This window comes from Takifugu rubripes, chromosome 21, assembly GCF_901000725.2.
Source record: "Takifugu rubripes chromosome 21, fTakRub1.2, whole genome shotgun sequence".
NCBI classification, from domain to species: domain Eukaryota; kingdom Metazoa; phylum Chordata; class Actinopteri; order Tetraodontiformes; family Tetraodontidae; genus Takifugu; species Takifugu rubripes.
The window spans coordinates 18,495,546-18,567,634 of record NC_042305.1 but is presented as its reverse complement, the minus strand read 5'-3'; the positions used below and the strand labels follow the sequence as shown (position 1 = coordinate 18,567,634).

General features: G+C 44.3%; 1 protein-coding gene and 1 long non-coding RNA gene across 6 annotated transcripts in view; one reads left to right on the top strand and one right to left on the bottom strand.

The window, feature by feature from the left end:
• Positions 1-2,013, bottom strand: part of nr2f1a (nuclear receptor subfamily 2, group F, member 1a) — a 9,477-nt gene extending 7,464 nt beyond the window's left edge. For 3 of the 5 annotated variants that reach the window (XM_003975232.3, XM_029829182.1, XM_011616065.2), the window contains exon 1: positions 732-2,013. In XM_003975232.3, the coding sequence (XP_003975281.1) occupies positions 732-1,164 (433 nt within the window). In that variant the 5' untranslated portion in view covers positions 1,165-2,013. The remainder of the gene's footprint in view (positions 1-731) is intronic. The other 2 variants (XM_029829183.1, XM_029829184.1) reach the window with 1 other exon arrangement.
• Positions 2,014-17,671: 15,658 nt separating this feature from the next.
• Positions 17,672-36,295, top strand: LOC115247586 (uncharacterized). Its single transcript, XR_003886634.1, has 4 exons — positions 17,672-17,720; positions 17,766-17,869; positions 17,961-18,055; positions 35,000-36,295. It is a non-coding gene; the product is annotated as an uncharacterized lncRNA (long non-coding RNA).
• The last annotated feature ends 35,794 nt before the right edge of the window (positions 36,296-72,089 follow it).

Below are 72,089 nucleotides of genomic sequence, written 5' to 3'. Positions count from 1 at the left end.
GCACTACAGATAGTGGATCTGACAGGAGGGATGTTTGCGTAATTCGGGGGGGAGAAAAATCACACTCGACACGGAGAGGAAAGTTACACGGCCTGTAGTGCACCAAGCAAAACAATGAGCCATGAACAAGTTCAGCGGTGTTGTTCGGTGTCTGAGCTGTCTAGTCAGCACAAGGAGCGCGAGAGAGACGGGCTAGAGTGTGTTCTTCTTTACATTCACACACACACATCTCAGAAAACGGCACAGCATAATTCTAAATAAGCAGACCGCAAATACTTTTAGAGGGGGACTATTAGCCTTACACACACACACACACACACACACACACACACACACACACACACACACACACACACACACACACACACACACACACACACAGAAGAACGCACATCCACGCACCCTCTGTTCTGCTCTCTATGACCTATGCGTAAAAACGCCTCTGATTTGGTCGAAGGTTTGTCAATAGCACAATTTTGAAGTCGAGTAAGGAATTAAAAAAATATGTAAAGGGGTCAAGTCGTCGAGGCGCTTTGTTCGAGCGACCTCGTCAGTCGCTTCGGCTGCACTGGCCTTTCAGCCCTCTCGCACACAAGCAGAAAGACATGCAAACGTCCCTAAAAACACGGATGGAGACCGCAGCGAGCCCGGCCGTGCAGCCGGACCTGAACGCAACATGGCAGCGCTACAAGGATGAGGAGTAATGAGTGGGATTTAAATTAAATATTCACCTTCCCGCCGCATTCCCACTTTTAAACACTTCTTCAGCCGGCAGTATTGGCACTGATTTCGGTGGTGCTGGTCAATGGGACAGTTCCTATTGGCACGACATGAGTACGTTAAGTTCCTCCGTACACTCCTCTTGAAGAAACTTTTGCATCCCTCGCAGGTGAACTGGCCATAGTGTTTACCGCTCGATTTGTCTCCGCAAACCACACATTCAATATGTTGCTGACTCTGTCCGGAATTCTGACTCCCCTTGTCCCCGGCGGTTCCCGGTGTGGACGGGGGTCCCGGCTGGCTGGGGGTCTGCGGAGTGTGCGGCGCCGCCGACGCCGCCTGGTGCTGCTCCCTCGCCGGCTGCGCTGCTGGGTTGGGGCCGCTCGGAGGTCCTCCGGCCACGTCTTCCTGCGGATCTCGCCAGACGCTAACTACCATTGCCATATCTCGGCCCCGGAAAGTGCTATAGAGCGAAATGATCGCCGGTGTTTATGAAGCGGAGATGAGGGAAAAAAGGAGATCTCAAAAGACGGGGCAGTGCAAAGTCAAATCAGAGCACGCAATCTCATATGGTTGCAACGCGATCAATACATTCAAAATAGAGGAAGGCGATTGAATAGGCACCCGATCAGGATATGCAAGTATCGGGAGGCCAGTTCCAAGGTAAATTGCAGTCAGCCATTCAGGAATCCCTGATCTCGTTGGAGGAAAAGCAGAGTCCAGGCGTAGCAAAATATAAAATAGCCACAAAGCAAAGCGATTCACATGGGCGCAGGATCGGGTAAAAAAAAAAACCTTTTGCTGGAAAGACACGCGATCCAAAGTGCTGCGGAGATAAATTCCTTCCTCTTTTCTTCCTTTGGCTCCGTTAGACTCCTGTCTTCACCGTATAGGAGACGAGAGGGAAAAAAACTGAAGCGCCGGATTTTTACATCTATGTTGTTAAATAAACCTCATCTTCTCGCCCAGCAGCGAAGGAGAGCCGCGTCGCCGAACCAAGTGCCCATGTATAGTTTCACCTCTCTCCGGCGGCAGGACTGGAGATACGCAGAGGAAAAAAGACAAAAAAGAAGACCAACAGCAACAACTAATAGAATATGCAAGAAGAAGGAGAGACCCAAAAAATGAATGCGCTTAAACGAGAGGACCAGCAGAGCAATGTTTCCGAAACGGGGGATCTGCGCGAATGTCTGTATATAGTGAACTTTGACACTACTATTGAAACTGACACGTTTCTATGGAGATCGCTGCGCCTTATATGGTGCTCATGTCAAGGAGCCAAGAGAGGGGCTGCTGGAGACTGATAATCAAAGGCGACTGACTGGCCAGAGCCCTGCATAGAGGAGGAGGAGAGGAGGAGAGGGGGAGCGAGGGAGAGAGAGAAAATGGGAGGCTAAGGTTATAGCCAAGCCCTCTCTCGCTCTCTATTGGTTAGAGTCCCCCTCCGTTTATTCACTGCAAAAAATGTCCACACCGATAAGTCATTTCGGGCTCGTGTTGAAATCCCCAAATGTTATTTTTTCCTCTCTTAGAACGTCGCAGAAAACAATCAGCTGCGCTTTAGAGTGATCCGCTCATTTCCGACCTCCACTGGGCTGATTTGTCGGATTTCTGATGGCGGTCGGTTCCAAATGTGCCAGAGTGTGTGAAGAAATACCTCAGGGAATCAATACCCGTTGCATAAAGCGACGAGTCGGCAATCAAAATAAGATTGAAACACTCTTGTTCCGATGTAAAATTAAGATTCTATTTTGGCAAATGAGGGATTTCCAGACGCTCGAACACCTCGGTGGTTATTTTTTACAGTGTTGCCATCCGCGGCTGGATGGGCTGGGGGCTCTGACAGGCACAATTTACATTGAGCTCGCCCCGCGCTGCTATTTACTTTGAAACCTGATTAGTATGGGCCCTCTATTGTCACCAAAAAGAGGAAGAAACCTTGAATAGAATTGCAGAAAAAGCGGGGTAAAGGCGAGGAAGGACAAAGGTTTTTACGCACGACAAATAAACCCTAGTCTGTGCGCCGCACTCTGACTCAGAAATTCCCTAAACTTTCAAAATGGTTTGTCTCGGACTGGCATCTCGGTCCAGAAAATGACGGATGTCATTATTGGTTCTAAGCGGATTTGTGTTACACACGTTTTTGTCTTCCCGATATGCGCATTGCGGTACAGCCTCGTTTATAAACGCCAAGTCTCGCGGACATAAACTTACATTTTACTCATACGGAGGCATAAAAGGAGCAAAATGTCAATGGAAAGAATGTTCTACGCGAGGCAGCGTGCTATCCGAACCGTATTTGGTCCCAGCTTATGAAAATCTGTACAATGAAACGCAGGGGTGATAAGCAATATTGAATAATTGCTTAGCTCCTATGGTCTCCGCAATCACCGAGCTGGTGTCACATTATGTCTTAATAATGGCACTAATTCAGAATCGTGTGAAGTTGCGGGGAATTTGCATGGGGATTCCGGCTTTTTGTATGAGGGTTTCTGCAGGCGAACCGTCCTTGCAGCTCAGAAATGTCTGGATCGCGCTGCCATCTAGCGTACGTTGTACAATTACAACCTCCTGTCGATGCATGCACGAGTCATCTAAAACCAACTTTTCAAAAGGCGAATGCCAATTTTAAGTAGGAAAATAATCTCGATTCAAACGCCTGCAGTTTAAACGAGTCTTTTTTTTTTTATCTTCACAGATTATCTCATGATAGTAAAACTGTACACTGGGGAAACTTTGAAAGGAAAAATCCCAACTACCTTGGACCGCCATAAAAATACAAAGTAGTCCAAAAAGGAGTTAAACGAACTGCAGTAACTGATTTTGAATTTTGAATTTTTAGAACGCACTCAGTGATGGCACATAATAGAAATACGCCAAACAAATGTTTTATTCAACCAAATTGCGTCGTTTTCTATCTACATCTTTATGTACGCGGGGATATAAGCAGATATAATAGAGCGTAAATATGCAAGTGCCCCCTTTGGAAACACATAGGAGGGATGGGTTGTTTTTAAGTATTCAACAAGAGAGCTCTCTCTCCCGTCCCTGTCTCGGACACTCCACGAAACTCCCCGGCCATTTCTGCAGCTCTTTCAAAAAGGTGAAACCAATAAGATTAAATCGGACAAAGATTCTTTTCCCCCTACAAGTGTATCATTAAGATTTAACCCCGCAGATCGCAAAAGGGGGCTCCGCTGGAGCGAGAAGGACAGCGAATGGGAGCAGGGTTGGGGCTCTAGAAAGCTCGGAGACGACGAGAAAAAGGAGAAAGTGGTCAGCAGGACGCTGGAAGAAGACACAACAAGGGCGGCAGCGAACGGCAGAAGAGCAGCTTTACACCTGGATAACAACCAGCGATCGATTAAGGCGAGTACACTCTTTACGCCTCGGCTGTGCGCTGCACGGCTCCACATGCACGGCTTAGTTCTTGCGCGTCGCGACACATGACCGCTAAGTTCGAGCCCTGGTGCAGACCCGCTGCACCGTCACACTCCAAACTTTGAATAAGTGAAGACGCGCGTCTTTTCTGCCCATCACCGCCGAATTTCCACAGCACGCGGCTGCTTCCAGCCGCCCGTGCTGATCTGGAAATGAGATCGTGTTGGTGTTAATAAAAAAAAAAAACTGCTTGTTGTAGTACTGCCGGACACGGGAGGGTTTTTCCCCTCCTAATACGTCTTGCGCGCCTCACCTTCAAAGCTATTTGTAGTTGGGACACACAATGAAAAGATCGATAGCAGACTGTTTGTCTCCGCGATAGTGTCACCGGATTAAAGACCTGATCAAGCAACCGATGTCCATCTTTTACTCTTTTACTCCAAGTGTCCGTTTGGCTTCTGCGCTGGCGCAAACACCGTCGGACGGAGCGGTAAAAAGCCCACTGCAGGCTGGGTTTTAGAAATGGACGCGGCGAGGAAATGTAAGGCGACAGAGTGTGATTTATCAAAGCAACATTATTGATGTAAAGGGACTGCGATGAAAACTGATATCAAATAAATTATGGAGCAATGTAGGCCAGGTTAACTGGTTCCAGGGAAGCTGCGCGTCAGTCACAGCTTGGCGAAAATAACCTTGCATAATAACGTTTAAGTTAATCCGCCGGCGGATGCAGAAAGTTCACGCTAATTGATCATTTTTGCGCGAAGCAACTCATTAATTCCACATTCTTTCTCCAAACCTGCGTTTTCCTATTTGAGCAGCTGCACGCCTGAGCCTTTATAATCGCCCGAATTATTTCAAACGTAAAGAATTAGAGCGCAGACACGCTGAGCGTTATCATGTATTTCAGGTATTAAATGAAGCCATTTTATAGCAGTTCAGTGCTTAAACTGTGATAAATAATTAATAAGCCGTTTCATTTACGTTTTTTATTTATTTATTCAAAAGGGACGAGCGACAATCGTCGAGTTTTAGACGACCTTTTAATATTGTTTTGTTAAAATAAATCTTGAGCCTTTAAAAACATGAATAATTTCCTTCACGTTAAAAACATTTTGTTATATTCGTGCTGAACCCACCAAGCAGCTCAGACAGTCCTGGAAACAATGAGGTGGTGAGTGTGATCCCAGCGGAACGATCCATGGACGTGTTTAGAACATTTAAAACGACGCAAACACGCGCAGACGTGCACAAACAGTCGAGAGTCTATTTATTATTGATTATATGCGATTACATCCGGGTTAGAACCGAACAGAGAAGGGAGGAAAAAAACACGCCTGGACTGAGGCTGACTGACTCTCCCCTCATGTGTTGTGTTCATGGCTGGAAGGTCACGCAACTAATCCTGACCCCTGACCCCGAGACGTCTGCCCGCAGAATTCAAATACCTTTTGCAGAAAATGCGCAAATAGCGACAGAACACCTTCACCCCACGTCTGCACGGATCCACGGTGAACAATGAGACGCAGCTTCAAACAATAGATTCACACCTGTTCTCTGTGGTCAAGTTTGTCTCTGAACGCACATTTCATTCACAAAGGCGTCATTTAGGATTCAGCACCATGTTGCTGGGCTGTTGTCAGCTTTGCAGCTGCTTTGGTGCGAAATGGAATCATTTTAGATTATAGCTGCCATTGCAGTTTGTTTCATAAACAGACGGCGACACTGAGATTTAGAGAAATTAAGTATTGTTTTAGTGATAAAGAAAAAGGAAGGAGCCCTTTTATATTCAACAGAATCGTCTATAATTAAAGACTTTCTTGGTACCACGAGGCTGGTTAAATTGGTGTCGTTGAAAAGTTGGTGTAACTTTTCTCTGGCACCTATTTAACCTTTAAAAATATCACGAGAAAATGATGCAGTTCTCACCAAACACCTAAATTGTTATGCTTGTAATTAACGTTTTAGCAAGAAAGATATTGCCTGATCAAATAAAGCTCTCTCTCTCTCTCTCTCTCTCTCTCTCTTGGGGGTCCAGCTTCTGCTTTGTCCAAATCTGCTACCAAAATTATTCTGGGGGCTCAGATTGGTGTGAAAAGGACGAGAAGGTCACTTGAAATCGCTTTTTATCCGCTGGCTTTTTTTCTACATGGATCAGCAACTTTCAATAGACATCATCTAATCTCGCCTAATAGAAAGGCCATTCGTCAGATATGCTGGAAATATCGGCGAGCATAGAGGCATTTAGGACCAAAGCATTTAATGAGCAGCAGTTCACAACCCAGGCCATCGATTTATTATTTGGGAAGCACAAAAACGAAGTTTTAACATCACTTTAAACAAACATTCAAGCAGCTGTAAAATGTGGCCAGTCATTAAAGTTACTGTATGTGCTCAAAATGTATTTTTTGGCTGGAATAATGTGTATAAAAGTGGTTGAAGCGGCGGATGTTTATTTCCTCATTATTTTTTAATGTGACCGACGGTCGCCAGAGATTTAAGATCCTTCACTTTTAGACGGGACGGACGAGACTCTTTCCAGGGTTTTTGCATCGCGGACCGCAATTGAGGACAATAACTGCACTCACTATCCCAATTAGACTTGAGGTTGGAGTTAACTTGGAAGGACTGTCACTTAAAGCTACGTGCGTCGGCTTTATTGCTCACTAACCATCATTTCGGCAGATCCTGTGCGCTAATTACACCGGATTGTCCCAGATTATAAATCCATTAGCACCCGAACCGACGTGGTTCCGCCATGCAAACACGGTCCCTTTGCAGCGCACATGGAACCAACTTTGAGCGGCAGAAGCACCATGAAGGGGAACAGATTTTCAGCAGCGTGTGCGTGGATCCACAGCGCACGCAAACCACAGCGTAAATCAATCAGCAGCCGAGCCAAAACACACACAGCAAACTGAGCAGAACAGAAAATTAACTGACGGGCGAAAATGTCTCATCAGATTATTCCTGGTCTGGCGAGGTTCATGTACTCGCTGTAATAACATTCTAACGACAATAGAAAGGTCGAATATTGCTGTAATATTGTTCCCGAATCACTTTGCAGCATATTTAAGAAACAAAGCAAAACAAAATGTCCGAATTCTTGCTCGCATTTAAATGAGGAAACACTAAAAACGGAATCCAAACGCGGGGGGGAGCGCGAAGGCATCTCAGCCTTTAAGTAATTTATTTCAGGGAAACCGGAGGGCAAAGGTGGAATTCTTAAGAAATTCAACAAGGATAAGGGAGCTTTAGGAATTCTGCACGCAGATTACCTTTCATCCCATCCTCACATTATCCGGCAACACAGTAGAAATATAGCTCAGGGACAAAGCGTGAGATTAGCCTCCGACACAGAGGAGTGCAAAACAATTTTTCACAAGTATCGCCTTTATTAGAGGAGGGGCGAGAGGAGGAAGGCAGCAGCAGGACGCGGGAGTGACGTTAAAAAGGTGGCACGCTCATTCCGTGCACGTGCACCATCCCGGAGAGTTTTGGCGACTTTATGCGCGGATGCGTCAAATCAGCTGCTGCGGCTGCGAAACTTTCACCAGGTTTTGTGGCAGTTTCCGCCCAGACGCTTGAAATTTTGCTTTGTAACTAAACTTCTGGCATCACATCAACGGTGTCACACTTCCGGCACACCGAACCGACACAGCGGGGGCTTAATTAGAAATGGAGTGGAGCTGGACCCAGCTGGAACCACTCACTGGTGCCACCTAGTTCACATCAGCATTCCCTCACACAAGACTGGACAAAAAAGTGAAATAAAAGACACGATATCAAAAATATTTTTCCTGACCGACCGTAAAAAAGTCACATTATTATTAGACAGTAAAAGAAATGTGTGAATAGTTAGAAATCATGTTATTTTTGACATAATAATCTCTGTCGCTCACACACACAGAGGTTAAATCCCCCGGAGACTTGATGTGCCTTCATTTGAAAGAAGACAGTGAAGTGAAGGTGGCCAGTGTTTGGTGTCCAGAGCTGGCAGATTGTGACCTTATCAATGTGAAACCCTTAAGATAAATTATTCATAGCACCTGTTTGATGTCTGTGGCCAAAGAATGACAATGGTGTTAACACTGGACAGGAGGTGCATGTTAAAGGCAGGCGTGCCACTGAGCTCCCCCCCGTTTATATCTGAGTGTTTAGCAGCTGAAGTAGAAGAAACCCAACGCGAGCTAATTTTTCAGGTGTATTAGCCGCCAAAACTGACGCTTTTGTGCTGGTTCTGCTATCGGAGCTGCCTCCTTGTGACCGGGTTTCTGCTGTCTCCTCGCAGGCGGACATCGCCAGGGCGGCCGGGGCGTTTGCAAATGGAGGGGAAGCTTGTGGAGCGCGAGGACCGACACCGGGATGAGATGTAATTTACGGCAAGTGCCGCTTGATTATGGGACAGGGACGGGACAACACTACTCAGAACGAGTGTGGGGATCACTTGACGTGGCAGCTGAGCACCGAACGCTGGAAATATAACAATGACTCCATACTCAGTGACTTTTCAAAAGTCTGCCTACTCTGGTTTTATTGCTTCGTGCAGATTAGTTTATTCATTAAGTGCTTTAATCGTGTGTGTGTTTATCAAGTGCTCAGAACTCGAATCCAGACATCCTGGAACGAAAATTCCTTCTCAGTGATTTGTTTTGGAAAAAGACCACAGACCGGCAACCGATCTTCTCCCAGCTCGGGGTCAACATAACACTTGGTATTAATAAAACAAATAAGACTGGGATGGATATTAATGGTGATATATACAGATGTCCTCCACAGGAGCTTGAATTATGTGTGAGAATGCACACATGTTTATGTGTTTACATCTCTCTCTCTCTCCGTCTCTGTCTCTCTCTCTCTATGTGATCGCTGTTTCCCTCAGATGTTCCCTTTGACCTTTCAACCCCCAGTTTAGGGTCAAGCCCTGACAAATGAGATGGTCGAGTTCTGGACAGAACTGCAAACATTCCACAACAATCTTCCGTCCTCCTCCTCATATCCGTCATTCCTCACCCCCCCCCCCCCTTCCTCCTCTCAGTGTCTCTCATCCACATTATGGACTTGGAGAAAGTCCTCACTCCAAACAAATGTGTTTTATTGTGTTTGCCATGGGAATGTTCGCACACACACACACACACACACACACACACGCACGCACGCAGGCACGCACACACACACGCACGCACGCACGCACGCACACACACACACACACACCCCCCCATCAAATTAGAAACTACAGCTTAATTTGGACTTGATATTCTTTTGCGCTTTGCTAACAGGAGGAATAACAGCACTGCTAAAAATGTGTTTTCTGTGCACTTTATAAGCAAACCATGTGTGTCACGAACATTTCTCAGGGATGTCAAAGATGTGAAATGCAGCCATTTTTTTTAGGATGTAGCATTTCCGACATTTCTCACTCGGCCTCCATCACACCCTGCTCTCCAAAATCCCCACATTTTTCCATCCTTTTACCTCCCTCCCCATTCTGGGCTTCTCTGCTCTTTGACCACTCTTCATCTGCTGCCCAATCTCAGTCTCTCCCTCTCTGCCTCCCTCCCTCCCTCCCCTCTTCTTCTCATTCTCCTCCTGCTATTTTCACTGATTTTCTAACATGTCATTCCACAGACTGCTACCACCTGTGTCTTGAGGGAGAAGAGGAGGGCTACTGGTATTGCTCGTCGGAGAGCTGTTTAAGCTAAGTGGCACCTCCTATTACAATGACGTGGCAAATAATGGTTTCTCTGTTTGTGTTTCTGTATCACCTCTTCTTTCACGAAATGCTTCCTGCTTGGCACGGCTCTCCACCATTTTCAAGTCACTGGTGTAAAAACGCACGCAGTCGCCACTGATGAGCGTCAACAGAGCCTAGAGACCAAGAAAGCTGGCTGATTCTGGAACTGTGAGTGGATCATGCCCTTGAACTGGCTCTCATAATGATGTAATATTAATAAAAGTCTCTGCAACACAGTGAAGATCTTAATAAAAATGCATCAATCTCGATATGTGCGTATGTTTTTTTCCTCTCTCCTCACTCCCTGATGAATTGTGATACCATTTGATGTCAGCCATTATGTGATTCATCGGAGGGTACAGCTGCCTAGCATGGATCTTGGCCTGGATGGGAGTGTTTCCTCACAAGCAGCTGATGACGCGCTTTAGTCAGATGGATAGATACGAGCTCTATTTGGTCACGATCTTATAATAAAACGGGCTGATTATTCTTTATAGGCGAGGGGTTGAGGAGTTCCAGGGACAAATCGAGGATGTTTGGAAATCTTTTGAAAATATCGTCTCTGTAAAAACAGAACTCGAAACATAAAAACAGTAAAAAAAGGAGTTCAATTCATGGAAATGGGCTTCCAACAATGGTGATACCTATGCGGCCGGAATCTTTCAGTGATGAATATACAGAAACAATTACAGGTGGGTCAGCCAGTGGGCAGCTCATCCAGATCGATGTCCAGTAACATTTAAGTATAGATTATGTGTTAAATTATAAAGAACATAGTTCATTCGCTAGCAGATGTTTTGTGCATTTACACCAAATTAAGTTTATCAATAAGTAAAAAGTCACTTCTGATAATAACTAATGAAAAATAGAAGCAGTATGCGGAGCGTGCATTATTAGGTTTTAAAGAACTAACCTTACCCCGTGGGATGGCAGTTACAAATTTAGCCTCTAGTTTTCCATTTTCTTCATCCTCCACCATCCCAACCCCCATTCTTCCCTTCATTCATTCACTCACTCACATCGAAGCTGTTTCACGCACTAATGACCGATTAGCCTTCTGCATGTTTGGTGTAAATAAATAATGTCAGCAGAATCCATCAAGTTCTTGAGGTTAAAGCGGGCTATAATGGAAAAGCAGCATGGGACATATGCATAGGTGTGTGTGTGTCACCGCGGTCATGTCCACGGTGCAGTTCAAGTGATTGTGTGCATGTCCTTTTCCTCCTCCTACTCATCTGCACACAGCTTCAGGATGGAAAAAGCTCAAAGCCTCTTGATTCCTTGCCACCACCCACTGTTACCCCAGTGTAACTGGAGCAGGGATGTCAGCCCCTGTCCCCCACAGCCTTGCTTCTGCTCTACCCCAACCCCTCCTCACCCCCCCCCCCCCCCCTTCCCGCCTCACTCCCTGATTCAGTGTGTAAAAGCACCCCCTGAATGATGGATTACTGTGTCACCGCAGCCTGCGAAGGATTAATTTGTTTCATTGATTTCTCTTTAGGCAGAATGCCAGCGTCTGCCGCTTCCCACCTTTTCCTCAAGACTCGCAGCTGTAATAGACGGTAATGGCCTAAGACAAATCAACCCGTTTCTTGTAAAAATAGCAGCAAATAACCCTCCCCCGCTCTCCAGCCTGCACCCTGCTCGGGAGGACATTGGAGAGTGGTGGTGTGTCTGGAGTGCTCCGTTTGCCGGCATCCTCCATCTCTATCGCGGCATGAGCCTGCTGTAACTCCTTATCCCGTGTTGAGCCGGAGGAGACCATCCAGTCGTTCGAACAAAGCCATAAGTCTACTGTACTTACAGCTCCCTCTCAGGCCTCAGAATGGATGGGTAATGACAGTGCTGTCTTGAGGGGGCTGTGGGAGTTGGGCCATTCTCTCCTAGTAATGGAAGCAGTTACTGCCATTCCCCATACACCTGCAGGAATGGCTAACTGCTAACCACTGTGATCTATGGCAAGGCCATAACATGCTAGGCTAAGGTTGAAGGGTTGTTCCGACACTGGTGAATTAGGGCACGTCTTTACGACACATCTTCTGTCTCTGCCTTAAATATGGCGTGTGAAGCTCTTCTGTAGCGCACAGAAGAAACCGGGTATGCGAATACATCAACAAATCAGAATCGTTTCAGCTCTAAGTGTTGCAGACTGCTGGTCCGCCGTTCCTAACATTCACTGATTTAATGCAGACATAAGATGCTGCCACATCTTTACCACCCTATCACTGCTTTAAACGATGGGAAACCCAAACTGCCTGTAACATCAAGCTCACCACTACAGACTGACTGTCCTAAAACAGTTTCCAATCCCGTAGAGATTTACGAGCACAACCAGATCCATTAATCCATTGTTGATTTGCTGTGGCTGTCCCGCAGGGTTTTCAGGATCAGATATCACGCAGTCCCGGAACCCCGTGTTGCGCAGCAAGATACTCTCTAGTGTCACAACCGGGGTGGAAAATTGTACACATGGGTCAGAGAATTAGAATGTGACATCTTTTTTTAATGTTTTTTAATTCCTGGTGGCTGTGAGAATCCCACAGGTCAACCCATGGCTGTCTTATTCACATGTAACCTAGTAGCTTCGTGACAGTGGACAACTACGACATAAACAGCAGACAAATCCATCGAGAGGAAAACATGGGTCAGTAAGAGCGGTTGCAAAGTGATAATGACTATGACTCCAAGGAAATCTCATCAGTGTCCTGCAATCAATGCAACAAAATGACAGGCTGGGGGCTGTGTGTGAGGACAGTGGTCACCTGGTGTTTCACTAGATCCCCCGGCTAAGCTGGCCTCTCCTGGGTAAACCTCTACAAAGCCCACTCATGTTTGACACCAGCAGGCCCTTCAAACACTGCTCTCAGACGGAGGATTAGGCAATCTCACGATGATAGTGTCTTTTCCCTCCATTTCTGTCACCTTCCCCATTGTTGGCCTTTTTCTACCCCCTGCACTCTCATGGCACACCCCTCATGTCTTGTTCCACTCATGGCAACCCTCATGACCCCCCATTATATGCCCCATATGCTTATCCTATGGTGCAATATGTACAATATGAAACAGAAATGAAAGAGGATGCAACAGTCAAGAGTGTTTTGTTTGGTCCCGGTTAATACAAATGAGCAATTATACAATTTTTTAAATCTGTATTTTGTTCGAAAAAAATTTGTTTTATGCCATAGCATTATTTTTTCCACTTCCAGGAAGTGTTGGTTTAATCTTTCAATGTTCATGAAACTAGCTAGCTCTAAACACCGAAAATAGCCAATAAATATAAATATTTGGTACGTCCTCCTTTTGGAGCAATTACAGCAGCTCATCTTTATGGAATAGAGTCAGTATATTTCCTGAGAACATCAGCACCCACTGCAGCTGAAGCCCAAGGCTTTCCTTTGAATGTACAAGAGATCTGTCCAGTTTATTTTCCAAGTCACTACAAATTAACTTGATGAGGTTTAGGTCTGGAATTTCTGGAGGCCAGTCCATCAGGTCCATATGTATATATGTAAAAGAACACGAGAAGCTGGAGCAAAACCAAGGGTTGAAAGAGGAGATAGAGAGAATGTGGGGTGTGAAGGCAACAGTGGTCCCAGTAGGGGCAGTAGCCCCCACGCTGAGTAGATGCTCCAACAGATACCAGGAACCACATCAGCTAAGATCCCTTAGCGTAGAATCCTCAGACTCCCAGGCCTCTGGTAGAGGACCCGGGTTTGAAGGAGGCAACGCCCAGGTGGGCGAGGAAGAGATTAAAAAAATTAAATAAAAAACACACACACACACATGCACACACACGCACACACACGTGTAAATACATCAATAGAACGGTTTAGGGGGGGTTAGCGTTTGCATTGCCCTTGTCAGAGGTCATGACTGACCAATAAAATATTTCCAGAGAGCCATCAATAACCCCGACATGCAGACTAATACTGTATGGGCTTGGTTGTTGGGGGAGCAGACCTGCTGTAGTTGCTTTGAGCAGAATGGATGAACAAGAGGCCAAAAGGTTAGTGGACGGACTTTGGCCCCCTGCCCCTCATATGTGCATTTGATAGCGACAGAGGCAATTATAAAGGTATACTTCAGACAGGTCAAATGGGAGAGGGCAAAGAGCAGAACCTTTATGACGCTGGCCAGAGTCAAAGGTTAGGACAGAGGCAGGACATCATAGAGAACCATTGGGTGATACATAATGAAATCAGGACCATAAAGATGCAGACTAATGCGCAGGATAGAACAGATCAGGGCTTGTCTTTAGCTTTAGCTTCACTTTCTTATACACAACTATGACATCACTGGCTCACAATTACAAAGTTTTGTCCCTACTTTGATGAAATAGTTTTATGTGTGTGTGTTCATCAACGATATGCTGCCTTAGCATCCTTGGAACCCGGACTATTAAATATAAATAACCGAATGTCAGGGAAGGTCGTGCCATGCGTTTAGCCTCAGTGACCAGCGCCAAACGCAGAGGTCAAAGTGGAATGGCCCGAGTCTGAGTAATACAAGAATTGCTCGTTCACATTTATGCATCCCATTGGCAGTGATTTATGGAGAGAGATAAGCGTGCAGATGGGAAGAAAACACTCTCTTTCTCCCATCCCATCAGACTCAGTAAATACACCACTCACTCATATCAATCACCATGTCACAGTGAATCGCCGCCGTGCGCTTCCCGCTCAGATTAAAAAGTGCCTTTGTCCTGCTCTGCCTGCTTCTCGCTGTAGCTCTGGGGAACACACTGGAAGTACTGTTGCTGTTTCACGACTTCTATATTAGCATTTCAAACAGATGTGCTTACAAATGTGGCGAATACGTTCTCAGTCAGCGGTGCGCTTTGGTTACGTGACATCTTTTACGGAGCCGTGCTCAATCAATCCTGGTGTGAAGTCTTCATCATTCATCTCAAAACACAGAGTGGAAATGATCTCAAAGATGCTGTTATATTAATATGTAATTAAGACAACCAATGTTTACATACAAAAATTGCCGTGTTACCATGTTTTCCAGGAGAAAAATGCACACGCACACACGCACACTTTCAAGAGATGCATAACGTAATCTCATGTAAACTCCAGGTTTCCTCTAGATTGTTTCTGTAGTTGATTTAAAGCAAGTGGGTTTAACAGCAAATATCTGATTAAACTGCAATGACGGTTCACAGTTTAAAAACCTTTTAGTTCAGTAATCTATTTATAAAGACCCCCACAAACAATTTTTTTCATGCACTAAAGTTTTAGTGAGTCATAATTCACTTATGCAGATGGGGATAATGTATCTCAAACTCGCTTGTATTTTTAAGAATTTTTGAATTGAATTAAGACACCCTAAAGTATGACACACTGAAGAAGTCATGCTGTAAAATTTTATAAAATCTCCAACCGGAACTTAAATATCACCAGCGGTTCTGGCCAGTGGTAGCTCAGTTTGTTGGGACCTGGGCTGAGAAGTGGAGAGTTCCTGGTTCAAGCTCCAGTGCAGACAAAACATTGAAAGTGTTGTGGTAGTAGGAGAAGGTGCAAGGACACCTTCAGAGCACTGCCGAGATACCCTTGAGCAAGGTACCAACCCCACGAATGGTCACATAGAGCCCTGTGATGAACTGACAACTCATCCACCTGGCAACCTGGCTTCACCCACTGTGCAGCCTCCGGTGACCCCGAAAGGGATAAAGCGGTGAAGAAGATGAGACGAGACGAGCGAGTAGAACTTGTCCTCATCCAACAACAGCAGTGATTAAGTTTATAGTCTGTATTTCAGAAATTTGCAGGCCTCTTAAATCTGTTCCCCATGTCACTTTGGCTCCCTAAACGTGAAAAACAGCCAGTGAATGTTGCACCACAGCTTTTGCAAACCATCCCCAAGTGATTCAGAACCCAGCCAGAGAAAAGTCCAGAAGAAAAACAAGCTTTTGAAGAACCAGCCAAAGTGGAAACATGGTCTACCGACTTGCTTTTAACCTAAACCATAAAAACCCAATTTTCCCAAAGAATAAATGTAATATTTTCCATATGATATTATTTTCCATAAGATCAAAGGTTGATAATGTGACACCATATAGGCGAGAGTGTATCGGAGCCTTTGCCATTAAGCCCAACGCTGAAGCACTGCTGTGACTTTGGCAGGAGAGAACTGAATGATTCTCCTGTGAAGAAATCACGGCACCTTCATTTAACTGTATATGGAGGTCAGCTTTAAGGGTCAGATTTAAACACGATATGTAATAGCCGTGGTGACATCTGTCACACACCCGCTGTCGCACACATCCTCCTCTCTCCCTGTGAAAACAACAGTTTACACACAGGACAATCTGTCACATTCATCTCTATTTCCCATTCACCATGGGGCTTTTGAACCACATCACAATCTATTACCGCCATGCAGATTCAGCCCCCGCTGACAATACAAATCATGATAAGATGGAGCAGTGACTTCATAAACACTCTTTGCTTATACATTACATCACATGAGCCGGGTCGGCTAGCAGCTCCCACCTGTGATGTATGTGACGGTCCATTTAAATGGATGGACGTAAGATATGAATAACATTGTGTCTCCATCTGTCTAAACTGGGCCTGTTTCCTCCACATTCGAATAATATATTTACAGTGCGGCTGAACATCTACAGGTGCATTTATCTGCATCAGAATCTATCAATCAACATCAGCTATGCAAAGTCAGGTCCTTATGATGAGCATTTTCTGCTGTAATGCATCAAATCACCAGACCCTTACAGTAAAATATGATTTTATCAATAGATCTGATCAATAGCCCATGCAAGACGTTGTGTAATTATTACCGAGGACCGTATCAATAAAACTGTCACGTCTGACCTCCCATCCAAAGGCTGTGGGGCTGGGAGTGTCGGAGGAAGGTGTGCGGTGTGGCACTGAGATGTTTGATTACCTGAGCATAAGGTCACGTCGTTGGCGTGTCATAAGTTTTCAGAAGACCACGGCTCAGCTCAAAAATCGGGCAAGTTCAACCTCACTGACGCTGTCGGTCATGAAGTCATTATTACACTGCGGCGCCCGTACAGCCGTAATATATGTACATGCATTTTGCTAATCAATAAAAGAGACAGTTTACCAGAAATCCAAAACACATTTTCTTTCTAATGTGTAGAGCTATTTATCATTCTGGATCGCTTTGATATGAGCTGCTGACACTCTGGGTAGAGGAGCTCGACAATATGATGAAAGCAATAATGTCATCTTCCAGAAATTATGACCCGGTTCCTGAAGATAATCCACAGACCTCAGTGTAAGCAATTTCATGTAGGAATGGCCAACATATGCATATCATTCACAGATGCATTCCTCAATATTTTTGGGTGGTGGTGGTGGTGGGGGGTGCAAAACCTCAACCATCCTGTTCAATTATGTTTAAAAGAATCCATACTTCTTAATGGCTGATACAGTGTCTTCAAAAGTTTTCAAATCACACCAAATGAAGAGAGATGGATAAAAAGAACGGCGGAGAGGAGGGACGGTGTGGAAATACTGAAACTTTCATGTTTGGGTGAACGGCTCCTTTAACATTAGCAGCTCTGTTGGTGAATTGCTGCCTGGCACCTTTACCTCATCTCTATCATTGTAAACGACAGAGCCGTGGCTGACTGTCTTTACTGGATCATTTGTTCAAACATGAGGCAGTCTAAGAGTGGAAGAGGGTGTCAAAAAGAGCTTTGGATTGCACTGTAGTGGGAGGTTTCTTCATTAACACACACACACACACACACACGAGAGAGAGAGCGAGAGAGAGAAAGAGAGAGAGCGTGAGGCAGGGACCAATGAGGCAGTTTATATCGGGATTTTGTTTCACAGCCCCGGCCTCCTGGGAGAGAGGGGTCTGCCAATAACACTTAAGAGACAGAGCAGGAAAAGTAAGTGCTTTTATTACAGCTCATCACTCATGTAATTTCTGGCAGCATTTGTGATTACAGATCAAGTGATTGACTAACTACACATTCGGCGGTTGAGTTATGAACCGGCTGCCTACCACTCCAGCCTCGGCAGATTCTCCGTGTCAGCTGTAAGTCATCCTCTCCAGGGTGCTAAATCAAAGCACGCACAGCGTCTGGAAGAGTTAAATAATAACTCGGGCTTTATTGTAAATCTGCCAGAAATTAAACCTGCGCGGATGTTGTCTTGGCCCTGATGTTGTACTGCATGGGGTGAAGAGGCTGGATGGAGGGGATCAATAGAAGCCCTGATGGAGGTATTGATGGATGACAGGTGAAGCGGGTGTGTATGTGAATGTGTGCGTGCACGCGTGTGAAAGGGGTGGAATTGAATCACCCTGGGGTTAGGTAGAGAGCGAGGCTCAGGGTGTTTAATCGACAGGTCTCACCTTGAATCGATTGGCAGGAGTCTCACAGGCCAGAGACGTGATCAACACAACCAACTCTCACTCACAGACACCAAAACAAACTGTAGGGAGCGTAAACGACAGTAGGTTGGGATGCAGGCGGACGGCTCAATGCCACGAGTAAGCTAGCATACACTGGTATGCAGCCAGTGTTGGGGTCACAGCGTTGATGCCAATTAATGCAATACCACCAATTTCTGGTTTAAATTGTACTGAGCTGAGGATTTATTTAGTCTGTCAATCATCTGTTGTCAGAACCAGTTAGGCAGGAAGGCAGGACAGACAGATGTGGAAGGTGAAGCCTCTTTTAGGTGGAAATCCAAAAACGAGGCAAAGAATCCAAATCAGACGACAGAACCAGTGAAGTAATAATCCGATAATAATCCATGAAGGAAGAACTAGACGCGAGCAGTACTCAAAGACAAAGTGACGAAGGAGGGAAAGGGAAGCAGATTTAGGTACACGATAAGGGGAGCGGGGGACAATTAATCCCAGGTGAGAAACAAGAGGGCAATTAGGGTTGAGGGAGGTGGTGAGGAGACAGGAGAGAAGGAGGGAAGGAAGGCAGAGGCAGGGAACAAGGGGCAAGGACAAACCGAGGGGAAGTTAAAGTGATTCAACAGTTGAGGCGTTAGGAGGTTAATGGCGTTAGCAGGTTTGTAATAAATCTGTTGGACCTCGTTAGGACCAGATAATTGAAAACAAACAATCAAGGCTAGAGAATCACAACTAGGACTTAAGTTACACGTTGTTGATTTAAGTTGTGCGTCGTGACTTGGATTTGATGTTCTTGGCAAACTAGTGTGAGCGATTAAACACAACAAAGTGCATCAACCATAAAGAGGGTTTAGTCAGACAATTAATATATCTGAATAAAAAAGTCAGAATGTTGATGAAACAAGTCCCTGTTTGTGTGAATAAAGGCTGTCTCAATAGTGAGCGGAAAAAAGAAAAATCAAAACAGAACAAAGAATAAGAGAGAGCCAAAAATATTCAAAGGAAGCTCTGTTTCCTGTAATGATCTGACTTTTCTTTGAGAAACCGCGTGGTATAGAATCTCCCACATACAAGAGCCGTCGCAGCACACGCATGACTTATGTTGCACTGGCAGACAACCATGAAAACACCCCACCGTGAAATGCTCTACAAGAGGCCAACATCTGCAACGATGTGTGTTAATAAACAACATACTGTAAGTATTAAAAGAACTGTGTGTTGGTAGAACGAGGGGAGCGCTCAAGCTTCTTATGTTCTCTTAAATCTGAGCAATTCAAGGACTGCAGCTGTGCCTTGCTGCTTTGACTTTAGGTCCAGAGCCTGATGCCTCCAGACGAGGTGAAGGCCTATGAATGCTGATGGCCTTTCCAAAATCTCACTGACGACCATAAATGCTGATCCAGCATATGTTCCAGAGAAATCTGATATAGCACAACACATATATATGTGTGTGTGTGTGTGTGTATGTGTGGAGAGAGAGAGAGTGAGAGAGAGAGATGTCATTTTTGGGGGAAATGTCACCAAATGCTCCATCAAATTAGTGGTGAACAGAGATTTGATTGTTCTATTGATACTTTGGGTAAGTTGTTGGCACTCTGCCCCGGTTAAGAAAAAGAAGCCAAATATTGAAGACTTTGCCTCTGCTCCCTCTTCTCTACAGTTCTTTGAGTCGATATGTCCCTGCTGTCTTGCAAGTCTCTCTCACATCGGCCTGGTCAGATTTGATTGATGAGCGGCCATTTCCTCTTCCGGCCATCCCATTTGCAGACCTGGCCAAAAGCTGAATTGTGTAACGCTTCGTCTCCCTCATCTAGGTTGGGCCTTTCTTGACATCTTTTTCTTTCTCTCCCCACTCACTTCCTCCAGCGTTTTTTCTCGGCTCCTCACGCTCTCCAGACCATAAAGAAACTTGTGATGAACCTGCCTAAAAGCTGGACGAGAGCTTTAATCACACAAATGGTGTAATTAACTGCAGTTGTAACAACAGTAGTAATAAAAGCAGTAGCCTGCTGATGTGAGGGATTTCTAAAGCATCCAGCTGCCAAAGAACTCCAAAATTAACAAAGTAATACGGCACATGATGTGTCGGTTCAACACTTCATTACAGGCAACACCTTTCATAGACTCTCAGCAGATTAATTACTGTTGAATTTCAGCGCGGGGCCATATACGATGCGGTTGAACACGTGTGTTCGGGTTTCCGTTGACTGAATGGGTATTTGTGAAAGAGCCAGAACCAGAATGGCGGGGTTGTCCTCATCAGTGCACAATATAACTCTAATTGGCTTTATTAGGGAGCTTAAACCTAATACCAGCTCTGTGTGCTGCCTCAGGCTGCCTGTGATTGTGCTCCGTCCGTGTGTGTCTGTGTGTGATTGTGTTTACACACACCTGCGTTGGACGTTTAACACTCACTGGCACCCTGACATGATGTTTTCTAAGAAACACACATGAACAGATGGACAAATATACTGTAGCTCTATTAGGGGTATCATTTTTCCCTCAGTGACTTATCTTGGTATGGATTTTTTTTTTTTTCACTGTTATTTTTCTCCAAACTTACAAGTCCAATGAGGCGGCACTGCTGAAGTGGTGGATGTAGTTTTACAGACTTGAGGCAAGAAGAGAAAAATGTGAGATGCTGCAACACAACATTTGACCCCATTTAAAAACTTGATACCAATTAGAGAGCTCTGGTCGTAAATAATTGAAGAGATCTCTCTCACTGAACACACACAAATAATTTTATGGGCGCGCAGGCATGCACGCATGGATGTGCACGCATCTGTGTGATCTTACACATAACTGCGTGAATAAATACACATGGACACGCACATGCACACCCACATTCTACCATGCTCCGGAAACAGACTTCCTAATGAAGACTTCCTCAAGTGAAAGTAGAGCAGAAATACAGACTGGCCCATTTCTCCCTCTCGCTCACCCTTCCCTCCTCACGTTCCCTCACCTTCTGCACATCATTTGTTTAATTCATGTTTAGTTGTCTTTCTCTGTTGTCTCATTGTTGAAGCACAACCCCTAATTTATGACTACAGGCAAAGACAATTCCACGAACAAACCGGCTGATGAGAGGGGATGACGGAAGACACTACACGCCAAAATGTCTGTTACTGTCTTTTTATCTGCGGTTATTTACATAAGAAATGACAACATGTGTAAAAGAACGGCTGTGATGCAAAATGAAAAAGGCTGCGCTCGGGAGGAGAGGTGAGGAGAGGGAAGGCGAGAGTGGGGGATAAATCCAGTGACAGTGAGTGTGGAGCACTCAGGTGTGGTGAGAGGATTATACAAAACCCTGAGTATGAATGACAGTAAACACCTGAATGACAGAGAGATGGGAAGGTGTGTGTGTGTGTGCGTGTGTGTGTGTGTGTGTGTGTGTGGGGGGGGGCTCTGGGTGACAGTTTTAATGGCTCTTACTGATTTTCTGCAGGCTGAGTGAATAGGTTCTCCTCTTAATGTTGTAAAGGCTTGTACTGTTTACTCAAGTGAAACTTGTTGTTGCATTATTCAATACTGAAATGTTAGAACATGTGTAAAGAAATGGAAACAATGAGGGAGTCGAGGCTTGTGAGACCGTGCACACGCAGGGACTCACATTTGACTTGTCTTGTATCAGCCACTAGTAGCTCAGGTGTGTTGGGTTAGCATGAGCCACAGATCCATGGAAACGGTAGAGCAGTAGGTTCATAAAAGGCTGTACAACAAGAGAGAGGAGATGTTTGTCTTCCTTGTGCTGTGTCTTATTCCGTTTGTGGTAAAACAAGGTCTCTGAGCGAAGCTTCGGTGTGGATAAAAACGTCCTCTTCTTCTCCCTCTGCCCCATGAAACAAAAAAGCATGATTCCTCTGGTCACCTGCAGTCAATGCTGTAACGCATGATTTGTCTTTCAGGAGTTAATCTTTTGTCTGTTGTTCTTTTCTCCATTGCTGTGATTAGCGGGCATTTAAGCAGTATACGGTTCCCTCTGAAAGCAGGTCAGGCTTCTTATGCAGTAATCTTAATCTGCATTATCAATATCCCCCTGCAGAGTTTTCTTGCAAGTTTAAGTGAGATAAAAAGCTACTTTATTTTGCAAACTGTGCCAACACATTTACCCCCTCATGTGGGTTGGTGTTTTCAACCTTTGGCTTGAAGTTAAAATACAGATCCATGTCAATCCCTAGACCTACTGTTTGTAAAATCCCACACCTCAAGGGCTATATCACGGTACAGAGCTGCCTTTACACGAGGCGTGACCCTGTTTCCCCCTCGTCGACCCCCACCTTCCCCTCACAGCCCTTGGAAGATAGAGGGGAGCTAGGGAAAGGCATGCCAAAGCAGTAGACACTTTTAAGCAAAGATTAAAGGTTTTTCTTTTTAATCAGTCATTTGGCAGCGATGTTAGCATTTCACCCTGGTGAGGCTAAGGATCAATTTTTAATGCTGCTGTGCAGAGAGCAGGCAGGGTGATTGGCAACAGAGAAGCTATTTACAAAGGATGCATTTACAAATTTTCCATAGAAAAATGTGCAGAGGGCACGATTGACGCCTCTTACAGAATTTTCGATGAGTGTTCTCCCTTTTTTCACTTTGTCATGAGGCACGACCCCTGCGAGCCCCCGGTGATCACTGCTCTGTGTGTGGATGAGTGCATGTGCTCGCTCACATGTGCCTCACATGTAAGAATAAGAAAGAAATCTCACCTTCTCCCTTGTGTTACATTCTGTTATATTTCCTCATGTTGTGCTGCGAGGGTAACTAGGTCAGTCGACCCTGGTGTAAACATCAGAAGACACCCTCCCCCCAAGAAAAGAGACAATGAATTTATTAAAATCATTATTTCTCTGCCTTTTCCACGTCTATTATTCACCACTATATTTTGGGCATTCAGCGTCACTTGTTGCGTGTTTATATATATATATATATATATATATATACATATATATATATATATGCAAGGGTCAGGGTGTGTCTGAATAGAAAATATAAAATCGGATTGTAAACAATATAAAACAGTTGATCCAGATATCCAGAGATGTTTGCACAGGCTCTTGGAGAATCTAGCAGGTTTAAGCAATGGACTTATCTGCTTCTAGGTAAACGAAGAAAAAAGGCTCCACTTTAGAGGACTTTGGAAAGGACAATAAGCAGTTAGCGCTACCGATGGATGGGAGTGTCGGGCAATTTACGTGCTGCCCTGAATGGGAGGACCAGGTCTAGCAACCTCACTGAGGGTTTCAGGGTCTCTTGAAGAAGAGAGGAAATGCTGCAGGGGCTCCATGGTGGCATCAATATTGCAAGAACAGAAAGTATCAGAGATATACTTAAATATAGGTAATGAAGAGAAGCAGTTTCCTCATCCCTAATATGAGGTTCATCAGCTGTTGAGGCAGCCAACCATCACACCACCATAACCTCAGATAGCAAACTGTCTCTACCCCTACAGGGGATGGGAAGAGGCTGTGAAGAAAAGAGTACAGATCAAGTTCCTTGACTATATCAAGGAACCTTGTTCAGATCAGACATGGTGTTGTAATCATCAATGTATAGAGTTGCTATTTTCATTGTTTGGATGTTTGGAACACGTGGGGATCTGTCCTACCTGTGTAGATGAGTAGTGAAAGCACTGTCTCAGTTACTCACTGTGCAAGCTGACACCATGGCAGCTGATGCTCTTCTGTAACCCCAATGTATCCTCTCCCTCTTACAATCTGTTCCTCAATGAAACAGTCCATCTATCCACTACCAAGACAGCCACTCAAGCAGTCAGACTTTTTCAGCCCACAAACCGGCGATCCAATGAATGACCCCAATACTCCGTTCAACGACATCATAGTATTTGTTAGGGACAAAGGCCAGGTATTGGTTGGGCCTTACATAGGGCATGCAACGTTCTACCTCAATCAATTTGTCTTTCTTCTCAGATTATAAGTATGAGCCCTACAAAGAAAACACAGAGGACGGACTTTTAGTGTTCGATCAGGCAGAAAGAGGTTGTTGATTCCTGAAGCAATGATGCTGAGGTGTGTGTATATATATAAAAATCATTCATGTGCCGAGTTCAGTCATTCCTAATATTAACGTGGAGCAGCAGCAGCATTTTGGGGGCTCGTGTTCAGTAAAGTGTCACGGTGGAACCGACTGCGATGTGATGTGCATATGGAAACCTTAATGGCGGAGAGTTGGGACCAGGTCTTGGCAATAAATGACTGGAACTATGACAAGTGTCAGAGTTCTGTCACAGTGGTTCACAGGTCTTGTTAACCAAGGTGTCAGCAGGGGTGGAAATGAGAGGACTGTGTGTGTGTGTGTATGCATGTGTATGCACAGGTGTAAGGTGAGCATTAGACAGCACTCCTACCTCCACCTTCTCAACTGACACCACCAATAAAACGGAACAGACCAAGGTGCTATGCTATAAGTCTCTTTCCGTGTGTGTGTGTGTGTGTGTGAGCACATGAAAAAAGGGTCCTGTGTGCTGCAGGGCTGTTGCTGCTGTCACCAATTTGCCAGGGCCTCCAGATGGGAATAGGAGCAAGGTGACGGAGCTGCGGCTTGATAAACACAGAAGCCCCGCTTCGATTTCCTATCCAGTCCACTTTGGAAACACATGGCTCTTCCTGGCCACTCTTGACCGGCGGAAGAATATAGAAGCAGAGAGAGGAAAGGGGAAAAAGGGATGAGGGGGCGGGGGAGAATAAGGACTGCCACGAGAGGGACTTAGTGATGAGTGTGCAGTGAGGGAGATAGCAGCAGGAGGAAGGCTGAGCAAAAGTGATGGAGGGAAAGTCTCCATGTCAAAGAGATAGGAAGAGTGTGAAAGTAGGTTGGAGGTCTCGCGGAGTCATTGACGTCATGTGAGTGCTCCCCAAAACAACGCATCGCAATGTTTAAAGGTGAAAACAGCAGCGCACATCCCCTGGCGCGTTGCTAGCGGCCCTCACAAGGCTCATTCTCCTGTCGCATCTTTGCTTCACTCCCACTTTTACCTGAGAACGACTCTCTGGGTTCCGCTTTTCAACAGGCATCAAAAGTTTTAACACCAACTTCAGCTAGAGAGGGAGGTGAGGCACCAAACTCCCTTCTGCCCCCCTACAGCGTTAAGGAGATCACATTTTGAACCCCCCCTCCCGCACCGCCACCACCACTACCAAGCCTCACCCTGCCGCTCCTCTCCTCCATGCCTTAATACCAACATAAGAGGACAAGTGTGGGCTCTAAGCACCGATGATCAAACACGGGAGGCTGCTGGGTGCGCTCGGCTCAGGACGGTTGGCCTAATAGGATTGGAAGCCCCCAGGTGAGCCAAAGGACACCTCCAATCAGCATGATTAGCCAAGGGCTAAGAAGCGATTCTAGCTATAGCGAGTCATATACAGTGGTAAAAGGATCACATGCTATGCGGCGAATCAGAGCAGGTCGCTTGAGCGTGCAGTGTTACGGTTGGTGTCAGAGTTTTGTGCGGGATTGATGGAGTGTAAAGTTGCTGGTTTAATGTGTCAAGATGATCTCCAGATTTGGAGTGTTTTCTAAACATCATTAGGCCAAGAAAAGCATGTGATGTGTGGAGATGTGGAATAATCTTGTCTGTCTTGGTACTTAAAAACAGTGCGTGACGTGCACACGTGCATGCTCGCTGTGCACAGACGGAGAGCGAGGCGACACGTGCCCATATGGTTTCGAAGGCACGTACATTAAAGGTTAAAAAAAAGACATCTGCACGTTTGGTGTTACAGAAGTCTCACCATCCTCCGTCTATCAGAACATGAACCAGCATGTGCACACACACACGCACGCGCTCGTGCACGTGCGAGCACGACAGGCTTTTATAAACTCATTCCATCTAGAAAACAATTACTGGAGACTGAGCTCATCACTGACTAAGCAAAAGTCATCCAGCGTGTAAAACACACAATATAATTAGCGCACATCAAGCCGCTGCGTCCTACTGCGCATTAATGATGCTTCCCTCCGAAGTGAATTATGGTTTGATGAGTGAGAAAGTGAGCCGGGAGGGGCGTCCGGGAGCAAGTCATCAGTTTGAACGGCGAGGCCACTGCGGAAGAGCCAATGGAATCTTTGAAATTGACTATTTTGCGCTGTTTCACCCACCAGTTGTCACACAGTCAGCTGTAAAACCCACCATTGGTCACTGAATCTTTACTCCCTAAAAACCAATAGGATGTCAATAAGGGCCAAACTTCCCTTCCCTGTCACTCCTGTGATACTGACTTCTGGCTAAACCCTGACGGCGGCACATTCATCAGCTGCGAAAAGGTTAAATACCTGCTGCGCCATCACTGGCTGGGTATGTTCAGAAATATGACATTCTCCTAAACCCACAGAAAGCAGCGCAGACGCAGCGCTCAGCCCTGAGAGATCCACTCATGACCTTTTTACGATTTATGCACATCCAGCTTAAATTAACGTGACGCCAGCGCAGCTCTTTAGCAGGTTCAGACGAGAGAAAAGAGGCGACAAATCTGGCAGAAATAAAGAAATATCACCTTCAGATTTATCCTAAATGTGCCAATTATGAACCTGTGTTCTGGATTCTCTTTATTTCCAGATCATGCATATGTACATCTGGAAGGGGGGGTTGGTTGACGTCTCTGTACCGAGATAGTGACCACACCCTCTAGCTCACCTGTCTGCAAAAACGTGCGCACACACACACACACACACTGCATGCAAAGCAAACCCTCGAGCATGCACTCCCTCATGCTACCTCAATGCGCCTATTTAAACCTGCCACTAATAAATTTATATTTACTGCTTGCATGGAGGACTTATAAATTACGGCGTACAATAAACCTGGCACACACATCTCAAAAGCTCTTTCAGGGGATGTTAAAGCAATATAGCAAGCAATTTTCCAAAGTGGATTACAAATTTCACATCCAGGTTTTATTGCACATTATGATAACTTAACCACATCTAAATGTTCCGCATAAATGGGAAATATGTGCTGCTTAATATGCTATTTTTCATTTTTTAAGAAGCGCTTTGCAAATGCTGCCAAGCGAGGGAGCGTGCTGGTTTGTGCGGTGGGGGAGTCAATAATCTTTATGAGGTGGATTTTAATTACAAGGAGATAACTGAGTATCCTCCTCAAGGCAAACCTCCATCAATCTCTATTCTGCATCAAGCTCTACGCAGCCTTAGTGAACACACACACGCACGCACGCACACACACACAGATATGCAGACATACCCTTTCAAGCATGATTGATCAATCAATTGGTGATGTATTATTTTCATCTCAGTGAGGCTAACCCAGCAGCGTATATGGCAGGCTCTGCTAGATGTTGTTTTACCCCATGCACGCTAACGCACTTACACTAACAACAGCACACACAGCGACAGAAAGCACGGCTACACACGTGTACAGAGGCGCTGGCAGGATAATCCCACGAAAAAAGGTTAAAGCTGATGTTTTCCCAAAGAACGATGGTCTGTGAAAGGTCGGGTCAATCATGTGCTAAGCAGGCCCTGTAAGAAAGAACCTGTTTTAAATAATAACATTAAACAGATCATTTAAACACACAACGGCACCACTGGTAGGTGTAGAGCTTCACCCTCCAACTGGTCTGTAATGGGCCAACTATTCAAATGGGAGCAGATTTAATAAGTTGACTGCAGCCGGTGTAATGAAGCAGTGGCGTTTCCAGTGAAACCAGGCGCACGGTGCCAGCAGACGTCTCTGTTCAACAATTCTTTTAGGGGAATATTGCTGTGTAGCAGTAAATGTGATCTGGCCTTGAAACAAGTGCCGTTTTCTCTTTAAGTGGCTGATGTTACATCTGTAGTGTAAGCACTTTAATTCCAGCTGTCTGGCACGAGGCAAGCAGCAATTGAAGGAGAAGCAGTTGCCTGACGCTTTTTTAATGGTGTAAATGTATTAGAGCTGGTTTTGTGGCAGTTCAATGACTCTCGGTGGAGCAGAGGGAGGATGAATCAGGCTGCTGAAATATCGTGAAGGTTGGGGAGAGAAAGGCAAAATAGAGACTATATGTCTACCTGTTTTAAATCCAAGCAGCAATGAGGGTTTAAGTTCTCTTAAGTTTTTAATGGAAAATGTGCCAGACAAGAAAGAGCAGGAGCTGCTTGCAAAGCGATGCCTGCTCATGTCCCAACGTTATTAATAACAGAGTAGCCACGGGGACGCTTTCACATCTTAGTGGGGTAGTTCAGGGGATAACTGGTTGGAAAACAAATCAAATCATTGTGTACATCATCTATCACATGGCACTACTGGGTGCAGCATTGCGTAATTTCACTTGGTTTAAGACTTATTGAGGACTAATGAGGTTGAATTTGTGCTCCGAGTGATGTCATTTCAGGACACCAAATCCTTGTAGTGTTAATTAAAACTCAATGAAATGGCGTAGATGAAAAATTTGCATGGATGAAAGCCAGAATAAGGCACACTGCTGGGAAAATCTGGTTTTCAAGTGAATAAGTTATTATTTTGAGAAATTAATAGAACTTTTATGGATTCTGCAATAATGCAACGATACCTGGGGGCAGATATTTGCGGTCATTGTCAGCGGCTTCATCGGGGTAAACGTGGTTATCGCCTCATGTGTGTGTGACCTCAGCTAGCTGTGGGTCACAGGTTACCTTCACACCGCCGTCAAAACTCACCTGAATCTGAGTTGTTTCTGACAGAGTAAACAGCACAATTCTAATGGAATCTGGCATTTTAAAATCCAATTCAGGCCACTTCCAAATGTGGTGCTGAATACGGATACGTACGTTTATTGAACGCGACCGTGGTCTGGACTACGACTTTGATGCCCTTCTGGAGCAACACGTCACTATATTGCGCCGCTGACAAAAACGGAAGAGGAAATTGGAGTCGCCATGGCGACAATAAACATGGAAGACATGATGGAGTTAACCAGTGGAGAGATAACAAGGTCTTAATTAGTAGTTGGGGTGACACAAGCCAAAATTGAAGGTCTTATCGTAATCGCTCGTAATCCTCCTTTTAACCACCACCCGCTCGCAAATTAGCCACCACACACTGTTAAAAATAGGCCCCAGAGACTCGCCTCAACGGCTGCCGCCATGTTCGCTCGGCGCTCTGGCGTCATTAACGTTTAACTGTGCATACGGATCCCTTCAGGAGCGCGAGCTGGTCGCATCGGTCTGCAGACAGGCCACGCTCAACGTCTCATCTGAGCAGCGAAACAAAATTTTGGATTCGAGCGATAAATCGGAATTGAGCATTCAGGCCTGCGGTGCGAAGGTCATGGCAGAGAATAGAGGGAGGATGGAACATCTCGAAAGAAAATGACCTTTTTTTCCCTTTATGGATGTTTGTGGGTTTATTTTTCATCCTAAACAAGGTTTTACATCAACTCTCTGCTACAATGATCTAACCTACCTCTTAAAATGTGCAAACAAAGGTTGGTGTCCAACCTGAATTTGGACATTAAATATTTAAATATATATTTTCATTCTTAACGATATAGTCCCTCACTGAAGGCCATTATACAAATGCGGCTGGAATTTCAAAGTGTTGGAAGTCGAACATGATGCGGTACAGTACGACAGGTCGCCCTCGCTGCTTCCTCCGTTGTTTTCCTCGCCCTGCTCCTGCTCCTGCTCCTGCTCCTGCTCCTGCTCCTGCTCCTGCTCCTCTTTCCCCCGCTTGCTCCCGCAGAGATAAAGAGCTTTTTGCAGCGTGTTGGTGCGCACATGGGCAGGCCCTGGCATATGTTTGAACGCGAGCGCGAGGTGTGAGGGTTTACATTTGGGAGCGCGTGACGTGCGGTAACCTGGGTATTTAATTGCTCGGTTGTGAGCGCGACGGTGAGGATTTGTACACGTGTGGCAGCATATGCTCCTGCTGTGACTGTGTGTTTTGCTGTAGGTGTGAGCGTTTGTGCTTTCATCAGTCCACACAAGTGTGTGCACCTCGCATCTACGTGCAGTCAGCTGAGCAGATGTGTAGATGACTTGCGCACGGGATTGTGTTTATCCTCGTTTGTGTGTCTGTGTGTGTTGAAATGAACGAGCGCTGTCAGGTGCTGCTCCTCGCTGTGCCAGCCGCATCTGGAGCCATCTGCGTCGGGGCTCTGTGGGGGGGGGGTGGGGAGGTGACTTTAATGCACTTGAACTCCAGACAGACCTTTCTCCGACATTCGTCAGTATGAAACCAAGACAACTGGGCCCAGTCAAGCTGAACCGGCTGATCTGGGTTGGTGAGCAGGAGACAGACGCTTTGGTTACACAGTAACTCTCGGTCAGACTCACCAGGGAGCCTCCGGCAGACAGATACACACAAACACTGGAATCTGTTTGTTTCGATGATAGAAACACAGTGTTTCATATCAAAGGGCATTCGCTCCTTTTCCTCGCTGTCAGAGTTCTCCTGGCAACAATTCACAATAAAACCCAAGTTCACTTTCCCATGTGTGTAAATCTTTCCACAACATCAGTGAATCCTGTCTGCATCCTGACTTTGGATTCTTCACTTCCCTTCACTTTTAAACTGGAGAATCCAACAATTCAAATTTAAGATTCTTTGTTCTTGATATGAAGCATGTTTGGGTCTGTGGTTCCAGCACAGACTTGATTTAAATATTTGCTAATGCAGGCAAATGAAAGGAATTATCAAGAACTTGCAGGCAAAACCCAGAAATATTCTTGCTGTACGTATTCTTCCTTCTCTTCCTGCTGCCGGTCCCCATGACCCTGAGCCTCTTATTTTCTGTGAATCACCTAAAGAGAATAATGATTGTAACATGCTACATTAATGAATTTGAAAATGACTACATATTGTTTTTCTGACCAAAATATTTGATATTACAGTAAACACGGGTTAAAAAAATCCAGAAATTAGGCCATCTTTCTTAAAAAAGCAGGTGGAGCATTTGTTAACCCCTCACCTCATCATTCTGCTGTTCTTAGTAGACTAATTGATTAATTATATATAAAAAAACATTCAAAATTACAAAACAAGAGCTTACACACAGAGACAAAGACCAGTCACATGTATTGTTACGCAAGCTTCCACCAAAAAAGCAACAGAAAAAAATGACACAAGCCGAGCAGAGAACTTGCTGCAATAATATGATTAGAGATGCACAAAATCAATTAATGCAGCAGAGGAATCAATAGGTGTCTTTCAGCATATATGTCCTGCAGTTAATTAATAAAAGGAGAGGACATTAAGGAGCAGAGCGTCAGACTGTGGCAACGACTGTCATCAGTCACAACATGTATACTGATGGCATCAGCAGGAAGGAACGGGAAAACATAGACAGATATTAATGTGAGCCCGGCAAACTACGGAGCCCTGCCACAGGCGGAGACGCTCGCCAAAGCACCAGTGTCTACATTTTAACATATAGCATCCATTCTTTCACACGCAGGGGATGCTGTAGATTTGTCACATCAATATTGCTCATTTTACTCAGCTACTGCAGCCCCAAACATATAAGCATCAATTTGGAAGAGACCCAGGGTTCGATGAGGCCTGAACTGTTGCAACCAGGCCCGAGGTCGTCTCCTTTATTGTTTACCAGGCTGGATGAGCAACACTGATCATTACATTACAGGCAGGGCTGCAATCGACTGAGAAAATGGTTGCATTCGTCTGAAACCAGTCTTGAGTCATACATTAAGACAGTAAACATGCTAGCGTTGTGTTTACCAGTATGTTACAGTTGGTAAAGAAAGGCTTCTCGACTGAAACAATTCAGCATTTAAGCTAACATGATGGCTAACGTTTGATTTAGACTATATTTCAGGTTAGGCAACTGATATTAAGGTCAAACTGTAATTTGACACTTTGGAAAATGGTTAATATTTATGACTTTTTGTATATGGGATTCTAAACTACAACAAATTTTATGTTTAGTCTCCAGGTATCTTTTAGTTACCAGACCAGTTGGACCCACTGACCTGTCATTAGCTGACTTGTACTGACTTCACATGACCTCTTATCTCACGTGCACTGACTTTATCTGTTAGCAGTTAGCGAGATTGGGTCTAATGTTAAATAATGTTGATGATGCATGTAAAAATGTTTCATTCTTTTCTTCTCCTTATTATTTACTGAAAAAAACTACTAAAAAGAACTGTTCATGCAGCAACGCCACTTTTAGTTCACTAGTTTGCTGCAACTATACTGATTGTGGCACACACACCTACACACACACTCTGTGACATCATTGAAATACCTTCTCACCTCAATCATGTGATACAGCACAGGCCGTCCATCTTTTGGTCTCAATAGGAGGAAAACAATAAGATTTCAATCTGTAATAGTATTACCGGCTGTAATGGGGTTAGAGCCGGCTGAATTTACCTTGGTGAGGCAGCTTAAAACTTTATTAGGTTTAAGACCTTTTGCTTTTCTACTTTTTCCTGCTGCTACTGATACATACAAGCCATTAAGCTCCAGAGAGTTGAAGGTATCAGCTTAGTTAAAAAAGTTGAAGAGGGGCCCTTCGGCTCGCCGCTTCTACTGACAAACACGGCGTTATCTTCAGGAGTAGGAGCCTTTTCTTTCTTTCTTTCTTTTTTTTTTATGTGTTGACATGAATAGTTTCAGTGTGCCGCTGTGCGACTGATTACAGGAGGAGTCTTAATCAGGTGGCGCAGTCTCCTTGGGGACCTGAGGCCGAGAGAGTGCTACATCCTGTCAGACTCCACGGAGAAACAATCAATCATCAGAAGAGCTCGCGGAAAGAGGAGAGAGAGCTGGCCGGCATGATAGGAGAGATGGAGGAAGAAGACAAAGAACGAACGAGATGAGGCGAGAGGAGGAGGAGACATGCCCTTGCTAGCGTCAAGATATTTAAATTGGAGAGTATCTATGAAAATGCAATGAGTCTAGTTAGACAGGGAGCCAGGCCACAGCACGGCTGTGCGCTGTGGACGCCAAGGCAACGTCAAAGCTCATCACAACTGACATCTAACATTTTCATTGGTTCCCCTGTCACATTTAACCTTACATGTCTGTTTCGCTGCCCTGGCAAAGCGCCGTCTCCACTATCACCTTGTAAAAGTGATCACGCTTTGGCCACACTTTCAAACACCCTCGCAGATGAACACCAAAGCCAGGAGTGAAAAGAATCAGAGGGAGGAACAGAAGGGTTGAGGAGGGCCTTGGTTTTACACTCAGCAGTCTGCGTCTGAAGCCTGTGTAATGATGTGTCTCTTTAAAGAACATCTTAAATGAAAGGCCAGAACAATCCTCTTTGACAGGTGGGATTCTTTATTTAACAGCAGAGGAGAGACAGGACAGGGCCAGCAAACACACAGACATGAGCACGTGCACGCAGGTTTGGCGATGAATGTTCAAAGAGGCATGCACAGGCATAAACTACAGGAACATCTACAAAGAGGATTTCCTGCTCTGTCCATGTGAAGCAGAGGAGTTGGAACAGACGTAGAGCCAAGCCCATAAAGGTGATTTATGGAATTTAAAAGATATGTGTTCTTGGCAAACCATGAAGGATATTAAGTGCTGGATGGGAGGGCTCGGACACAGACGTGAAACCTGTTAATCTACACCCGAAGGAAAAGAAAAAGTCATCTTGCCTCAAGAATGTTAGACAGAGAGGGAAAATCTGAAAATTTGCGTGATAAAAAAAGCCTCCAGTCCAATGTTGTTCTAAGACTGCCACTCCAGGAGAGGCCAAAAGTGGAAAAATGTTTGGCTCACCTCTTGCACTATCCCTGAGGAGAAGACATTCCCACCATCTTAAAAGGAGAGACAGAGAGGGGGAAAGAGGAGAGACGGGGGAGAGCGCAGCTAAGCAACAACTGCAAACAGTTCAAGAAGAGCAACATACAGCAGCCTGGAGTTAAAACAGAGGAAAAAGGAACAAAAGTAGAAGGAGAGAAGGGAAATGTTCAGCTGACAAAAGTGGCTCAAGCGTCATACATCAAGCACTTGTTACCTCTCCCGGTGCTTGTGATTGCACATGACTGCAAACAAGTCAGTGATAAAAATCTGAAGAAAGATGAGACCAATCGGGCTAGCTTTAAAGATCATCAATCACGGCCCTCTAAGCTCAGATATTATTAGTTCAAGTAAAGCTGCACTCTTCCATTTTATGGACATCATAAAAGACTTTGGAGAGAGAGAGAGAGAGTGTGTGTGTGGGTCCCCCCCAGTGTTTTAACTAGGGCTGAAATGGATGCGTTTGAAAAAATCCGACAGGATGGATGGATGGACGGCTCTAATGCGGTAGCACTAAATGAATCTCGTTACTCCAGGTTCCCCAAAGGAAGGAATGTAGGTTTGTGGCAAAAGCAAAAGCTTCAAATCGCACATAAATACAAACACCGCTTCCCTCGGAAATCACTCCAACTTCCCTTCCACCAATTTCCCAACCGTTCTTTCTGCCTGGCAGTGAATGCAAAGCCCATCGCCGCCTGTAGAATAGCTCGTATTTGTGTTTCAGTACTGAACGTGCATGCTGAAAGGACCTGGCCTTCCATGGCACCTCTGTGTGTTGTCTGCTATAAAAGAGCTTGCACCAAGGTCTGCCCAAAGACCTTCTGTTGCTAAGACACCTTTTTAGATGCAGTTCTTCAGATACAAAATGATTTCATTATTCTGAAAAAGGAAAAAAAAATACGAGTTTTACACACCTCCGTTGCTTTAAAATGTCCCCTTACCAAGATATTCCTCATTCTACAACAAGCCTCAGAATCTGAAACAAAACACATTTCATTTTCTCCCCCTGTGGTAACCACGGTAGCGGCTGTCACCAACAGCCCTCTAACCTCTCTCTCCCTCTCTTTTGTCTTCCCCCTCTCTTGCAGGGCTTGTTGGGCCGGACACAGGCACACCAGTGACCAAAAAACAACGGCACAGCTTAAGGCTGCCCAGGAATGTCAGTGGGTTCACATTTCACATGCAGATGTGTGACCTCGGAGCCCTTTAGTGAGAAGGTGTGCTTTAACCTCACAGAGAGGCATAAGGAGGGGATAAGAGGGGCAAGGGGCACCTAAAAGGGAGATTTGGGGTGGGGGAAGGGTAACAAATAAGTTGCATCTACTCTTAAAATGCTAGACGTCTCTGTGCCTATCCTCATCCTCCTTTTCCCAAAACTCTAATGCGAACCATTAAACTTCACTGATATACCTTCCAGACTGTCGTAATTGTCGATATTCTGAAAACTTGCCTGTGCCGTCTCCTTTATGTGCGATCTGTGCGCCCCCTCTCTTCCCCTTACTCCAGAGGACATGAAAGAATTAACTTTTAAAGTGCATACTTAAGATTTCTCCCCAAATAATTGAAAAAAAAAAGCACAATGGGAGGGGTTATGTAAGGCAAAAGTACTGTGAGCTCTGCAGAAGAAACCAAAGCTACTGTCATCTGCTCTCTGTAGGCCCAGGCAGGCACAGTTTCAACTCAAGGGCTTCACACTTCTGTAGCTCCTTTCTCCTTCCCTCGCTGCTCTCCCTATTCTAACTCTCTCTACACCCGGTTGCCTCTACCCCCTCTCCTCTCTCCTTTGCTCTCAATGCTGGAAACTTCAAAGACAACAAGATCTTCTGCAAAAGCACGGCGCTTCAAGCTCGCTGTTTGTTTTGACCCTGCAGCCCCGTGCTACAACTCTCCACCTCCAACTTGCCAACCCTGCAAAATAGATGAGGGGGAGAAACCGAGGAGTGCGTTTGTTCGCCCTGCCTGTCTCCAACCTTCATCTTTCTCTTCTATTATCATTATGTATGCCATATGCCACTCTTCCACAGTGACCTTACAAAACTGATGACAAAGTACTATAAGTTTCTTCTGAGAGAAAGAAGCAAGAACTTCTTGGATAAGATATTCTACCGAGAAAGTAGAAATAAAAATCAATATCATGCAATTTGCACCCAAGTGTACACATGTTTAAACTTCCAGATTGAGATGATGCAGCAGGAGTCCTGGATTTGTTTTAAGCTGCTTGATTCCGGTGGTTAGAATTGGTTGCTAGCATCATGTCAGAACATTAACAATGGTAAACGTTTGCAGCACTAAACTATAAACCATCCACTTTCCTGTAATGATCAGAAAAATGTATCGAGGTGAAATTTCTTGTATCCTGCAGAGTAAAAAGCCTTGTTTCAGAAGACATGATCTCTCCGTGTATGTGCATACAAATCGGATCAAAACGATCCCACCTTCTTATCTAATTCAAGGATATCCTGATAAATTATCCGAGCATAGTATAGTTTATGTTAATTTATGTTTTCAGTCTTCACTGTGTGCAGATGTGTGTGTTTCTCTACATGTGCCATGTTTAGCAGGGCTGTCCCCTAATAGTTGAGACATCGAGAGCATCCAGCAAGGCCAGGGGAGCAAGGGAGCAATCCATAGGCCTGCGTAGCCATGGCAACTAAACAAGGAATAGGCTAGATGTCAGGCGAGCATGGCTAAATTACCCATTAGAGAAAGCAGGAAAGGGAGAGAGGGAATACTGGTCAGGGCACAAGAGGCTAATGGGGAGATAAGATGGCCAGCATATAGAGTACACACACACACACACACACACACACACACACACACACACACACACACGCACACACACACACACACACACACACACACAGGCATGAGCAAGCACACACACGCACAGAAAATGTAGAAACGTGCAATGCTGGCAAAAACCCAATGAAACAGGAAAACACGATTAAATGTATACAATTTAAAGAAAAGGCAACAATACACACATCAGCGCACACAAAAAACATGTCTCAATATGCACGTCTAGGCAACAATAACACACAGCACGCACACGTGCCCACGGACACACATATGCCACACAAAGGTAAGACAAAATGGTTGTAATAAAGAAGCCCTCTCGGAGAGGTTGCTTGTGAATGTGAGGGAGATGTATTTATAGGAATCCTCCTGTGAGATCTCTGTTCAATCTCACATTTGTGTGTGTGTGTGTGCACATGAGAGAGAGAGAGAGATAAAGTGTGTGTGTGTGTGTGTGAGAGAGAGAGAGAGAGAGATTGTGTTATTGTCTGCTTCTTCATTCTCGTCTTTGATGCACGACCTACTCCTTGAGTCTATACTAATGAATAAAAGACTAAAAAAAGGGATCTGTGGTAAGTGTTTAATCCTCTGCAGGAGTGCAAAGGTAAAAGGGATCCGCCACGTGTTTCCTCTGCGCATCACACATGCACCCGACCCGAAGTATCCAATCAAGCCGACACACTCACACAAACAACACGGTCCCACACATGCGCTGGGCTGTATCCACATTCTAACACGCAAAAACTCACACGCGCTGACACACAACCCCTGCACACCCAGACTGAGGCAGGCAGGATTCTCTTCACTTTAATGGCGCACATTCATTTGCATGCGCCATAATTAGCGTCAGGCACACAGAGCCTGGTCCTGGGGGAGCTCTGTGATAACCGCTTCCCCTTCTATTAGGGCTCTCATTCCAAGAGTGTCAGACGTTGCACATCTTCATTGTGGGGCCCGCAGCACATTGGCTCAGCGGAACCTCGGCGGCTCGAGCTACCGCTGGCACACGTATTAGGGCTGTGGGGAGGTGGAGGTGGTGGTGGTGGTGGTGGTCGGGGGGGGGGGCAAGACAGTGGGGACGTGGCTTTGCAAAAAAAAATAAAATAAAAGGAAGATTGGAGATGCAAGAAACGGTGGAGGGTGGGCAGAGGGAGGAGGAGACAAAATGAGGATTGAGAGATGTAAAGAAGAAAAGGATTGAGGTGATAAGTTTGGGAGACAAAGAGAAGGAGCGAAACGTAGACAAAGAGAGGTAGCGCACTGCAATAGGCAGACAGACGGAGAGACAGGCCGGACAGAGGTAATGAATGCAGTTATTAAATTGTTTCAGCTGCAAAGAGGTCTATTCTTATGCCATTATAAAGGGAACAATTTATCCCCACTGATCGGCCCTGTCTCCTTTCTCCTCGCTCACTTTGATCTGCCAGCATATTGCCTTGATGTGTCCTATTCAATAGCGAATCTGGGGCAATTTTAATGCTTTTGTACCTCGCCACCGCTCCACTTCTCCCTCCCTGTTTAAAAATAGCTGTTAATTATAAGTGCAGTTTAAATGTCTCTAGTGACCCAGAAATGCAGGTTGGAGTGAGAAGAAGGGATTCAGCATCTCCAAGTTTAAAAAGACCGAGACACGATTTCTCTCCTTCTTTATCATCCTCCAGTCTTTGCTTTCTCCTTTCTCCCCCCTCCTCTACTTCTTTGTCTTCTCCATTCACCTCCCCTCCGATTCTTCTCTCCTTTCTTTTTGGTGTTCCTCCACAGTTCCTTCCCTCCATCTCTGGTGTTCTCTTACCCCTCTGTGGCATTTCATCGGCACTGTGGGAGTGAGCGAGGCTACGGGGATAGGGGATTCAGCTCTTTCTCTCCATCACACGAGAGAGCTGCAACAAGACATTGGAGACCATGTGAAACCGCTTCAGTCTGCAGATTGTATGTGCGTCACACCGAGTCTTTGTGTATCTCTCCCCAACTTCCTCTTCTAGTGCAGCCGCAGGAGTGGGATGTTGAAAGGGAAGGCATGTGAAGGTGCGCTAGGTAGCGCAGTATGAGGCAGAGGCATAGAGTATACCTGTGGGGAAGAGAAGGGCTGTGCAGAGACCTGAGGTGTGCACCTGGGGGGTACAGTGTTATAAATAAAGCATTAGCCTCTTGAAGGGAATGGAGATATGAGGGGCTGTCTCTGCAGCACTCTTTCCCCCACTAACTCTTACTAACAGTTAACCTGCAGGCATGTGCATGTGCTCCTTTCATCGTGGAGGTGGTACATGTAACAAGTAGAAAATAAAAATCACTAGGAGACTGTAAACCACAGAATTCCTCTTCAGACACGGACACCGGTCACAGATGGACTTCGATCACGTATGAACGACATGACATAACAGGAAGACTCATCCTGTAACGTTCACCTTTGGAACCGTGTAAACCTGCTTGAGAAGCGTAAAAAAAAAGATAAAGATAATGTGGGATAGAAAGTTAGCCTGAAGTGCTTTATTTTTAATAAATCCCTGGGTATCAAAGTGTGAGAGTCAGCATCTTGACTGACCTCTGGTGGTTGGCTGCCGTAAAAGTAGTGAATTCTCAAGTTAAAATCTTTGGTAATATATGTTAAATCAATTAAATTGCAACCACATATCTTGGTATGTACTTTGCATTTACAAGTGAAAATCATTTAAAGATGCTATATGACAACTTAATAAACCACATGGTTCAACAGCTTTGCACGATTCCATGCACGTGCCATTTTAAAAGCTGTTTCTGGGTTTGTGAAAGAGTGAGTGCAGCAGAAGTGATACCGAGTCCCAGTGACTTTGGTTGTGTGGTCAATCGTGATTTCTATCGGAAACACACTGTCGTGATCCCCACAATTATGGAGAAACGGCGCCACAGTGTTCAGCTTTAATTCAATTAAGATTTGCAGTTTGGAGAAGACATTTCTTATTAATTAGATAATGTACGGGGCACTGAGATCATATCCTGTTACCTGTGCGGAGATTTATGCATTATTGTTCCGGTGAAAACAACAGCATTAAAAAGATTTGTAACACTTGAGGAAAGCGTGTGAGAATGCTAATGATAGGAAAATGCTTGGAGCCAATTAGAGCACCAGTTAATAGTCTTATCATGAGCTTTTCTTCTCAGACGTAAGGTGTACGTCCCCCAAACTGTGACTCCAGTTGAAGACAGTAATAAGGTAATTTTCCCAATTTTGTATCATTTTCGGTCTGCCGCTGGAACACTGTTTATACACACAGTTGCAGAGGACAATGTTTAGAAGGTACGCTGACGCGTCGCTCTGTAATGTGCTGTCCCTCCCTTTTTATAAATATGAAGCATCTGTTAATAAAATTAACAACGGCAGTAAACTGTGTCTGTGAGTCCCTCCACCTGCCACTGGGGTGCAAATGGAAAACATCATTTGGTCAAAGATTGGATTCGTAATTTTTGTTCAACCTCATAGATGAAACTGAAGCCCACTCTTGTGTGTTTATGCTAATGGTGACTTACGATGTCCCGTTTGCACAGTTTTTCTCTTGTGCCTGATTAGAATGCAGCTACTCCTCCAGAAGGACATCCAGCAATCTCAGCACACTGTAACCTGCACTCTAACTAAAAATTAAGATGACCTCTCAATGTCGCTTCTGCCTCCCCAGGAGATGATATAATATATGTCCCCATCAGTGTCCAAGGCCTGAAATTGAAAATATGTACGGTGATGACGGGGTGGTGCTGAAATAAGCCTGCTTACACAAGGTGGCCAGACATTTGCTAGATAAATAAGAAGAATGGAAGGGTTGAACCACAAGCACGACAGCATTGACAGATTTTATGAGACAATGTTCATGCTGCCCCCGCTGCTATGGAGGGAACAGTGCTACTATTTAAGGAGCTTTGATCCAGTGTGTGTTGCATGTTTGGTAAAGGTGCTTTTGGACTGCACCTAGTTTCAGTATCTGCTAATTCCTAGTCAGGTTCACAGGAGTGAGTCTATCATCAGCATCCTGAACAGGTTGACTGTTCATCACATGACATGAAATACAAAACAATCTTCCATTAAGTCAGGTTGAGGGGGAAAAGTAATCCAAAGTTTAATTAGTTTTTCTAAAACAGCATTTATTACTTGTGGTTTATGCAGAAAGAGCAGTTTTTCTGTCATGTAACGGTGTTTTAATACTTCCAAAATCATCTGTAAAGCACAAGGACAACACGATTTGTTAAAAAAAAAAAGCTGTGTGACTAGATTAAATGTTGTATTTATGATGTATGTTTCTAATCAATGCAGAGATTCAGAATCATGTGAATCAAGGGTGAGGCAAATGGGTGAGAATAAGAAATGTTGATGACCTTGATACAATAAGAACAGGGACCCAGAAGACAAGTTGCTGTAACCGTGGTTTAGTGATGCTGGTGAAAAGATAGGAAGCAGCAGTTGGACTACTTAGCTCGTGCTGCACATTACTGTTGTTATTAGCCAGGAGCATTTAGGGTTTGTGTGTGTGTGTGTGTGTGTGTGTGTGTGTGTTCACACAGCCAGCTACCAAGACATCCCCGGTCGAGGCCTTGTGTGGTGACAGAGGCTGATACCAATCTAATGAGATAAGAAACGTATGCAAATGAACCTGGCCACAGTTCACACTAATCAGCTTAGCGCCCCGATGGATATCAGCCACAGTATCTGTCGCATCGCACACAGTCTTACACACAGAAGCGTGCGCCCTCGCATGCTCTCTGAAGTCAAAACAGCCAGCGTGAGGATTTGTCCTACCAAAATAAAGTGTGTCTGTATTCACCAAAAAGGCCCACTCAAGATCGGTTTTTAAGTTTTTCATACCTGAAGGACTCCCACATGTAAATGGGCCGTGTGTGAGGTTTGACATTGGCAGGGCTGCATGCAGGACATGAAAAAATGGATGAGTGGATGTGCACGTGCACTAGTCATTTAGTGCTTAGGGTCACGTCTTTGGCGAGCCAAAGACAAGAGGCCCTGCAGGAGGAATGCATCACAGAAACATTTGGCAGAAGCCTAATGGGCCCTCAGAAGTGACGTGCGTGTCATGACGCGTGTTTTTACTTCATGTTAGTGCTGTCAGTGTTTATGCCCTGAACTAATATGGTCAAAGTATTTTACAGCAATAATAATAAAGTTGGTTAATTTTAAATGCTACGAGGTCGAGGGAGATAAAGGAGAAAAGCTGTGCAGCTGCACCGCTCCACACGTCTTTCTACAGCTATTATTATCTGTGGGAATCCAGGGCATCTTACATGCTCTGGGGGTTAAAGTGGTAACTAACTGTAAAATGACCCTGAATAACACAGCTGCCTTTCATGTAGCCTGGCCACGGACCTTTGCTGATGTCGGCTCATGCAAATTTGAAATTCCTGTAGTTCTAGGGGCGTAGGGGTGTAACAAGTTTTGGAGCATGTTTAATATGCGATGTCGTCAATGCATATGTAAATAGGGTACACTAACAAGACAAGATTTAAATAATTCCAAAAGTAATGCTGTTGTGCTGCCTGGGTGTAATTTCAGTTCTTCAACAATGGACACACGTATTTTTCATGTAGCTGCACAATTTTCCCACCTCTCTTCTTTTTTACCTCTTCGGTATTGCGCAATATCCCGTGGATTACCCTGCCGCGATGCTACATACCTCAGTCGACTCGTTCATAACCAAAGCTGGGCCAAGACATCTTTATGGAAATCACAGCTCTGGGTGTGTTGATTTGCAAAGGGCACGAATGCTATTCAGACTAGCCTTACCCTCCTCTTAGGATGTAGAATGATGGAAACAGACACTGACTTCCATAAAGCCAGACACCGACAGACCAAAGAAACACAGAGCACCTTGCTATAACTATATTGGTTGGCTCTGGTATGTTGGCGCTCATCTTATCTGGCTACATTCCCACACAGCATTCATCTAATGAAAACCTGGCTGGCTGGCTGGTCGGCTGGCTGTCTCATTAAGGACTATTGCCAAAGGTTCTTCTCCTCTGCATCAAAGTCACTCTGCTTTAATGTAGCTTTTATCAATGGCCAAGTAAAAACAAATAACGTCATTGAATATAAAAAAGAGAATAAAAAAAAATGAAAGTGGGGATGATGGGAGAAATCTATTCATTCTTTAAGGGCACTCAAGTGGACTTCCTTTGGTTTCAAATTAAGGAGAGGGTGTTTATAATATAGCTGGCAAAATGTAAAACATGCACATCAAAACACTTTTAAGATGCACGCAGGGAACCTGTGCGATACGGGCACACATAAAGGCATAGAAATGCAGACATACACATTACAGGCATTAACTACTGCATATATAAGTATGTCAAATAGCTGTGACGCTTTGAAAAATCCTCCAAAGACACATTAGAGCAAACTGCTAAAACCGGTGATCGTTCAGAGACCACAGCCAGAAAACGGTAGCAGCCAGTCCCACAGTGAATAACTGGGCTCTGAATATGAGGGTAGCCACTGTAACAAGGCCCACTTACTCACCCTAGACTCTCCATTCAAACAGGCACTTAAAAACACCATTATCAGGAAACTGGCAATAAGCCTTGAAATGTGGTTTTGAAGTGAGATGTGCAATAAATAAAGGTTTCAAAAATGAGAGGGGGAGGATCGGGAGACTGAGGTAAGGGGCTACCTAAGGAGATACAGGGTGTTAGATTTTATTAAACTTGCATTCTTGGTGCTGGTTTAGTAAACAGGTGGCAATCAACATGACAGGAAGTAAAGAAATCTGCAAGTTTTACAAAGGTGTGATTTTCTCTCATGCTGATAAAAAAAATAACATACCGCAACTAAAAATAAAATTCCTCATTTGTAAGCGCATGTGTATCTTGTTGTTTGGATATTCAGTTAACACCCTCTCCCTCGGGCTCAAAATATGCTTCCATTTGTGTTTCTCTGTCCATGCGGGAACGAGATGAATCATAAAGTGACCCGTAATGTCTCACCTTGGTCCCAGTTCCTCCCTCCCTGTTGCGCTGCTACCTCCCCCACCCATCTGCTTCTCGTCCCTTTCTCGCCCTCTTCTCATTTGTACCATTCCTCTCTCGCCCCTTTCCCATCTTTCTGTCATCTCCCTCTCGTCCGGCCTCTCATCGCTTGTTCATAACTCCGCGGCACTCGTTAAGCAGAGTCACAGTTTCCATCAGGGTCCAGGACTGGATATTTTTAGGCAGGGGCTCAATTTTGGGAGCTGTTCTGCAAAGAAGAATCCATGTCCAAATATTATGTGACACACCGGAAAGGGCACGATGTATAACTCTCTCCGCTTGCCTTCTCTGTTTTTCTATCTTGGGTTGTTTGCCGCAGAATGACAGCGCTGATACAATACGGGTGCCACCTTCATCGCCCCCTCGCTGTCCTCTGGATCTGTGTCAAACAAGAGAGCAAACCAGAAATTGGTGCATGCCAAAGTATTCTGGGAAGGAGTCCAAACAACATATTTGTTGAGTGGAAAAGAGATCGGAAATGCCCTGATGTCTGAAGGGATCTGCGGTTGTTTGGAGAAGCAAGGTTCAGACGCACAGCGTGAGGTGGGCCGCTGAGTCACTGGGGGCAGTGCTGGGCGGGGGGCAAATGTGGGTCGTGATGGGTTACATGAAAAGAAGCTCCGCGCTTCCTAAAGGATCGAAATAAGTTTGTTTTTGGGGTCACATCCAAAGGTTGCTGGAATCCACATAAAACATATTTGAGTAAATGTTTTCTAGAATTTCTTATATTAAATAGTCAAGATCAAGATAGGAATAACTGGAAAGTAAAAGTCAATTAGCCTTTTTTTATGTAAAGAGGTTTTAAAAGGCCAACAGTAACCCTAGAAATAGAATTACTAGCTAATAAGCTATAAAAAATAACTCCAAACATCAATGCGTTCATTTAAGTTAAGAAAAAAGAAAATTGGGAGCAAGTTCAGATGTTCCCATGATCTGAAGTATAACCAATGAGGGCACCACCCACAACAGCCACCTGTCGATATTCTTCACAGGCCCACAGGCATACATGTGTGCAAACCGTGTTCCAGTATAAGGCTGGCCTGCGACATGCCATACTTCAGTGCCAGGGGTTTTGTAGGTTCAGTGATATTTCACACACCTCTTGGAAAATGAGTGACCCTGGAACAAAACATGCTGCCCGTGGCAGCGAGCTACAAAGAGGAAGAAAGGCAGAGGTGTCTCGCCCGGCCCACACAGTGACCTCTGAGGATGACAGTGAAATGGTTTACTCACTTGACAAATGCCAGCGTGTGAAAAGTATTTTTTCAGCCCTGTGTTTTTTCACTCGTGAGCAGGATATGTGCCCACGCACCCCGAGAGGTCAGAAAAGAAACATCAAACACATTGTCGATTCCTTGTTGGGTCATCCTTTCTTTGGCTGCCTTTAGCTAGCTGAAAAGGCCCAGTGACGTGCGCAGATTTAGCACGGAGACACCTACAGAGGGGGGGGTAGGACTCATAAACACCCTCACACAAACTTACTGGGTTTTAAAAGTAGTATATGCAAACATGCACCTCACACATATAGCTGACATCATAGACATGAGCGTAGCATGTGCACTAGCTGGCATGTGGAGGTCACGCATAACACCAAAACTGGAAGCTGCACCTTCATGTAACTTCTTCCCTCCTGACAAGGGAGCATTCTCATAGGTCCAGCAGACCCAGTAGTCAGCTGTCTACTGCATTCTCCCTGGAACAGCCATGACATTGTGTTAATTTAGAGGGCCTTGCATGCGATTTAGCCTTCAGAAGCATTTCTTTTTAGGAGGAAATTATGTATGCCAATACGTGCTAAATGAATAGCATGGGACGTATAAAACAACATCCATGTAAGCGGTACGAATAATACTGGAATGCAAAAGTAAACTCATAAATTCAATTCCAATTACATGCCTTCTGTTCTCCTTGTGAATCTGAGGAGATATTCATCCAGCTGCATTAGTGTAGTCTCCACTTTGTTGCTTCAAATAGATGTGTAAAGTGGCTGGATCCCTGTTGAATGTTTATCTAGGGAGGTGGATTACACCAAACGGACATCTCCGTGCCACAGTGCAGGACCTGATACCTCCATAAGCCCGGTATTTCCTGCCCGATGAGAGCCATAATTAAAAGGCTGTTGAATGGCATCAGATTCTGAATCCCCCAGACATTTATGCAGCTTTTGATCAGCGAGGAAACAAGAGGCTATAGGTAACAATAACAGTATCAAGTCCATGACAGAAGGAGAAGCTAACACAGACAAGCACGTAGCTCATAAATGCTACAAATTCCCTAAAGGGGCATTCAAGCACGCAACTGGCTGAGACAATACGTCGATGAATGCGGTTCCAAGCACAACCATAAAGACACCTGCCAGTACAAACCCACACAAATACGCAGTTGGTAAAGGGTTGCTGAAAACTTTCCCACTTTGCTCTGAGCACCGACTCAGGCTGTGAGCCTCCTCCAGGAAAAGCACCATGGAGGGCAACAATTAGTCTGTTGGTAAACAAGCCCATCACTTCCAGCCGGTCCACCCCGCCTCTGTACTTTAGATACTTTAGATCGGTCCGCCCAACTCAGGAGGGGGTGCTTTGTAAATGAAGGTGGAGAGTGTCGGACCACTTGAGCTCCACTCGGAGTGCAGAGATACAGTCAAACAAAGACAAAGAAGTCAGTAGGACTCTTTACAACACGTGATAAAATAAAATCTAGAAATAAAAGAGATCACATTTAATCGGAAGTGGCCCTGATAAAGAATTCCAACAAGTAGTTGGCTGAAAAAACATTGTATTCACTGGTGGAAAGAAGATGGAATTCCGGTTGATCTGGGACAATGGCCATCTTCAAAAGAGGAACCCTTTAAGTTTTCATGCCTGATTATGTCTGGCTGTCGGTCTTGCATTGGACCCGTTTGTACGAGTGTGTTCACTCGTCTGTGTGCCTGTCGATGTGCATATATTTCAGCATGCCTGTGTGCATGTGTGGTGAAGTGAGCACACAGAGCCGGGAGGGCAGAGGGTTCAAAGTGGCGTAAGGTAATCCTTTAAGTGGAAGACTTTACCCTTTTCAGAAAGTAAACAGCCAAGGAGTTGAGAGAGTATTGTTGTTGGGTAGTGTTACAGAACTGCGTGCCCTGGGGCACCATGTGCGACTGACTTGAGAGAAGGCCTGTGTGCAGCAGGGAGGGGGGGGGTGGGGGGGGGACGTGCACCTCTGAACCCCTCAAGCCATGTCTCACGCTGGCTGCAGACTCAAACGGCTCCATGGCAGGGAACAAGAGAGCAGATGCCTCTTCACTGGGGTGCATCGGGCCACCAAATCGGAAATATCACTGATGATGTCCCAATTCAATTACAGGCCACCAACCGATGCATAACAGAATCTGTTTTTGTGCGCATGGTTGGGTGTGTCCTTGAATCTGTTTGTGTGCGTGTGTGTGTGAGGTATGTGTGTGCGGGCATGCGTTCCGAGGGTTAAGGGGGAAGGGGGTTGACCCCGCACAGCTGACGGCCAGTCATGCAGGACAGAACAACACAATAACACTCTTGTTAACCAGGACATGGCATACCTCCCACCTGTTACCCCTGGACCCACACACAGACTGACACATGCTTGCACAGCCACAGATATGCTGATAAAGCACACATGCACCCGCTTGCACCCGCTGCACGTCCCCACACCCGTTTGGGTATTTTAAGAAAGACGCTCAACACCGTCTCCTCGTGATGGCTCATTTGAAGCCTTTCCTTCCTTCATTTAGCAGCATTTCCATTAATCTCTGGGGCCTTTCGGGAAGATTCCCATCGCTCAGCACACTTCCTGTCCTGTCTTCCCAAACACCCCCCCCGGACATGTTTAGTCTGGGCCTGGTCTGGTTTGTGAGGAGAAGACTAATGGAAACACACAGTATGAGTATCTGGGTAACTTAAGGGAGAATTAAACACTAAATGCAATTTAAACTGTCCAACTTACACATTCACTCAAGTGTGCACACACACACACACACACACACGTGCAAATATGCACCATTTGATAACACCTCAGCCATATGTACAGGATATGAATGTGATTTGGGTACAGCCGGGGGCAGTAACTAAAATTTCTATATTTCAAATGCGTGGACATGCAAATACCAGAAAATGTAATATTTAATAGTTTTAGTACAAAGCAAAGATGACTGAGTTGTTTAAGGTTTTAGGGCTTTATGGTAGGATATGAACACTGTGTTTATGTTTAATTACACTGCTCATGGCCCTTTTCTTTTCTTCTTTTTTACTTTCGGAGCAATAAGGGTTTTTGAAGATATATGGAATCAAACCACATTAAAGCAAGTGTGTGTCAGGGGTGGATATGCAAAAGAGCAGTTTCTGTGCATTTGGGTGTCTTGTTCTGGCCCACTACAGACCCCGTACACTTTGTTGGCCCTTGAACTCAACATTTCCTGTAAACCAACTTCCCCCCCGTCTATTTCATGAGGGTCCAAGAATGAATAAACTTGTTTGTGCCGGTGCCGTATCACATTCATCATCCTGCTTTGTTATTATATTTACGTGTCCTTTGTGGCAGCGTGTTTAAAGTTGCGGGTGTAACTCCGTTCTTTATTTAGACAGCACGAGTCCATGGGAAACACTGCGTAGACTAAATCTACACAAGATGGAGACTTAACTGTTAGGAGCATCGTTCAGAACGTGACAGAAGTAATGAGTGAGTCCTCCAATCTGTCAGACACAGACACAAAAAAAGAGACAGATCCAAGTTTGTAGGTTCAACGACAGAACGGCAAAAAATAGGTGTGACTGATGTAATCCCGAACATAATAATACCCCTTTTAAACTTTAAGCAGATATGACTCCAGACCAGAGAACAGTGATGACACGCAGTAATCCTTTAAAGAGTGAAAGAAAGAAAGCAGATGGTTTAAAGTTGTTGAGGGTGCAGTTACATACATGATGACATCCAGCACGATCCATCACAACACTCCTGACGTGAGGAAATACCGGGTGCTCGTGTTGTGGATGAACATTCTGGGCGGGGCTGTTCAGAGCCACGGTTCCAGAATCTTTTTTAAAAATTTGTTTCAGCTGCTTTGTGAGTTATAGGCCATATCCTGTCTCACATCCTTCGTACAGTTTGCACTCGTTCGTGACTGGAAGGATCCAGGCTAGTTGTGATTAGCCTAAATGGCAGCTAGCAGCCATCGACCCCCTGAAGAAGGCTGCTCTGGTTCTACACGTGGATTCTGTTGACATTTTTTTGCACTACTGTTTTAAAACATGAAATAGCCATCCCAATAAAGGCTTTTTTATTTATATTTTAAGAATATAAAAGTATTATCTCAGATTTTTTTGTGGCAGTGAGCAATATTCAAATGGAAAACTGTAGGGACACTTTATTTTTCCCGTCATGCTGTGTTACATACGACAAGTTTTACATACTCCATTCAGAAAAAAAAAAAAATCATATCATTTTATGCAGCAGGATTTTTTTCTACACACAGAAAATAGCAAAATCATAACATTAAAAAAGTAATAAATACGTTCGTAAGTTCTCTCCATGTTTTAAACCATAAAACTAACTGGGTGAGCGAGCAAGAATAGAGCAGAAAGAGGCAAATGGAGCAGAGCATGTTTGTGTGTGGTGGGCTGGAGCGAAGGGGCGCTAAACGGGGAGCGGGCGAAAAACAAATTCACAATGCCAGCCCAACTTCCAAAAGTGTGAAAATCTCTATAAACCCATCAGCTCCAATAACAGGCAGGCCTGAATAGATGAGAAACAGAGGAGGCGGAGTGAGAGGCCGAGCAGAGCCATAGAATGAACTGGCCTCCCCCATTCACTTTTAAATTTCCTCCTCCACAGTCCCCTGCACACTGTTAATTACTGGCCAGGCATTCCCCTGCCACCATTTCACACATAACAAGCGCCCCATCCAGACCCACCGCTGGAATATGCCTGCAGTCTAAGGATCAAGACCAATTATGGCCCTGAGCTGGACCTATTTCTGTTTAGCCCAAGGGGGGCACAGAGGGTGTCAAACAGCGATGGGAGGGGGCAGAGGTTGTGGAAGTGTTATTTTTCCCACAACATAAATGTGTCTATTTCTGTGTCGCTTGCTGAGTTTACTGCAAACTGTAAAACAACAACACATAAAAAAGGGGGGAAATTGACAGGACTAGAACCATAAAATTCAAGAACGTTTCTGCCTTAAAGGTAGATTTGGTAACAGGGATGGATGAGTTGGTAAACAGCAAGTCATCTAACATCACTGACAGGAGGTCGCTGCACATTCATAGGTTTTTAATCATTCTACAGTCTCTGAAACCCTGTTTTTAAGCACCTGACTAGAAACACAACTACACACAGTGTTATAGAATGACCTTAATTTTTAAATATCTTCAGTCTTACTTCATAAAATGACCTTTTTGTTCCCTGTACAAATCTGATCAATGCCATGTTAAGTTGGGTCCTATTCACTTTTGCACAAATTAAAGCAATGCATCAACTTTTATCTGCATCACTGAGCTCCAAACTCTGATCCAGACAAGAACTCGTAATGACCTCTGTGTTGTTCAGACATTTTCGTCTCAGATTATGTTCATTTTTCAAAACAAATACCATATTGTCTTTTAGTAGAGGTCATTTAGAAATTCAGCTAATTAAGCTAACTGACTCAGGTTCAGTGGGGTCGGTTGGGTAGGCAGTATGCTTTAGGAAGAAAAGGTTGGGAAAGAAAAATAAAGAAAAGGAGCCAAAACAAGCTTTAATAAAAATGATGATTTCATTCTAAAGACAGGGACCAGCACACACAATATTGGGATGAATGCACACGGTTGAACACAAATATACACTTTAGAGCAGCCTTTAGAAGTCATTAGTTTCCTATATAAGCAGTCCTTATGATGAAAGCTCATAAAGGCAGCTATGTAAATAAAATAAATGAAAAGCCCACTCTCAGAGGTGTGTGTGTGGGGGGGGGGGGGGGAGTCAGGGGTTTATTGTTTGTTAAAGGCTTCTCCATTTACCCTCATCACTGGGAAGGTGAGCGGCACCATCATGGAAGCAACACCAAGCATCTTCTTATAACAAGAGACAGAGATATATATGTAATATATAATATATATGTACGAAAAATATACACACAAAGAGGTTGCAGATGTGTGATGTAAGAGACACGAGTTCTGCAATTATTACGTCGAATCTGTTTGACCAGATGGGAATAGAAAGGTCTTTAAGAGGAGCAAATGATCTTCCTATTATTTAGAACTTATTCCTTACTAAACACACAATGTTAGCAGCAAGTCCAATATTGTATTTGTTTATTTCTTTAGCATTGTTCTTACTTTTCCTACGTCAGAAAAGAGAGCCACCGAAATAGAAATTAGAACAGCAACATGTGAAGTCAGGGTGGAGCAAATTTAATAAAAGGTACCATCACATTACAATATTCTTGTATTAAGTGAGGTATATTTACACAATTATAGTTATAACCTATTGTATTTAATCTATATGTGATTTCTACTATGTTGTGATAATACACCACGCTGCTGTTCTGTACCAGACAAAGGGTCAATATAACAACTCTAATCAACAGGGAACGTTTGAGCGGTGACATTCTTCAAATGGCTGCACAACGTCTACTCAAGATTACAAGTAAGATTATATATATATATCACCTAGAATTTCCCTTTTAAACTCCAACCATGCAGGACTTTATAACCTTATGTTATATTGGGGCCAAAACACGCTTTCAACTGAGATTCAACTCATTTGAGAGGCCTCGGGAACCCAGAGTGGTTAGGATATCACTACGTCAACTGTGCTTTGTAAACCAACTTTAAGAAAATAAACTATGGTCTTACGTGTAATTGAATGAGGAAAAACAAGCAGGAAACACACCAGAAAGCTAAATTGTTGGGTAACGGCATCTTCTGAGGTAACCGAAAAGAAAAGCCAATAATATGCCGACTTTATGTGATGTGTGCATCCCAAGGCCTGCTGGGTGAAAAGAACAATTGCTGCAATCTGCGGGTAAGAGCGGACAGCGAGAGAAATGGCTTTCTGTACTTCCTGTGACACGGCCGTGCTTCCCATGGTGTGGCATTTAGCATAAACAGATGAGCTAATCTGAGCACTGGATAAGGCACCTGCCTCATTCCACTAAATAAATAAGCCCTTTACCCCGATCCGCTCCCGCCTCAGCCTCTCCCTTTACACTCCCATCCCTTCATCCCCTGCTGTGCCACCCCCCCCCCCCCCCCCATCAGTCGTGTAGATGGAAAGCGGGAACGAGGGAGAGTAAAAGTGGAAAAAATAGAAAAGGGCTCATATCATCGGTGGGCCAAAGGTGAGTCGCCTGGGGAGGCAGCGGGAATGAAATTCTCCCAGTCCCATTTTACCAGCCATTCAAAGCACATTACTCTGGAGAAGGGAAAACTTATAAAGCCTCTGCACTTGAACACATTTCTGTGTGTTTACCGGAGACAGAGAAGGGCTGCTCTGGCCATGCCTCAGTAATAGATTCCCAATTTAGGCTCCCTCTTCCCTTTTGTCTTTTTTGTTTCTCCTCCATTCCTCCCTCACCTACTTCTACGGAGCCTCATTCTCTCTGTCCATTTCTCCTCTGCCTTTCCTCTTTTGCCGCCACGCAGCCGTGAAACCTGGCTGGTCGGAGAGAAATATCGGGAAAACTGTTTATTTGTCTTGGCCTCTGCAAATTGTTTCAGGGAGGATAGCCAGTAGCGGTGGCGATAACTGTCATCTCCATAACTTGATGGCAATCTATGATATCTGCTTTAGCCTTGCTGCTGGTAGAAATGCTGCCCAAGCAGTTACAGTTGGGAAAACGACGCTGCGCAGGACTGCAAACTGCAGGAAAGAGCATAAAAAGCAAGATTCATTTCATGAAGCCAAAACAGAAGCGGTCATCCTCGTAGTTCCGCGTTCGTTAATATTTAAAATCTTCTTTAACTGTGGACAGAATGTATATGTTTCTTTTTCTTAAAAAAAGAACAGCTAACAATAACTGTAGCACTGTTTAAGCACAGTCTCCAAGGCTATAATAGTGTAACCATGTGGGACAATGCCGTCACAACCATAATTACCGAAATACCGGTGGAAGGGCATATTGCTTGTAATGGTTGCTAAATTAGCCTAATCTGTACGACATAATGTGATCAAACACCTTGTGGCGATAGACCCTCATTCCGATGTCTTAATGATGTTCTGCGGAGCCAGCAAAGTGTCACATATGGATAAAGAACACTCTTTTTTCAGTTTAATATACCTGGATCGGGTCAGGGCGAGCTCGGCAAATGCATGTGGATTTGTCTTTTATTGACACAGATAAGTTTGAGTAAGAGCGAATTCATTATAATATTATGATTCTATTACATGAAACTGCTCACAGGCTATGATTAACCTATGCACCTTTCCTAGTTTAACAACTAAGCAGTTATTGGATATTATATCAACTGATTTAATTAGGTTACTATGTTACTGTTTTCTGGGGTTCTATTGGCTGCTTGGGGACAAAAGTATAGCATTAAAGATTATTTTATGGTTATACATTACCCTTTGCACTAATTTCCACACAACTGAGTTACAAGTGTGACGACACTTTACTGCTGACCCCCGTTTGTCCTCAGTCTCACTGTGCAGTGGTTCGAGCCCTGCCGCTGTAGATCAGGAGCTAATGGAATGTAGGAATGTTCTCATTTTAAATTTAACCACGTGTTATTTTGGTTCACGCGATGCACTTGTAAGTTTGTGCTCCCTTTTTTCTGTGTTGCAGGGAAGCACGCTGGGTAATGTACTGCAACAAGTCAGCATAATGAGGAAATTAAGAAAGTTTGGCCGTCTGTGTCAATGCTAATGTCAGAGCACTCTCAATGTTGACGAAGCAACACAGACAGACTAGGGAAATCCACGTCTCAGTGTCTTGTCAGAAGCAGTTTAAGAGAAAGGAAAACAGACATCAGCGAACGGCTGTGGAAACCGGCCGTTTAGACGGGACGGCGGGCTGCCCATCAGTGACAGGCCTCGGGCTGCTGTACAAGGGGAGAAACCGATAAGAGCTGGCAGGTGAGACCTGGCCTGGAGTCAGATCATACAGTTCCAGCTGGGGCTAACCCGTCAGCGGACAGCAGCACCTTGCAGGTGGCCCGACACGCTCGTGGCTGTGACCTGCCACTGATGCATGCTGAGTGAATCCGGTTTATTTACATTATGACGCTTTGGGGAGAAGCATTGTTCTCATGTCAGAATCAGAAACACAAGTTTCTATGTGGCTTAAGTGAATAAGTTGTCAATAGCAGTTCAGTTTTCTTGCTGCGATACAAGTTCTCCAGGCTTTTACAGCAAAAGGTCCATTTCAAACACCTTTCAATTTGATCTACTTATTCATTCATCACTTCACAAGGTCCAAAAGAAGAAGCTACAAAAATGGCTCTTTTTATTTTTTCCCTCCTTGAGACCGTAAGGATGTATTTTAATCAACATCCTGTGCAAATGAAATGTCACGCCCTTTAATGTGAGAGCACTGTGGGAAATGTCGATAGAAATGTCAAGTGGTTGCGGGGATGTGGAACCAGAGGGGCTGGTGTCATCGGTGGTACAGTCGATGGAGGGGCTACTGGGCATCCACAACCTTAACACAGGCGGCAGCACAGCAAAGTCAGCAATAACTCGCAAAGATGAAAAGTCAGAGAGTAACTTTCATTTAACATTTTAGGTTTGAGACAAACCTTGTGGATTATTTATACAGAGCATCAAATCAGAAATATTCTATATAAACTTTCACACTTTTTCTTTATTTCAAATATATTTCTGCAGATCAAAATCTCTTAATTCGACAAAGAAATGCAAATAGAAATGGAGTTCTATCCCCAATCGGACTCACAAAAAGTCCTTAAATAAGGTAAGTAAAAACAACTATACTGTAACTTTGCTTTGAAAAAAGCAATCAGCTTTCTAAATAATGGCTTTCATTAAGTGATCAGAGCAGATTTAGGTAAGAGGCCTTTCTCTTCTGCTCATCCACAATCACCGCGCAATGGGCTGAAATTTGTTGGTTTTAAAGTAAAGAGGGATTATTTTCCCTCGCAGATATAATGGTCCACCTGTCAGAGGGAGTTAGAGCTGACGCCCTATCCCTGACAGGTACACTATCACCCTGCCCAAAATTCAATATTTCTCGGTGGAAAATTAAAGTAGGCCTATAGGGAAAATAAGGACACGGAGGGTGTTGCCACGAGAGACATATCGTGCTTATACCTTAAATCTATGGCCAGAGAGAGTGTGTGAGAGAGGCAGAGCGAGTTGGTGTCTGGGCGTACCTCCGCAGACAGATTGTGCGGTGTGTAACTATGGTGTGCGATGGTGAAGGGACCTGGGCTCAGGCTCAAATGAACTGTGAGGCAGACTGGACTGTCAGCTGCAATTACCTGCCTTGCACTTCCCGGACCACAACGGTAATTTATCCCAGCCCCCATGCCTTCCTCGCCCTGCTCTCTTTCCAAATATCCCCAGAAATGTAAACAGGCTTTGGCTATCTCTCCGTCAGTGCAGAAGGCCTCATAATGGAAGCCTCGCGTCGCACATTTAAAGGGTATTTTCAGTAAGGAGATGGGCGCTGACCCTCCGCTCCCAGACTTGTGCCCTCTCTCCCTTCTCCTTTGGGCCACATTAAAGGACAATTATTTCAGTCAGACAGGGTGAGAAGGTTAAGTTGAAATTGTGTTGACGGTTGTTGGTTGCAGATTAGTTTAGATGAGTGTTTGAATGGCACTTTTTAAATTATTTTAGTATTCCTATTCTACTCTATTCCATATATATATATATATAGAGAGAGAGAGAGTAGGAATATATATATATAATTTGATGAATAAGTACTGCTTGTTTTCTTGCAATTACATTTTTATGTATTAATTTTCTTTTTACAAAAGAACACACCTTTAAATTCATGAATATACTAATAAAAATATTTCTACAGTGCTGTGATCCATGCATGCATGCATCACTGCATGTATCTGGAAAATGCCCACATATATATTCACTATGTGGGGGTGATTTTAAGGTGAGGACAGCCCTGAAGGCTGAAATCCCCCAATGCAACGCGACTACAGTTGTGATCCTTGCATGCTAATGTACCTTGGGGGGCAAACAAACATTTAGCCATGATGAAAAATCATGTAAGAAAAGCCAGCGCTTGGCTAAAGTGCATTTACGGTTATTCACACAGCCTTGCTCTGCTCTTTATCCGGTTGCATCATATCAGCACAGCTCATATCAGAGCGCGGTGGTCGAGGCAATGCAGCCATGCGGTCACAGTTATTCAAAGATGTGAATTAGCTCTGGGCTAGCAGCCAGATGTAACAGCCAGTCTAATTATCTTCATGTCTCTGGTACCCCTGTTACACTTTAGGTGTAGCTGCTGAGGACACTTGCTGGCTCAGAGTCTGGTTATAATACACTGACACTCGGGCTACTTGTTATCTTGTCCTTTCCTGGTACATTAGACCACATTATAAGCAGATTCAAAGGCATCACGCAAAGTCTTGAGCTGCGGAGCTTGGCTGTACATTTACTGATTCCAGATCAAACACCTGCATTTTATTATCACTTGTCATCTCATCATTTGATCCCATTTATTTCTCATTTCATCCTTGTTTCTGCTGCTTTTTTTTTTTTTTTTTTTACAATGATTCAAATGCTGAAACTTCCCTGCTGGACTTCCCTCATGAAAACGTGATTTGTGTCAACCAACCAGAGCCTGTCAGAGTTTTTCCAGATGATAAACGACAAAGAAAAGTGAGAAGGTGAATCTGGGTCGATGGATGGAAACAAACAAATCAACCAACAAAAAAGTAAAATGAATGAAATAAAGAGAAGTCCAGGAGAAGGAGGTGAAGACAGGAAAGAGGAGATGGAGAGAGAAGAGATAGGACATATTGCTGGCTTCGGTCTATTTCCAGCCCAGACTTGAAATGAATTTCACATCTTAATATGGAGAAAGTGCTTACTCTCTGAAATACCCCCGTGAAAAAAGGGTGGCAGAAGAAGCAGTAAAGAAGGGAGGAGAAGGTCTGAAAAAATAGGATGGAGGGGGGGATAACAGTGAGAGGGCTATAATTCTGAGGGTAAAATGGAGAGATGTAAGAACTTAATTAAAGGCAGCAAGTTGACAAAGAGGGAGGGCAGCCTTTAGCTACCTGATGGGGGGGGGCAGAGAGGAGGGGATTCTCCTGCTGTAATGAGCTTAACCTCAGGACCTGGTTTACTGGCTGAAACTGTAACTCCACTAGAGAGAGATACTAATTTAAATCAGCTGATGAGTTTGGGGAATATTGTTTAGGATGATGATTATTATTGTATTATTGTCTATTAGTGTGTTTGCATGGTGCCCCATCTCCTTTGTCTCCTTTGTTTGGTTGAGTCTCCAACATTAATCAGCTTTGCTAGTATTTCTATACAGGGCATCACATCAAATTACAGTTTCCCTGGTAAAGGTAGCAGGAAAAAGCCTGTTTTTATTTCAATCATTGCAGTTTTAACACGTTCCATTAGCTAGAAACACTCCACAAGTGCCTCCCTTTCTGTCTATTGTATTTTCACGACTATAAGGCGCACCTAAACCACTGAGATTTTCCCAAAAATCGATGGTGCACCTTATAATATGGTGCGCCTTGTGTGTGGACTGAGTTGTGCGCCTTTGGTGGGTGCACTACGGTAAACGGTCCGCCAATCGATTAACGGCACACCTACGCGTAAGGATCCCCTAAAATGGTGCTGGTCAAGCAAGACGCGTATAAATGAGGCTTACTTTAAACTGCAGGCCATCGAATATGCGGCTGAAAATGGCAATCGAGCAATCTTAGTGTTTTCGCCTAATGAGGCGGCGGCATCTCTCCACACACACAAGGACAACTGTTGCGCAGCGGCTGCCCTCGGATTACCAGGAGAGGGCGGCCATCTTCCCTAACCCTAAGCCTAACCAGGAGAGGGCGGCCATCTTCCCTAACCCTAACCAGGAGAGGGTGGCCATCTTCCCTAACCCTAACCAGGAGAGGGTGGCCATCTTCCCTAACCCTAACCAGGAGAGGGTGGCCATCTTCCCTAACCCTAACCAGGAGAGGGCGGCCATCTTCCCTAACCCTAACCAGGAGAGGGTGGCCATCTTCCCTAACCCTAACCAGGAGAGGGCGGCCATCTTCCCTAACCCTAACCCTAACCAGGAGAGGGCGGCCATCTTCCCTAACCCTAACCCTAACCAGGAGAGGGTGGCCATCTTCCCTAACCCTAACCAGGAGAGGGCGGCCATCTTCCCTAACCCTAACCCTAACCAGTAGAGGGTGGCCATCTTCCCTAACCCTAACCAGGAGAGGGCGGCCATCTTCCCTAACCCTAACCCTAACCAGGAGAGGGCGGCCATCTTCCGCACCTACTGCCACGACAAGATAACCGTGCCCAGCCACATCACCAACATGGATGAGATCCCTCTGACTTTTGACATCCCTTTGACCCACAAAGTGGAGAAAAAGGGAGCAGCACGGTGGCGATACGCACAATGGGGCAGGAGAAGTCGTCGTTCACCGTGGTTCTCGGCTGCCACGGAAACGGACAGAGCGCTGGATGACGGAAGGCAAACACTCCTTCACAAAGACTATGAGGCAGCGGCGGGCAGGTTATGCCACCATATGCGGGTGGATTGTAGATGCCTGGGCTATGATACCGTCTTCATGTATTGGAAGAGCTTTCACAAAATAACTCTGAACCAGAACCGGTCGGTGAGTCCGATTCAGATACAGAAGATGAAAACTTTGATGGTTTTGTGGCGGAAGAATGACTATTTTGTTCAATAAATGTGTCGAAACTCACTGTTTTACTTCCGTTGTCATTTTCTACTGTATGTTTCAGCATGTGCCTAATAATAATACGGTGCGCCTTATGTATGTTTTAAATACAGAAATAGCACCCATAACTGAGACTGCACCTTTTAATACAGCGCGTCTTATGGTCGTGAAAAAACGGTATTCTTGGCTGAGTTTATTATTTTCTTTCTGTAATTTGCCCTCATTGACGATGACGGTCTCTCCCCTTCTCTCACCGGCGTTTCTTGCTCAGGCGAAGCATGAAGCGCTTCATTTTACAAGCAGGGAAAAGCCTCACTTAGTGATCCTGTATGTATTTTCTGTTCACTTTATCGCCACTTTAACAGCAGGAGTAAAATGAGAGACAAGCAGAAAAAAATCTTCCGAGACTGCCAAGTGACAAAGTTGAGTTAAAGCTAAAGTGTGGAATCACATGAACTAAAGCCCCTCAAGGGAGAGAGTTAGAGCAAAAGAGAAAGGAGAGAAAAGGAGATAGAAGTAATGTGATGGGCTGCTGCTGTTCAGTGTTGGGGATGACAAAACAGTGGGGGTGAATAAGGGCCTTGAGCTATGATAAACACATGCACACACGCAGGCATGCACATATACATGCCACTGTGTCTCACCATCCAGAAGCACCTGCCTCTCGATGGATGGGGTTGATTGCACAGCCCTGACTCATCCTAGGCTACATGTCGAACCCTGGGGAGCCTCCGATTGGCATGGAGATACTAATGGAGTGGAGCAGGGGAGCTGCTGGGAATGGCAAATCTCCGACTGTGGGGATGCAGAGGAAGTCTATGTGGGATCAGGCTCTCGCCCGTCAGCCTTGAGTTTTGATCTACAGTGAGGCAGAGCTTTTGATGTCTTAATCATCTCCCTCAATCGAGCTCTGGGAGGTTGGGAGAAAAAGCACAGAGGGGAGGGGAGAGGCGAGAGGGTATGGCGGGAGGCATTAGGGCATACCCAAGGATGAGAGTCCTGAGTGGGTGGAGGATCCAAGAGGTAGTGCTTGCGTCTGGACGTCTCCAATGGCTTTGTTGATTCTGAACCCAGAGTCTGGCCATGCTGGAAACACAGTCATCCACCGCCCTGATTTCTGCCCCTGTCTGCTTGTATTCTAACAAACTTCAGATTTGTGGCACAGCAAACTTTATGTAGGTAATTAATAAACTGCGTAGTATACCTGGAAGACTTGGAGTTCTGAGGCTTCGCTAACAGATAGCAGAGTTCATACAATGTTACAAAGCTAATCTTCACAGGAAGTCTGAGTCGACGAGTCTACTAGATGATCATAAGAGATGCAAGGCAGAGCCAGAGTTCAGCACAATCCAATTAAATCTGCAACCACTGTCTTGAGCGAGGAGCAGAGGCCAGAAAGTCGTTCAGAGAAAGAGAGTAAACGAGAGATGGGGGAAAGACATAGAGAATCAAGATTAAACAGCCAGATAAAAGAGGAGTGAGTCAGAGAAGTATTCATTCATCAAAAGTTACAGACCCCCACCCACAGCTTCTCCTCAGGGCTAAGTGTTCCACGGAGAAGCCTGATGAACTGAAGAGCTGAGGGGGAGTGTGAAGAGAGGGGGAGAGAAGAAGAAGAAGAACCTCTGCACCCACTTCCTCCCACTCCCCATCACAACTATCAACCTCTGAAAGAGAATATCCCAGCATGCCGTGCCATCTCCACAGCACTCACTTATGACACAAGATATTAATAAGTCAACAAAACGGGGACTTTTCAAACACCGTGTCGTTCTGGCACATTCCACTGTGTGGGAACAAAAATATGTCTTTAGATAAAGAGCAAAAATTAATGTTAAAACGCAGAAGGATGATCTGAAGCACCGTTTGATTCCTTAACCGAGGTCTCTGGTATAACAAAATACTTAATTTAACACTAAATGCCATGGCGGCAATACGTCTTGGTTAAAGTGAGTCTATAACGAGACCAGAGCAACGAAGCAGTTATCTGCAAAACTTTTCTTATGTCTCTCATTGTATCAATGCTTGCTTTTAAATTTAAGGTGTGACTATTACAATCGTTCTTAGACTTCGTCATCTGACTGATTAGCTGGGTCTGGCTGGCGGGCTATTGTAATTAGATATATCATAATTTAATGCCATTTCCTGTCTGTTGTGAGTGTTACTTAAAGAAAAAAACAGTACTTGTAAAAGTTGAGCAATGTTTATTGCTAATATACATCACACAGTAATTATGTTTTTTTTAGAGATAGAGAATTACCAACAATACAAATATACCGAAAACGCACTTTATCGACAACATTCTGTGAATTAAGTTTCTCTTTTCAAATTAAAGCTGTGCTCAACGTTGGAATTCCAGCAGACTTCTATGATTCAATCTTAAATTAGTTACTGGTAAGAACCAATTTCAGCCCATTTTCTATCCTGGAAAAATACCAAATGTGAAGTGCAAAGATTTCAAATATGCTATTATTGTATGTGTGAAATGGGCAGACAGTGGAGTTTAAGCCATGTAAATTATGATTGTAGACTTAATGAGCACTGGGTTCAGCCATGAATCTACTTTCCTAATCCTACATTCTGATTGGATGGCTTCTTGATTCATAGGGAGACTTTAGATGGGGAGCGTGAATTCGGGAACTCTGCAATTTGCCCAAGAGTGATAGGAAATCAGCTCATGGACCACAGCTACAAGCAGCTAGCACTTCTTTTAAAAATAACAGACATGAAGGACCTGTCTGGCAGGAGCTCAATTAGATAACTACACTAATACTCGTGTCTTCAAAGGCAACAACATTCCAGAGTCACAACTCTGCACAAACTAGCTTAGGCTGGCATCAATACACAGATGAACTGCAGTGATGGAGACCTCAACTGACACGAGACACCAAATACAAGCCTGAAATGAAGTGTTCAAATATGAGATTGAAAAATAATTCCTTGAGAAAGAAAAAAAAAAAAAACTATTGAGGTTTCCTTTTTGGAAATGATGGCGCACATTAACTCCAACCCTTTAGCCACTGAATTTAATCCATCAATTACCCAGAGAGCTGTTGCGAATTTGTCTCATCGACTGCAAATTGTGGCTTCCCCCAGCCTCTCTCTCTCTTCCTGCGTTACACACACATACACAGTCTCACGGCAGATTTGCCGCTTGCTATATTTATCTGGTACTGATGCATATTTATTTCTAATTCTTACATGGCTGCAGGCTGTGCCGTGATTCGCCATCCTCAACTGGCATTAGTGGCCCTATAATAGGGCTTAGAATTACATGTGGAACCCTGTTGGAGTCTCATGGCTGGATTTAAGGTGGGATTTATCATGTTCAGAATTATTCACTGCTCAAGCTCCTTTCCAGGCTCTATGAAGAAAAGTGACTGGGTTGCGAGACCCAAAAAGGCCAATATGGAAAACGATGAGGTTGGGAAGTCGATAATAGAATGGAATGGAAAGAGGGGAGGTACAGAGGAAATAGCAGGGTGGAGGAACAGTAGGGGAGAGAGAAAATACGGATAAAAAAATCTTAATTTAAGCAGAGCAGACAAAATGCCTCTATAATGATGAGCCAAGGCTTTCTGTGAGCAATATGGTTTAAGACAGCCTTAACGCCACCAACTTCAATGTAAGCCAAAAATATACTTTACCTTCCTCTAAACACTAACTCAGAAACCTGAAGTGAAATTACACTAATGACCTGCTTTTCAAAGTTAAGGAAAACTCCCATGCTGACACACAGGAACGAGCAGTCCTGCAGGTGAAAGTCTATTCCACTGACACACAATTATGAGAGTCGGCTTTAGCTTAAAAATAGTTTCAAAAATATCAGTGCAGGTATTGAAGCAAGGATCAGTCTAGCTCTGTGCTAACTTGCATTATGCGCTCCATACTCGTGTCACTGCGGGGGGGGGGGGGCTGTCTAGGGCAGTAACCTCTGACTTATTAGCCATCACAGATACTGTGGATCTTTCAATGGGGCTGTCCAGACCAAGGCAACATTAAAAACATCTAGTGTAGCTGTTCATGTTGAGAATTCTGTTGTCTGCCTTGCAAAGGGCACGTATGCAAAGTCTAATGGCATTATTTCAGATCCACTCAATTATCTGGGTTTGTGATGATTAAATTGCTGATGTGATGTCAAATAGATTCCATGTTTGCAGAAGGATACTTAGAACTGACAGAATTGTTGGGTTAATCTATGTGAATCATTTATTAGTCGCTTACCTAACACTAGTGTATCAGTGTTGAAAATTACCTCATTATTAATTAGCTAGTCTAAATTTGGGATGAGAACAGAAGTAAAATTGTACCAAAAACTCCATTCTGTGTTTTTGAAATGAAGTCAAAAACACATTTTTTTAATAAATATATTATTCTAGAGGAAAACAAGTCAACATACTTGGCATCAAAACATAAATATTTCACAGCCTCATGACATCAAGGACTAAATTAGGTCAAGCCCGTGTGTGTGCGTGATCCGTAAGGGTGAACAATTATTCTCTCGCTGGAGAAAGCAACTGTAGGGAATTTTTCCTTTGTCTTCTCTTTCCATAAAGTTAATAATTGATGACTTTTGCCTAATAATACCTTTTTCTTACTGTTCATTGTTTCACATGGGACCTTCTTTAAGACTAATTAGTTTCCCTAATTTTTAATCAGCCATGCTTTGCTCTTTATTTGGCAGGGAAATGATAATGGATTTATCTGTGCGTACCTGCATTAAAGCCCTCCAAAATGATTTTTTTTCAGAAGCTAAATATAATCATGGAGACGATTCCAGCAATTTCACACTGTGAAAAGAGAAAAGCAGAAGATTATATAAGATAAATATAATAAAGCAAGTGAAAATAAGCTTCAAATGGAAATAAAGCACCATTGGCCGGATGCGGCTCAGCACCTTTCCCACCTCCAACTGTAATAATAAAACATGCGATTGTGGAGAACAGAATACAAGAGTGACTCTGAGAAAACAACAACAAAGAGCGCCGAGCAGCTTGACCTTTGCCTCCGTTGGCAGCAAACCAATCACCAGCACCCATATCTGAACATGTGCCCCAGGCAAGACTCACTCCTCACACAGCAGCAGAGCTCAGAGAGGATGTGGATCAGCCACACGGTGGTTGTGAGAATCAGCCCCCCACCAGTCAAAGCTGTCCTACCTCTCCCAGCCAGGAGGCTTTTGAAACACCTCCACACTCATTCTCAGCTATCCATACCTCGCTTTCGTCATCATTTTGGAAAGAAACTAGAATTACAGCCTCGGGGTTGTGTCCTTCCACCAAACAGTGGACCTGCAGTTGACCACACTCATGGCGCAGGTAATTGACCACACTCATATATATATACACATATATATCATAGCCTGATGTCGTAACTATTAGGATTTAGGAAATATTGATCAAGTACCTTCAAAAAGCAGCTTCGAGAGCAATTTTTGGTATTTCGGCATCTTGCTCGAAGATGATTTGACATGTAGTTTCCAGAATTCCAAGATTAAACCAACATCCTTCATATGAGGCACGTGCACTCTAGCACCTGAGCTGCCCCATGATGAACATATCAGAGACGTTTTGAAGACATTTCATAAAATGCCCTGGGTGCCTTTTGGATAAATGTACTGACATTCAAGAGGTTTCACTTTGACCTTGGGATGGTAATTAATCCGACTGCCACCCAGTGATTTGCTAATATTTTGGTCAAGTATTGCTGATTACTCAAGTAACAGTGATTTTTATATTTGTTAACTCTTGGTCATGTCGAATTCCAGACTTTAATCCCAATGAGCAGATCTGGGATTGACGGATTTCAAAAACAGAGTCCACCAAAGTTTCATCCTAAACAAGTTTCTGGGAACAGCCAGGAACTCGCTGGAACTCAGAACAAAGAGACCTTCATGTTTGCCATACCACAGGCGCGATCTTTGACCAATCCGAAATAAAGTAGAGATGTTAAATTACTGTAAGCAGATGAATGTCCAATAAACAAACAACAGTGCTGATTTTGACCTGGAGGCCCACATGTTGTAAATGACCTCTAACTACTGCATATAGAACGATATATATTTTTAATCTTTCAAAAACATTCGGTTTTACTTCTGACATCTTTAGAAATGGTAGGAAAACTAAGTTTGGAGGTGTATGTGGGGGAGCACAGGCCGAAGTTTAGTTTGTCAATAAAGCAAAAATTACATTTACCACAACCGGAGATACATTTAATAGTTGCAATACCGCGTTAGTCCTTGGCTGGGGTTTCCATTTGGCTGGGAAGTAACCAGGCTGTAGTCGGTGGTCGGGATCATGTTTCCGAGCCAGCTGTCTCTCTGAAGTAGGAAACTCCAAGGGACAGATCAGAATAATAAGACCACAGCAAGCGTAGTGCAACATGACCCTAATCTCATCCCTAATAAAATCAGCTCCATCGTCGCTGTGTCTGTCGATTCTCCCAAATAGAAACACATAAACACATTCCCAAGCGTGCCTTTACACACAAACACAAAAGGAGTTGGTAGAAATCAAATAATAATGTGACACACGCTCTTTGACACCACACACACCATCTGAAATACTATTCACTATTTCCCACTTGTCACTTTGTCAGATTAGCCAATTGCCCTTGTCGGGAAATGGACAAGGGTTAATGTAAGGTAACCATGGGAGATGAAATATTATCACTTGCTCAAATCCTCTCCTACAACATTTGAGGGCTCCCTCTGTGAAGTGTGTTATTTTTTGTTTCATGTGCAGTATCCTGGAGACAGATGGTGCGATGGCTTTAGAGAAGGGACAAGGGATTCTCTGTTGGGGAAGAAATACTCACAAAGACATTGTTATCATTTTCATGTTGGGGTGGGGAAAGATTGACAAATGGCTGACTGGGTCTGAAAGGGAGCTGCTGCGAAGGCATCGCTCGCCTGTACGCTCGCTCAACTGGCTGCAGGATTTGCACGTTGTATAGTCTTTAATTATTTATAGTGCAAAAGATGGACCCGTACGTCCCTCGATGTCTCTCGCTTACCTCTGTCATGGAAGTAATCAGTTTAGCTGTGACATTCTGTTTTTCTGGGGTTTCGCCGGATTCCTTGTCAATATTTAATTAATTTGCTAAACGCAGAGGGTAAAGATTAAAGAAATGTAAATTGGATTATCAAAGGCACAGAGGCAGGCAGACAGAGAGGTTGACTCACTGCAAAAATCCAACCAATTACAGTGGATTACTCGACTTGTTTGGCTCACTGCGATGCTACATCCCATGCTATTATCACATATATTACAGTCTGGTGGCTGTAAAGGCAGCAAAACAACATTATATTGCCTGGCATTGCCATATCTGGAAAGTGTTTAATAGGCTATGAGCAATGCTAATCCAAATAAATCCAGTCAAATGTGGAACAAAACAATAAATTCATAAATAAATGACAGGGGCAAAAGACAGCACATGGAAATATGCATAAATACAAATCAACACATGTGGGATCTCTATGAGAAATGTAAATCTCGGTTCCTTTGCCAAAGCCAAACATCCAGTACTTTCATCAATGTGCTACACTCGCTCTACACACATACAGCAGTTTCAAACTTTTTGCAGTTCACACAAACTTTGGAGACATCTTTTGATTCAGTATATTTCAATATACTTCACACTATCTTTTACGCCCCCTAGTTCACCAGTGTTCAATCTGGTCTGGTCCACCAACTACTACATTAATACACACACAAATGAATTATTAAAATGTTGAATCAGATGTATAGAGAGAAAGGGAGAGTAATGAAGCCACACACCCTAATCCAGTGGTTTCTCTAGAGCAGTTACTTGGTGTTCTAAATCAGGCAGCTCCAAGAGGGCTGTCTTCAGTCTCCAGCCCCAGAAAAGTGGAAATCAGCACTTCTCAGCTTGACTTCACCCCTGAGAGCTACAGAGCTCTGAAAAGAGCTTCAAAAAAGAGGTCAGACAGCTCAACCGGCTTCTTGATGAGGAAGATCAGCAGGGACAACAGGCAAGGAGAAATGCATCCTAAACCTCATGCTGACGCCTCGGCCCTGCTGACCGAGACGGAAGTTGGTCTGAAAGAGCAAGAAAAAATGTGTCTGATTTGGAGATAGAGCTCCAAAACGAGCTGAGTCCTCAAGAGAAGTACCTGACATATCACTCAGAGTAAGAAGTGTTCCTGGAAGAAGCTCTCTGAAACAGGCAACGAGGCCAGAAATCAGCTGACTGACCTTTGTGACCACCCGGAGCCAACAGTGAATTTACCAACAGAAAAAGCTCACGGGTATGCTCCAGGACAAAGAAAATAGACCAAAACCCAGCTTGGGTTTCAGTTTTCACTTTCTGGACGTTCTGGAACCGGAAACCAAAACACATTGCTACATAAAGTTCTCCTACTCAGCTAAAGAACAAAAAAGTGGAACACAGACAAGATGTGTGACGGGGGATCAGATCTTCAGAGTGAAGATAGTTTTTAAAAAAGCGCTCATTTTTTCCATACTAGCACTGGTGTATGTTTGTACCAGTTAAACTAGTCACCTAAGCTTTATTTTGAATGTCGCTTTTAGGAAATATTATATTTTAAAACCTCCACAAAAATACCCAAATATTGAGCTTTGAGAAAAAAATGGCCTCATCAATGAAACAGTTCATTTCTGTGTGTATGTATACGGCAGTTTCAAAACATACAGTAACATACACCACAGACAGAAATGCACAGATACGCGGATGCATAGATAAGTGTATGCAGGGCAGCAAAAGTCATTTTGACCGAAGCAGAATGTCACAGAAAGGCTCAAGGTGAAACCGGATGAGACAGAGTTGAGCATTATTGCGCAAGCATGAGGTGGGGGCACACAGATCCAATTAATCGGACACTTTGACTCCACTTCCGTCTCCTCCAATTTACCAAATCCTCCAGACAAACTATTAATGTGTGCACTGCCAATGTGGAAACTTCTTTAACCCACATTAAATCCAACCAAGGTCACTGCAAGTGTATGCTTATGCTGGCGTGGGATCAAACTGGCCCTATTAAGTGTGATAAAAAAACAGGATGTGTGTGTGTGTGTGTGTGTGTGTGTGTGTGTGTGGAGGGGGGGCTGCTATGGTGATGATCATGTGTAAACAGACTGCATAAGGGCATGATTTTGATGTGGTTCAGAAGTTCGCAATGAGTTCCCTCCCGCCATATTAAGGTCCAGTAACAACAACAACATGCTGGAGAGGTCCAATAACCTTATTTTACTCATAAAGTATGTGTGTATTTGTGTTATTGGGGACATTGCGGGCATGTGTACTGTTTGTTTAGAGGATTTCTGTGCATATCTTAAATGAGTGTTTTCTAAAACTCTAAGCATGCCTCAAAAGTAAGGAGGATTACTGTGTGTGTGGGGGGGGGGTAAGGGGGGGGGCGTGGTGGTGGTGGGGGGGGTGGACCCTCGCTGGGTGGAAGTTCAGGGACGCTATCAGTTTCCTCAGCTCTAAGGTCAGGGTCGCATATTATGAGCAAGGACACACCCGCACGTGCACACACAGAGACACACAATCACAAACACACACAAACACACACACACACACACATTTATTAATAGGGAGACATTTCCAGAAATTAGAAGAGGTCCACGGACACCAGAGATGTAACTGGTGTGCAGACTCCTTAAGCCATGGGATGACATGAAAGTCGCACATGCCAACAGAGGTACGCTTGAATAAACACACCACAAACTAAAGACCATTTAACAAAGACTATTATGGGAAAGAGATGGGCGTTTGCTTTATTTAAACTGCCAGTAAGACCTTTCTGAAAATGTCTGTCTGAGGGTGGCACAATCACTTCCTCACCATGTTTGACCTCCAGCGTCCAGTTTATCAGTCCAGTACTCAAGCGTGGGACATTTCCTCACTCAGGAACATGAAAATAAGACAGACAGATGAATTGGTAGACTGTTGTCTGCTCCAAATGGTGGAATAAATTAATATTGGACAGGACTCAACAAGCACAACCACACTTATTGAAAACAATTAAAACTGTTTTTCTTCTGGTAATGTAATAATGTTGTTATGTGACGATGATGTCAACTGTGAAAGGGTCTATAGGGTGATGAAAAAATGACCAGTATACATTGAGGATCCCTCAGCCAAGACTGACGTCTAATGAGGTTTGCTGCCATCTATCAAAAACACATTTTCTTTTTTTTTAAAGAAAAAGTCACACTGCAACATCCCCACCAGGGATTTATTCTGTATCTCCACTAAAAATAACAAAAATGCATCAATACAAGTGTTTCCCAAAGGTATGTCAAGGCCTGAAAGGTATTTCAGTTCTTGTCAGGTTAACTATTCACCCCAATCCAAAATACTCAAGTCTGATGATCTGACAAAATTTAGACAGCACCTACGGAACTATGCACATTTTCCTTTTCTGACTTCCTCCACTCCAAATTCCAAGCCAGCCTTTCTCTAAAGTTGGCACAGTGAGATTAAATCAGGGAATCCAATTCCACCACTTTGTTTATCTCAACATGGTTCTACTGGTTCAGTTCATCACTCTTAGAAATATCTGTTTGGAGAGAGATCTTCAGTTGAACAGGGATATTCAACAATCTCAGCATATTTACCAAGCATATCTGAAGAGTAAGAAGGTTAAACGATAAAAAGGATAAAGAGAACAAAATCCATCAAAACAGAAAAAAATAACACAACTCGTCCCCGTCAAAGACAAATATAATCACACAAGTGAAAAATAAAGGCAGGGCAAATGTTTGGATCTTCACAGATCCATTTTTATGGAGGGCTCGACCAGTGTGAGGCAGCTGTAAGGAAGAAGGGGTCCAGGGAACGTTGGTGCTCCTGGTAGACACACTGTCTGCATGCATTTCCCCTGGATGACAAGACCAAGCAACGCCGAGAAATACACAACAGTGTGAATCACAGAAGCTTCCGTACAACTGCAACATGTTAGCATTATGTTATTTGTTTACCACGGTTGTCTTCTGCATGTCTGCAGCTCATCTGAACAAACTGAGCAGGCCCAGAGGACTAGCGAATTCAGAAGTGCGGACTGTATTGCGGCACGAATCAGGCTGACTTGCACGAACGATGATTTGGTGTGTATCCAAGTGGGATCATAGCTTTCTGACTGTGTGTGGGCTTTCTTTCTGGGCCACAGTCCATGGCGTGGATGAATAGTGTACTGAGACTCTGGTCACAAGGCTACCCCTACACACACCAACCACACACGGTGCAGCAACCTAACCTAGAAACACAGCTAGATGACTAAAAGCAGAACAGAGATTGATGGGAGCCATTATGGGAATTACAGGCATTATGGCCTTAAAATATTTCTTTATTTGGTTATAGTTTGCAAGAATTAGGATTAAGTCTAAAACGGGGGATGAGGGTTTTAAACCATGGTTTAATGCATGTCTGTCAGTGACCATTTAATTGGTCCAGATGGTTGCAGTGCATTTAGAGCACTAAAGCAAAGATCACTGCTCTGCTTTTAAGTCAAATCTGGCTTTTGGGGCCTAGATGTGATGATTACAGCCATTACGCTGACCTGTTCAGCTCTAGTTAACCAGATTCAGAACCCTGGGTCGTACGAGATTGCCTCGCTTCACCCAGCGACACTACAGCATGAAATCATCGTACACACTGCCACACACACTCAAACACACACCCAGGCCAGATGGGCACCTGAGGACACACACTTAATCTCTCTCCTTCTGTCTGTCTCACACATGTGCTCACGCTGACACACATGCACACGTACACACACACGCAATTAAAATTGTGACTCCATGCTTCAGACACACTCATAAATATAGCTATTCTTTAATTTACATTGTTTACATAGAAAGTTAAGTGGAACAATGGCAGTATAATTATTGAATCACACGCCGCTGTTAAAGTGGTAAATTATGTCCAGGTTTCAAATATTTAGTGGTTTAATTTGAACAACTGACTGCAAGATAAACAGAGTAGTCCACAAATCAAATGTATGAAACGCATACAGAAATAAATATGGTAGCATCCATATTCAGGGATCAATCTGCCAAAGATTATGTTTCGATTCGCTTGGTTCGTCTCGCTTTTAGTGTTTTAGACGCCACTGTTAGGTGTTGAGCCTTTCCTCTCTTGTTATGCTATCCAAGTGTCAAATGTAAGTGTTCCATGCATCACGGAAGACACCGAGGCTATCAGGGAGGCAGACACACTCGGTGGAACGCACATTTACATCTCTGACACATAGCTCTTTGTTTGGATTGTGTGAGAAAAGACAGAAGCCTATATTTGTTTCCTCTGTTATAAGTAGAAAGCATCGTGTTGCTCTACATGCCATTGCTTCCCAAATTCGTCACACTGCTCAAACCCGGAAGAATCGAAAAACCAACACGCACAAACATGCAGCAGTCCTAAAGAGAACGATACACTCGAAATCGATTTCACTAGCCCCACATCATGCCTGGCCAGACAATGGCCTGCCTTCCTTCATGTGAAGGGACCCGTCGTGTTTATTGTTGTTGTTGTTGCCTGTTGGCATGTGCTGAGGTGGCGGGCGAAGTGAGGTAAGTGTGACCGAGAGAGAGGGAGAGACTTGAGGAGAGCGAGATGTGGAGCCACGAGCGCTGAAATATCTCAGCATCAGAATTCAATATGGTGTCTCGCACACAGTTTTATCATCGCCACAACATCTTGTGTCCTTTCTGCCCATTGGGTGATCTGTTGCTTCACTGAGTGACTCAAATGCAGTTGGTTGCCATTTAAATTTATGTGCATAACAAACACAAACTGGCGCGTTCAGTTAACTGGGAGATGCGGTTTTTGTTTTGATTTTCTTGTTCAATACAACAATGAGTCTATATCGAAACACCAGTAAATAAGGCATGATTATGGAATTGAAGAAAAATGGGAGGCTTGAAGCAAACAAAAGAAAAATGGGAGTGAGTGGGCATGATGGGGAGTTACTCACCCATCTGAGGAAGGCTCTGGTTCAAGGCTGTCAATCAATTCCCCCCCTCCCCCTTTACACACACACACACACACACACACACACACACTGTTATTCTCTGTCAATGTCCAGATGCACCTGGAGGAATCCAAGCAACCCTAAAAAGCACATGATCCCAAATCTTGGAGAGGAAGGGAAAGAAAGACCCCAGATGTTTCCTTGCCCTCGCCTCAATCTCTCCCCAACCGCCTGGTGGGGTGTCTGAGAGCTGTGGACGTGTGCGCTCTGTTGTGACTAGTACCAGATGTGCTCCATTGACCCAAATCACCTAGGCAGTAGACAAACCACATAGGCCAGAATCTTCAGGACCCACCGCACAATCTCACGCACACCTGTTTCCATTCATGAGCTGCGCAAGGAGAGATGCATCCTGGGAAATGCTGTCAGGTTTTCATCTGTTGTTTATGTCTCTCTCACTGCTTTTCATTGTCTGCATGCTGTCTCCCCTGTGAAGCTCATCAGCGGGATGTTTGCTCTGGGGAATAAGACAGATTTAAAGGTTTTGAGAAAGCAGGCCTAATGACATGGTGGATAGAAATGAAATTAATTCCCAAACAC